This window comes from Xenopus laevis, chromosome 2S, assembly GCF_017654675.1.
Source record: "Xenopus laevis strain J_2021 chromosome 2S, Xenopus_laevis_v10.1, whole genome shotgun sequence".
Taxonomy (NCBI): Eukaryota; Metazoa; Chordata; class Amphibia; order Anura; family Pipidae; genus Xenopus; species Xenopus laevis.
In genome coordinates this window covers 81,642,390-81,714,478 of record NC_054374.1, presented here as the reverse complement: position 1 = coordinate 81,714,478, position 72,089 = coordinate 81,642,390, and the positions used below count along the sequence as shown (strand labels likewise).

At 38.8% G+C, this 72,089-nt stretch overlaps 3 protein-coding genes across 3 annotated transcripts; 1 reads left to right on the top strand and 2 right to left on the bottom strand.

Annotated features, from left to right (window-relative positions):
• Nucleotides 1–27,167: 27,167 nt before the first annotated feature.
• Nucleotides 27,168–36,002, top strand: hpca.S (hippocalcin S homeolog). The gene is given in 4 exon segments (NM_001093471.1): nucleotides 27,168–27,226; nucleotides 29,949–30,329; nucleotides 32,405–32,510; nucleotides 34,311–36,002. Coding segments are annotated over 3 exon segments (582 nt in total). The 5' UTR covers nucleotides 27,168–27,226; nucleotides 29,949–29,951; the 3' UTR covers nucleotides 34,409–36,002.
• On the bottom strand, nucleotides 35,529–48,167 carry tmem54.S (transmembrane protein 54 S homeolog). The gene is made up of 6 exons (XM_018249594.2): nucleotides 47,958–48,167; nucleotides 42,445–42,638; nucleotides 39,347–39,406; nucleotides 39,070–39,258; nucleotides 38,082–38,204; nucleotides 35,529–36,739 (listed from the first exon to the last, which is right to left on the bottom strand). Exons 1-6 carry the CDS (start codon nucleotides 47,968–47,970, stop codon nucleotides 36,650–36,652), a joined length of 669 nt encoding a protein of 222 aa, XP_018105083.1. The 5' UTR covers nucleotides 47,971–48,167; the 3' UTR covers nucleotides 35,529–36,649.
• A 3,485-nt stretch (nucleotides 48,168–51,652) lies between these two features.
• rnf19b.S (ring finger protein 19B S homeolog) lies at nucleotides 51,653–61,187 on the bottom strand. Its single transcript, XM_018249593.2, has 9 exons — nucleotides 60,538–61,187; nucleotides 56,031–56,236; nucleotides 55,361–55,505; nucleotides 55,059–55,221; nucleotides 54,843–54,957; nucleotides 54,635–54,772; nucleotides 54,341–54,548; nucleotides 53,257–53,388; nucleotides 51,653–52,379 (listed from the first exon to the last, which is right to left on the bottom strand). The coding sequence occupies exons 1-9, from the start codon at nucleotides 61,176–61,178 to the stop codon at nucleotides 51,986–51,988; spliced, it is 2,142 nt and encodes a 713-aa protein (XP_018105082.1). The 5' UTR covers nucleotides 61,179–61,187; the 3' UTR covers nucleotides 51,653–51,985.
• Nucleotides 61,188–72,089: the final 10,902 nt, after the last annotated feature.

Below are 72,089 nucleotides of genomic sequence, written 5' to 3'. Positions count from 1 at the left end.
TAGAATTGGCCGTTCTATAACATACGAAAAGTTACCTTAAAGGTGACCCAGCCCTTTAAATGAGAGACAATAAATGCATATTTATATATTTGTACAAACATGATTCCACATACTGAAAGGAAATCATGATAGTACAATTTTATCTGCCAATGCTTTGAGGCTTTGTACTTCTCTGCAGCATGCAGTTAAATATCACTGTATGAAACATGAACACCGTAGGCATCCAGGAAATGACACTGATCTTACAGACAGTATGTGTAAATCACCATCGATTTCCCGGTAGATTGATTATGATCATATTCTTGTACTAGCACACAATACATTGAATGGTAAGGCACTTCTCATGTTGCTTTTATGCAAGTAGTGATTTTACAGATTCCTTGTATTGTATAACACCAAGGAAGGATGTCTTTGTAAAGTCCACATTTATATCATCTGGGGATTTGTCTCCGCGTTCAGATAGGGCACTTACTATAATATACAGCTAAATCTGCTGGATTTAAATATATGACCTGTATGTGCTGCTTTCTGCCAGAATGACCACATATGCTCACTATAACATAAACTGGACTGTTTGATGAGACTACATTTACAAAGCTGATAGCCTTTTGTGTCCATTGATCTTGCTTCTGATGGAAACTGGATACTTGATGTAAATGAGGCTTTTGTCTGGGGCAGAGTGGAGATCAATTTCCACATGCTTCTGTACACACTCCTCCACTGAATCACTAGCTTTTTTTTGTTTCTGCAGTTTGTGGTTTACTTCAGTCTTAATGTGGTTTATAATGCTGTCTCCTGGGCCATGGCTTAATGGATGAAACCATATCATTGTTTTTGGTGCATTAAAGATGTACTCTGTTTTTCCATAAATCCTCTGTAAACCATTGTTTGTTTTTTTTTGTCCACAACTAATGTTATTTATCTGCAGTTGTGCAAATTCATATTTAATATTGTGATTAGGGCCATAAACATGTTGAATATCAGATATTGTATTTTCAGAGTTAAATGGTAAAATGGTTTAACTTCACAATAAGCTAATATAGACAGTATGTGGGGTTTTGGATTGTTCATTCTTCTGTTCATTCTGCAAACATTTACATAGATAAAGAAGGATGCTTTGAAAAATGCCAAAACTAAGATTATGCCAAACAGTATGTTTTCCTTTGGCGATTTTCCATGTGCCAATTGCCATATTATACAATAGTCAATTCTTAGCAACTTTTCAGTTGTGCTTCAGTTTTATTTTATCTATTTTAATTTACTTTCTTTTCTTCCTCTTTCCAACTTTCAAATATCAGTCACGGCAGCAAAAAACTATAGCTGTGTGAGGCTACAACTTTATTGGTTTTGTTGTTCTGTATCACTTATATTTAGGTTCAAGCCTCTCCTATTAATTTCAGTATCTTATTCAAACCACTGACAAACTAGAAAGTGGGCTCTTGAAGAGGTCTTAGAAAGCAGCAATTTTCTGCACAATTGAGATTATACATATTAACCACTTCCCCCTGGAACTCCACCTATGAAAGAGCATCCATCTGCTGCTCTGGAGGTGTTAATGATTTCACTCCAATGTTGACAAGTTCCTTTTAAAAGCCTTTTCACTTAGCAAAGCAAGACAGCTTTAGCATTGCAGTTAAATAGCAGTAGGTCCACACTTTGCCTGATGAATTATTTCATTACATGAGCCAGGTTGTACTGATCCAATTGTTAAAAATTAGGTTAAAAAGCAGTAGGACCACACTTTGCCTGATTAATGATTTCATTGCATGAGCCAGGTTGTACTGATCCAAGTGTTTGACCTACTGACTGGATGAGCCCTCCAGCCCCATTCCTCCAGGTCATGCAGTTGGGTGAAAAACAACCCGATTGGCTGATGGGTTCATTATACGTAGGCTAAGGTTTAGGGCAGTCAGAGTATAAACATGTGAGAAAGGTTATGGTACAACTGGGCACATGTCTATGCCTTTTTTATGTGCTGTCCATAGGCAGAAGGCAGAATACACTGGATACGCTGTTCCACTTTTAACTCTACTTTTTACATAATTTGCAGCTTCCTCAAGATACAGTAAGACATTGCGGTCCTTCTTCTGATGTTATCAGTTTGTGTCATTCCTTTTTTATGATGTTGCAGAAGCGAATTACGTGTTGGCTTACTTACTTAACAAAACCAGCAGAGAGAATCCAATTTGGCAACACCCCTCTGATTACACTACAAAGTACCCAGACAAACAATTGTCTATTACATCTTCTCCTGAACCTCTCCCATGTCCCTTACCCTTAGGGGCCTATTTACTAGCATTTGAATATCAGTTTTTTTTTTCAAATCAAGTTTTTTTCTTTTAAAAAATTTGATTTTTTACTGATAATATTAGGCGGATTTTACAAATAGTCCAAGCGGTCGAAAATGACAAAATCCAATCCATGCTTTTAACGCTAGACGCGGAGAAAGCATTTGACCGTATAGACTGGAGATATATGCGACACACACTACTGCAAATGGGATGTGGCTCCTTATTTACTTCGGCAGTGATGAAGCTATATCATGCTCCATCAGCCCGTGTAGCGATGGGTGGCTATCATTCTTCCCCATTTCAGATCAAAAATGGAACCAGACAGGGGTGCCCACTGTCGCCCCTAATATTCGCAATGTGTATAGAACCCCTTGCCCATATTCGCCTTAATCCAGACATATCAGGGATTACAATAGGTTCATGTACGTATAAAGTAGCGTTATTTGCTGACGACACAATCTTTTCTATAACCAGACCTCAGACTACATTGCCTAATCTATATAAAGAGCTTCATGACTTTGCTCAGGTATCTGGGTTCAAAATTAACAATACCAAATCAGAGGCACTTAATCTTACACTTGATAACTCAGAAACTCTTGGAACTGAACTTTGAATTTCAGTGGGTCAAAAAGGGACTTAAATATCTGGGGGTGATGATCCCTTCCACGACCAATCAAATTGCAGATATTAATTACACCCCGCTAGTAGCCTCCTTACGCAAGGATCTCCAAAGGTGGCATAGATTGCCAATATCATGGATGGGCAGGATCTGCTCTGTTAAAATGAATCTACTTCCTAAACTTCTGTATTTGTTCAGGGCACTGCCCGTGTCTCCTCCCAAAAAAGATCTGGAGAAGCTGCAACAGCAGATGATCGATTTCACTTGGCAGTATAAACGACACAGACTGAATAAAAAAATTTACTATCAATCCACCACAAGAGGGGGACTGGCCTTTCCAAATTTGGAGTATTATAGGAAAGCAGCTATATTAGCTCAAATAACTAAGTGGCACTCAGATCCTAATAATAGCAGATGGGTAGAACTTGAAAACCAACTGACCACTCCCCATGCAGCTGCAGATTTACTATGGCTAGAGCATAAATATAGACCTAGACAAAGTTTAAGAAACGTGTTTATTAAGTACTCGGTGACTGAATGGGATAAAATTAAATCAACTCTGTCTTCCCGGACACTCCCCTCCCCACTTATTCCACTGTTTCATAATCCTGCTTTCCCTCCAGGGATGAACTCCTCAACATTTATATGGACCAATAATGGTATCTCCAGAGTTCAGGATATGTTCGTTAACTCTAAACCCATCTCATGGGATACTTTACGGTTGAAATATCAAATACCATTAAAGGAACACTATAGATTCCAACAGATCCTCCATTACGTCTCTGGGCTGATGGGACGAACATACCCCGATGTCTCCTCCTTCGAATCTTTATGCAATACTCCTTTACGCAAACATAAAATCAGTATTTTATATTCTGGTCTTGTGGAAGCCACATATACACAGGGGAAAACAACTACTATGCTGAAATGGGAACAGAGACTAGGGGAGCCCCTAGAAATAGAGGAATGGGAGAATATCCACAAGGTAATGGCAACAGCTTCTATAAATACCTATATTAAAGAGAATGCGTATAAGATCTATCATGACTGGTATTATACTCCCAAGAAGTTGCATAAATGGTTTAATTCTTCTGATCTATGCCCAAGGGGATGTGGGGAAGTGGCTGACGAAATGCACATGTGGTGGACATGCCCTACAATTTACAGGTTATGGGAGGATGTATTTAAAACGATAAATGACACTTTGGCGACATCTATGCCACCTGACCCTTGGTAAGCTCTTTTACTACGTAAACCTGAACAAATAACTTACAACGAACATAAACTATGTGTTCAATTCTGCCTAATCACGAGAGGCTTAATAGCTAAAAGATGGATGGGCCCACCTCCAACTATGCAGGAAATCCTAAACAAATTATGGTGGTCTATCGAAATGGAGAAGCTTACTGCTTTAATGAATAATAGGCTCGTATGACTATTGAGGACGTATGGAATATTTGGCTATATAGAGAAGGGCTGTTGCTTAGACAAATATAATACCACAAACACCAGAAGCTCTCACTCAACCCCCCCCACCTTTTCCCCCCTCTCCTTTTCCCCCTTTATAAGGAAATGTTATAAAGTTGTTAACACATAAATGGGTTTGTATATGTGCAATAACACAATAGGCAAGAATGTTTCTCAGTAGAATTTTATTGATGTATATATAAAACAGGACAAAAAATTGCATTCTGTCGAACTTGTGTGTTAACTGTAATAAACAGAAAGTTAAAAAAAAAAAATTGTGATTTTTTTTCTCTAAAACTGTAAGATGCGCCGGGAGATCGGCGGGTTCTTTTACCTCCCAACATGTCCGTCCTTGGCTCCCACTGCGCACCCGCCGCTCACGTTTGTCGTGGAGCGTCATGACGTCATCAGGTGGCGTGAGATTCTAATTTGTCGTCAAATCTCCTTTAAAAGCCCTGCTCTTTCTGGCAACAATGTCCAAGCTGGCTTCTGTTACAGATCCTGCCAAAAGCGTACTACTTTGATAGATTTCTCAGTTTTTGACCCCTGCCGTCTGACTCTGATTCTTGCTACCTGTCCTGAACTTTTTGCCTGTTTTGAGACTACGATTTTGCCTGATCCTTACCGGTACTATTTACTTTCACTCTCCAAAGAGCACCATCCCCTGTTGGTTCCGCAGCAGAAAGCCCGGGGCCCCAAAAGGGCGTCGGTGAACCGGAATCCGCAGGGGTACTCGGGTGCATCTAGAGTGCCAGCTGCCAATAAGGTTCCTGACTGAAGAGACATTACATAAACATGGAGATTTATAAAGTGTGAAAATCAGGGAAAATGAATACAAAACTTTGGCATGTAAAAGCAGTCAAGGTCCGATAGAAGTCAAGCAAAGCTGTGCTGATGCTATTGAGTCTTTTTTTTAGCCATTTAGATTTAGGGGTTTTCAGATTTTTTTTTCACTAGTAATTGTCGGAAATACTAGAATTTTTCAAGGTTTTTGTGTTTTTTAGCACATTGTTCACCTTTCTTTTGTTAGTTTTTATATTCGGATCTTTTAATAAATTACATGGCATTGGTGATCCTAGAGAAATAAAGTTTAGTTGTAGTTTTAAAACAGCTAAAATGCTCGTTGATAAATGGACCTCCCCAAATATACTAAATACACTCTGTATTATTGACTGAGCATATTTATTAACATTGGAGGCAAACATCACTGGTGATGTTGCCCATAGCAACCAATCAGCAATTAGATTTGAACACCTACAAGTTAAAAAAAAACCAAAAACTTTACTTTGCCTCACGCTCTAATCTCTCTTGCAACATTTTTATCTTTTGCAGGAACTACTATATGAGGAGACAGCCTATCCCTTGCAGTTTGAATGACTGGGTGATGCGGAACTGGGGTCCTTCCATACAGCGCTTCCATGGTTCATCTTGCACATTTCAGAGAAGTCCTATACCAGGACTCTTTCCAACAGGACCTACCTGAAATTGTATATATGAGTTCACTTTTCTAACTGATTCCCACAATTTCTGTAATACTTATTGGCTTTGCTACTTACATTTACATTAAGCATACATTTTTTATCAACTAAATGTCAACTCTATCTGAAGAGGCAAAAAAGGTGTTTTATGACCAACAAGTAAAATGTCCCTGACCTTTGGGGCAGGAACTAATGTTGTTAGAATGCTAATTCCAGACTTGCCCCGTATCTTGGTTTTATGGCCCTGAGAAATTTTAAATGTTATGTTTATACTTGCCCTGGATTCGTTGTTCAGTTATAATCAATGTTAATTTTCACAGGTTGGTGGTTATGGCTGTTAGTAACACATTGTGCCTTGAGCTTGCACTGTAAACACCTTTGTTCCCATAGTAGGTTCTTACAAATTTTCCTCCCAGAACTGACCAGCTTTTCTCTCTTTCTTCCTCTCTCTGATCAACAAACAGAAATTATTAAGGAACAAAATGATAGTGCTTACCATTTTTTTGTTTATATCTACTTCTGCTTCTCACTTGCTTTGCTTCTTTTTCTCTATTCTTTTCTTCTGTTTGAATTGGAGAGTTGCAACTTTTCAATGAAATCTATTTCTACACCAAAAATTTTTAAAAAAATTAACCATTGCTTAGTATTTATAAAAATATTTCTTGAAGATGAAATAATGATGTCTTTAAAATATTATTATCTTATAGACAAACGACTACCAATTAAAGGACCAATAACATATATTTTTTATCTTAGTGTAGAATGAAAAAAACACAAAGACATATTAAACTTTTAAATCGCTAAGTCTTTATTAAGAAATAACTTACAGAAACTCCGTTTGCGCTCCTCTTCAGAAAAGGCGATCCATCGCGAGGTGCTCGATTTCTCCTCCCGGCTTTCCTTATAGATGATAGCTAGGGAAGAGAAATCGAGTGCTGCATGATGGATTGTAGCCGCGTTGCCTTTTCTGAAGAGGAGCGTAAGCGGAGTTTCGGTAAGTTACTTCTTAATAAAGACTTAGAGATTTTAAAGTTTAATATGTCTTTGTGGTTTTTATTTGTTCTACACTATGAATTTTCTAATAAAAAAATTAATGTTACTGATCCTTTAAGGCTCTGAGCTATTGTATTAAACTGAGCTTTAGGAGGGCCCCACGCAGACTAACAATGTTATCTAGCCATTGAGCCTATGGACTGTGCCCCTCAAATGCATTTTGGCTACACATAGGGATGTCTTGAGCATCATGGAGAAATTCAGTTTTTTCTAATTGCTCTTTTGGCCTAATTCCTGCAACATGGCTGCAATAAGCGCCATCCTTGAAAATCTGCATAATGATTCTTTTTGAGAATGAGTATACAGGTATGGGTTATCCTGTTATCCTGAATGATCGGGACCTGTTGATATTTGGATAACTGATCTTTCTGTAAGTTGGATACTCATACTTTAAGTCTACTAAAAAATCATGTAAATGTTAAACCCAATAGGCTGGGTTTGCTTCCAATAAGGATTACTTATATCCTTGTTTGGATCATGTACAATGTTCTATTTAATTATTATAGAGAAAATGGAAAAAAAAATATTTTAATGGAGTCTATGGGAAATAGACTTTCTGTAATCCGAAACTTGCTGGATAATAGGTTTCCAGATAACGAACTGTACTGCCTCAATTTTAGCCTATAATTAGAATAATAGATAAAGAAGTGTGGCTAAAGAACTATAGACTGCATGTTACAGTTTGGGTGCAGCCCATGTCATTGGGCAGCATAGTGTTTAGCACTGCTGCATTGCAACATTGAGTCCTTTACTTCTCCCCAGGCTCCACGTCGAATTCTTTCAGGTACTCATGACAGATCCAGGACCTGTTATCCAGAATGTTCGGTACTTGGGATTTTCCGGATAAGGAGTCTTTCCATAATTTGGATCTCTATACCTTATGTTTACTAAAAAAAAAATGTAAACATATTTAAACTCAATAGGAATGTTTTGCCTCCATTAAGGATTAATCATATCTTAGTTGGGATAAAGTGAAAGCTACTGTTTTATTATTACAGAGAAAAAGGAAATCATTTTTAAAAATGTGAATTATTTGAATAAAACGGAGTCTATGGGAAATGGCCTTGCTATACTTCAGAGCTTTCTGGATATCAGGTTTCCAGATATTGGATCCCATAACTGTAACAGGTTAAATAGCTACAGATAAAATGTACCCATTTAGTATGTGTTGTATATCCTTATATTGTGACCTCCACTTTTGTGGCAACTGAAGTGAATGATGGAGACTCTTTGATAAGTGAGGCATAACATATTTGTGGCATAGCAATAAAGTTTTAATAAAATAATTTTACTGAACATAGAAGAAATATCATTTGTGCTTGCTTTGCACTGCACCCCCCTCCCTCTCCCCAAACATAATGGCAGCCCACTAAATACTGCAATCAGTGGTACCAGTGCATTAAGCTAAGCATGTTAATACATTTTGAGTCACAATAAAAATTAAAGGTCTTGATAAAAAAATAGAAAATAATCATGGTTTGTAGAAATAATGCAAATTATTATATGATGATTATATAACCATGATTTCTATAAATGTTCAATGAACATTGGTGTTACTGTCTCTTTAAGTGATTATTTCTACTTAGTCTATTGCTTAGTCATTTTGCTTTCTTCTTCATTGTGTTTGTGGTATTTTCCATTAATTTTGCCTAATTTTCCTTTCAACACTGTGTATATTCTTCGCTCACTCCACTTGTCTTCATTTCACTGATTATTACCCGTTGTCATTATCCCATTCTCTTTACTTCCCACTGGCTACTTGCCCCCCTATTTTCTTTCTTTTTACATCTTGTCTCCCTCTACATGTATGTCTACTGTATCCAGTAAGGTATCCCCTTGCATTTACCCTAGTTTTTGCCCTCTTTGTCAGAAATGGTCCCAGCTTTAGGATTATCTTGGTTTAGGAAAGATTTATGAATTGGAAGCGAGTTTGCTGTACAGCAGCTGTAACCCGCCTTCCCACCCATCGGATTAAAATCAAAACAAAGATTAACAGGAATATGCCTCTCCGATGGAGAGGGGAGAGAATTATACAGAGAAAATATATAAGAGGAGCATTGTAAAAATGTCCCTCATTAAGTAGCCCTCATAATGATCAGTTTCTGCAGCTCTTAATGCTAGTAAATGTATCATTTACAGAGCAACCTTTCTTACTTTGTATGGTAAGCTAATGAATGTCTAATACATGAACAAGATAATTATATTAGCACCAGGGAATAGTGTAAGGTTTGCACAGGGAAGCGTGTAAGAAGTGTGCACAATGGACATGCCGATGATTTTGCTATGAGCATGAACCATTTGAATCGGTATGTTGTGAAAAGGCCATGTTATACAGTAATGCAGTATAGTGATCATTGTGATGTGCATCTATGGTAGTTAAATGCACTTTAGCAATGCTAAATGCTTATGGAAAATACAGGGAGTCCTCTAGTTACCGTATATACTCGTGTATAAGCCGACCCGAGTATAAGCCGAGGTACCTAATTTTACCTACAAAAACTTGTAAAACGTATTGACTCGAGTATAAGCCGAGGTAGACTTTTTCAGCACATTTTGGCTTACACTCAATTAAACCTCTCCCTAGTTGCTAAGGTAATTTGGACCCTAGCAACAAGATAGCTGCTGAAATTCCAAACTGGAGAGCTGCTGAAACATAAATTTTAAAACTACAAATAATAAAACATGAAAACCAATTGCAAACGGTCTCAGAACATCACTCTCTACATCATACAAAAAGTTAACTCAAAGTTGAGCAACCCCTTTCACTAAAAAGATATCTACATTGATATTTTGTCCACAAGTGAGAATCATGCATGCTAAGCTGCACAGAGACCCAGTCAGTCCCAGTAACACTGGCTTACTGCTGTGGCTGTTAAAGGGTTATGGCAGGCCATTTATCCAGACTCTCATTACTCTGAAAATATCCCCAGCAACCCATGAGAGAGTATATGTACAGAAGGGAGGCTGTTAATGGGTTATTTCCCATGAGATGGGGCATTCCTATAGCCATGGCTGCCAAATGAACTCCACAGCTGAAAGGCTACAGAAAGAATGTACTGATGCAGTCCGCTACATGAAAGGAAGATTTCCTAAAAATGCTCTCACCTGTGTCCGCTGCTGTGGCCAGACCGAGCACCAAGCACATTAACAAACGCACGCAATGCTCCATGTTAGAACTCACGGTAATGCTCTGCTGCCTGTAGCTCGAAGAAATTATGTGCTTTTCCCGCAGGCGCCGCAGGACGGCGGAGGTGGGGGTCTGCAGTAGGAGGAACTACGCTTGTCGCCTCTGATGACGTCACTGTGAGTGAGCGGGAGGTGCCGGGGAGATGCGGGCGGGTAGGAAGTGAATGGTGTGCGCACGCAGGAGCGTATGTTCTTCTGAAGCGCAGCCATTCGTCATTGACTCGAGTATAAGCCGAGGTAGACTTTTTCAGCACATTTTGTGTGCTGAAAAACTCGGCTTATACACCAGACTTACATACAACTTACACTTACATACAGTGGCTATTTCAGTGCTATGGTTTGCTTGGCTTTTAGTAGCATTTAGCTTTAAAAAAACATCTGCCCCAATCCCCTCTGGTGTGTGTTGTCTACTGCAGAGCATAGAAAGGTAAAAATAAATATTATGTTAAGACAGACATCTGTTAAGTTGCATTTAATAAGTAAATGTACCTCTTCCAACTTACATACAAATTCAACTACAGCCTACAACCTACAGACGCTATCTTGTATGTAACCTGAGGACTGCCTGTATGTGTAGTATAATAAAAAAAACAGTAAAATAAACGAAATAAAGTCTAATAGGCCCGTTGTTTGCCCTAGATGTGGATATTTGGGATATCTGTTGCTACCCATATGTTGTTGTGCTCAGGGAGGCAGACAATTACGTCATCAGGTCAGGGTTGTTGTGGTTAGGATCAAGGGGGTATATTTATCAAAGAGTGAAGTTAATAGTGAAGTTCCGCCACTAGAGTGAAATTCCTCCACTAACCAATTCATTTCTATGGGATTTTTATAGGCGTATTTATCAAAGGGTGAACTTTCACTTTCACCCATTGATAAATACGCCTTTCAAAATCCCATAGAAATGAATTGAGAGTGGCGGAATTTCACTCTTTGATAAATTTACCCCAAGGGGTTGGTACCTCGTAAGCTTTCCAAGTCATACTATGAAGTGTAGTGAAATGTGGAGACTGTAAGTTGTCTAATGTCAAGGGGACAGCTGATATTTTTAAATACATTTACTTCAGTTTCACTTGGATTTTTACAGGTTTATGTCGGTGTGACTGGTCCCCTGTAATATCACATGCTGAGAAATCATATGGCTGTGACCACCTGCTTATTGCCCAGCACACAGGACCCATTGCTATATTCTGTATACAGTATGCCTTAGGCAAAACATTCTTCATTAACCTAAATAAAATGGCACTCCTCATTGGGTCAATTACATAAGATAAAGCAGTCAACCTTTTTTTTTTTTGCACTTTGCTCAATGTTTAAAGGCCTTTGTAATCTAGTAATGTAGGTGTCCTCCCACCCAAAGAGCAGCAGAGGACACAGGCAACTGGGCCCTAAAATAAATAACGAAGACCAATTGAAAAGTTAAAATTCTATAATATACTAAAAGTTAACTTAAAAGTGAACCACCCGTTTAACAAACATTTGCGCCCAGGGGAATGCTGGTCTCTGCACACTGCTGCTTTTTAACTTGTTAGGTGTCCCCCCACCTTCCCTTATGTGCCTCCTGCCTCCCAACCCTTGCAGATTACAAAGTGCAAAATAAAAAGTCTGATTCCTGTCTTTTTTGCATGTTGCACACTGTATTTTGTTTAGTAAATAATCCCTATAGTAAAGTTGTGTTATCTATGGGAACATGGCAGGTATCGCTTACTGTATAACTATCTGCAAATTAGAAGGGAATTGATGTGTTCAAAATGAGCTCTGACCACATATCAATTAACTGGTAGACACTGCATGAAGTGTGAATTTTATATTACATGTGATTTTCAAAAGCAGTCATGATATTTATCTCCTGCTTTGCATTTTTGCATTGTTTTATATTAACTGTGCTTCTAATGACAGGTTGTTCATGGGCAGCCCTGATGTTTCCAGGACTATCTTTCCAGGACCGTGATGACCCCATGTCCTTGCCTGACACATCCCCCTCTATAGAATTACTGTCTAATATTGATATACAGTCTGATTGTAAATACTCTCTAATCCCATGAGATTATCCAACAAGAGTCAGAAAAAAACAGTTCAAGGATTAATCCTGACTGAGAATATGAGCACGGACATACACACTATTTATATATTATAATCCATATTTTTCTAAATAAAGAATTGACATCATCAAAAAAAATTTTTTTAACTAAAAGAGGAACATTTGACAAAGGAAAAAATGATATGTCCTTTTGTAGCTATCACTTAGCTTTAGCTGTAATACATTCTGATACACTCAAAATATCTCAGTGGTTAGTATTCCTGACACAGCACTGTGATACTCTGAACAAGGAACAATCTGCAAGGAGTTTGTATGTTTTTGCATGGGTTTTCTATAGACCAGGTTCCTCCTGTACTTTAAAAATATATTGGACGCTATCTGGCTCCCAATAAAACTGACCCTAGTGTGCTGTGTAATTGTTATAGGGTCACTAATAAGTTCCTCTGGGACAGGGACTGATGTCACAAGACAATTCAGATTCCTTTGTAATGAATTTAGATTTATTATTTTTTCTGTGATACAGGGATCCCAAGAAAGTCACCTTGCACCATTGCTTTTAATATAACTGCTAATCCATACTCTCACAGTTTCATGGAGAGGGATAATTCTTTGTGGTATCCCAACTGAATATCCACACAGATGCTGATTTCGGTTCAATGTCATTTTAAGCAAGTAACTTATGCAGCCCACCTACTGAGTGGCAAAAAAACAGTCCTGGTCACTTTATAAGCCAAAATTCCAGTTTTACAAATCAGAATCTTTGCTCTTCTAATGCAGCAAATGCAGTTACATTCTATGTGACCTGCTAGACCCACTCTGACGCTGAAAATGTAAGTGGGTGGGTGAGGTGAGTGAGCCTTGGGGTGGCACAGAAGCTACAATCTCCCTGTAAGTGTGTGGGTCATAGGCTAGCAGATGTAACCCAGTTTTTATTTTATAATTTTTCTTTCTAATGCATTTTTGTTTTGTACTGTATGACAGCATTCCTCTATTATTGCCCTTGTCATATGCTTCTCTGTACAAAGCCGTCATCCATTGGTCAGCAGAGAATTGGCCATCTGGTGGCCCTCAGGCAGTCAGCAGACTACAATATGACTTTGGCAAGCTGCAAATATACTTGAAATCTGAACATGCCACAAGGTAGCTATCTCTCTCTTGCTCCCTCATCTTTCTATTTTTATCTTTTTATCTTCATATGTCTATCTTTGCATCTATTTAACCTATTTATCTTTTTGTGTGGTTGAATTGCTGCAACCATTTGTACAAAATTTCCAGCCTTTATGTGTTCCTTGCCTACTAATATTCCAGACATTGTGTCTTTTGAACTGCATGGTGGTGATGTGCTGACCGGCCCAAAATCAGCGTTCACACACAATTTTGCACTGAGCTCTCCCTACCGTCATCCCTGCTCATGACCTACCTCTGCCTCCAGCAACCTCTATTTATAGGCACATACCTGCCCACCCGACCCCTTTGTGACATCAGAGATGGGGCAGGTCTATAAATAGGGGGGCCGCGTCAGGATGGGTGCAGGCGGGTTCGTCAGGTGTGAATTAACTTTTCCAAACATCACTACTGCATGGTAAAATAATGACCAGAAATAATAAGTGAAACCACATTTCACTGGACCGTTCTCTCATTTCATTGAATAACAATTTCCACACTGAAATCTTTTTATTTAAAGCACTAAAACAAGATAAAAACATTCTGGTTGCATTCATACAGTAAAAGCCCTTTTTATGTTTTTCAGGGGACCAGTTGAAAAAATGGTTTAAAATCTGGCAAAATGTAAAATTAGGGAAATGTAAGGGCTGTTGCTTTTCTTTTAAAGGATTTTGATCCTTTTGTCCCATTTTGGGAAATGTAACTAACTGTTACTCCATACCAATAGACTAAATTGGCAGGACGGCAAAAAAAATTAGTCAAATGCAGCAAAACAATAACCAGAATATCAACTTTAAAGGGGAGGTTCACCTTTGGACTAATGTCAGAGAATTAACATATTAGTCAATTTAAATACATTCTTTGTTACAAGTTTTTATATTTTTTTAATATAAACCCCTTAAAGCTGGTCTACCTGTTACTGCATCACTGACACCTCTTTATTTGTGTTAGAGCTTGAGTTGAGGATGCATTACTTTCTGCACTTAAGTCCCCTGGAAATTTGCTGCTTGAGGCAAGATTCCCACCTTGACTCATGGCTGAAAAGACACTACATTCAACTTGTATACCAATGAAAAATGCACTCCTCCAATTATCTTGTCAGTTTTAGGTCTTCTGCAGACCAAACAGGGTAATAAAATAATCTTTTTAACTTAACACGTTGCCCAGATCCTGCTGGTAAGGAGTTCCAGCAATGATGCTACTACCTCCAAACTGTAGGTATATGGGGTGTAGTCAGAAAATTCTGTACTGGTCTCATCTGACCCCTAAACCTTTACAAAATGCCTTCTGTGTCACCCTTGTGCCTTTTAAAGGAAGTGTAACACCAAAAAAGGAAATCATTTAAAGTAATGAAAAGATCATGTACTGTTGCCCTGCACTGGTAAAACTGATCCGTTTATTTTACAAACACTACTATAGTTCATATAAACAAGCTGCTGTGTAGCAACAGCGGATAATTAAAGAAAGGCTATATGGCACAAGTTAAATAGTGGATAACAGATAACATTATGTTCTACAGAGTTTATCTGTTATCTGCTGTGTAACCTGAGCCTTTTCTCCTTTGAATGGCTGCCCCTGTTACTACATAGCAGCTTATTTATATAAACAATAGTAGTGTTTCTGAAGCAAACACAGCAGTTTTAGTAGTGCAGGGCAACATTGCATTATATTTTTATTACTTTAAAACAATGAAATTTTTTGATGTTACTATTCCTTTAACAACTCCAGACACACTTTTAATATAAGGCACCTCTGGCCTGGGCAATGATGTCCACACATCAAATAATTAAGCCATTGGCCCTTATGTTCACATGGTTCTATGTGAGCAATGGCTTCTTTTGTGCCACTGGCCGACACGGTCAACGTCAGGCAGGGTAAAATGGTTGCCTACAATAAAGTTTAATGGTGAACCTGAACAGTCTGAAATAAATCTGCCAGGAAGAATAATCAAAAATTACACCTGAATAGTGTGTAAAGCTGACACATGATGACCTAGGAGTTGATTCATCAACCAGTTGCATAACTATAGAGGGATGGCAGGGGAGGCCAGATATGGGGCCTGCTTTCTCTGTAAGTGTAGAGATCCACCCTCATCTCCTGTGTGAGAGCAAGCAAGTGGGAAGCAGAACTTTGTGTAGGCGGGTCATCGCTGATTTATAACAACTTAGATCTAACAATTTATTTTCCCGGGTGGAAATTAATTGTCTGAATTATTAATCCCTACATTCGGGTTTAACAATCTAGGTAGGTGTTTGTACCCAGTGTTGAGTACTGACATGATAAAATGACATGTCAAATGATGCTTTTGACTAAAGCAGTCAAATATATAAATACATCATTCAGCTAAATGTCTCCATTATGTAACAAGCGTTAGGAAATTGCAGCAAAATAGGTTGAACTGAAGGAATCCTTCAATTAAAAAAAATCTACTTCTGATAAAGTTGTTTGTTATTGATATTAAAGGCAGCTCAAGAAAATATTAAAGTGTAGGGCTTCAATTGAATGTATTTATTTTTCTTGATGTTTTTAATATAAAACAATGTCAACCCGGCCAGGCGCCCTATGCAACCTGGCCGGGCATGGCACCGGCTTAGTGTGCGCTCAATCGCGCATGCGCGCAAGCGCATTTGAAACAGAAATTACCAGCGCCAGTCAGGGAGACACAGGAACGGACATGGGGTAGGCGACAGAGCAGGTACATGCCTGGCGCCCCCTCAGCTTTGCGCCCTAGGCACGTGCCTACTCTGCCTACCCCTAGTTCCGGCCCTGAATATGGCAATATAGGATTTGTTAGATTAAAATTAGAGCATTGGTTAAGAGTCTGAATATTTTGCAAAGTACTGTATCTGTCCTTATACACATAGATATAATGGAGAGGTTTGATTCTGTTCAGTCTTTTTCACAAGTAGGTTAAGAACAGTGAGAACACAGAGCTCAAAGCAGAACCCACAGGAGAGGGCATGGCCCAGATCTATATGTAACCATGTATCAGCAGTCTAATGATCATTCATACAGGTCATAGTCCCCTGCTTATGAACACTGAATACCCCTGAAAGTGCTGTAACTTTCACACATATACAGATATGCTGCATTGTGTCAGACTAGGGAGGTCGGCCCCCTCCCGGGCCATTTGAGTTAATTGATACACCTAAAAGCCCAGTACAATTAGAGTGAGTGAAAACATACACACCCTTAGAGCTCCACATATGAGGTGAGATGAGAATTCTAACCTTCCATCCAGCTAGACTATTCCACTCTGGTCACGTGGACTGTAACAAACAAGGCATTTGGAGGCTCACTCAGAAGTCGCTGGTTCAATGGTAGGGTAGGTTTGGACAATTATGTAGGTTATAATCCACATTTTATTAAATGCAATTTAAAAGCATGTAGCACTTCAAAAATAATGGATGAATAAGGCAGGGGAGTGCATGGCTCAATTAGGATGAGATTTGGGTGAATATGTATTTGTTGTCTCTCAGATATTATTGGAACTATGGTTGGATTACTGATAAAAAAATTTACAGTATAAATTTACTCATTTCCATGACTTAAGAGGATCAGGTGTACTCATTTCCATTACCCCTGAAGAGGGGTGTGGTCACGGTGGGGGCCCCCATGGCGGATGCGGGGGCCCCTGGGGTGGCAGCCACGGTGGGCCATGCACCCACCAGTCTCACCCTGGCTACTCCTGTAGGGTTCCATTTGTCCCAGTTATGTTTACAAAAAAATACATCCTGTAAGCAAAAACATCTCAAGTACACTCCGCATACTAAAGCTGACCATAGACGCAAAGATTTGATCGTATGAATCTCCGTTTCGCACGGTTTTCGGGCGGTGTGTGGAGTGTCCTGACATTTTTCGTGAGATGGCAATCGGCCGTTCAGTTGATCAGACAGATTAGAACATTTCTGTCAGATACCAATGATATCTCTGCATCTATTGCCAATCTGACGATATCAGTGGGAGACTGTCACTAGCTTTGGTCGGACATAACTTTGCATGATTGCTGTCAGGGGCAGAACATCGTCTGATCTGTTCTTTTACTACTTTATTTGATCTGAATGGTTAGTGGCAGGTCGGGAGATGGCACGTCTTATATGAAGGTAAATCTGCACGTCTATGGCCAGCTTTACTCAGCATAATTGTCAGTTGTTGAGTAAGAGAAACCTTGTTTTAGGAGATGAAAAGCTTATGGGAGCTAAATACAATATTGAGCTTACAGGGAAGGTAACAATGGCTCAGGTACAAATGGCAGTAATTTATTTCTGGATCCAGAGGTGAGAGGAGCAGACACACACATGAGGGGACATATTGGTTTTCAAGTACATTTTTTTGAAAGAGAAAAAGGAAATGACTTTTAAAAACATAATTATTTGCTTAAAAAGTAGTCTTCCCCTAATTTGGGGTTTTCTGGATACTGGGATAACATATCCCATACATGTATTGCATAAAAAATGAAAAGAAAATTCATGCTGGCACATTCCCACTCCATAATTCCAGATAAGTATTGAAAAATCAGAATTTAATACTACAAATTTAACTTTTAGTGGTAGCTGTTAAAAACAGCTATTTAGCCCAATAGGCCAGACAACAAACAGAAATCCCATAAGTTAAAAACCCTGCTCCGAGACATTAATGATGTGCCGACATTATAACGCTGCATTCTCCTGTGAGCAATTGGGCTAACCTAAGGTGACGTAGACTAGGCTGCTAACAAAGCTTTGAGGGATCAAATTGTACTTTGCAGTGGTGGATGTGATTGTGAGCGACTATAGGAATATAGCAATACAGGACACAGTAAAACTCTATTATCTCCTGGTATCCCTCTTTCTCTCAAAACACAATATATTTGAGAGAAAGAGGGATACCAGGAGGGAATAGAGTTTTACTGTGTCCTGCATTGTTTTCCTATAGTGAGGCAGGGATAGAGGTGAGGCTGAGACCACCTGACTCTGCATTGCCTAGATTAGCCCAGTTGCTCACAAAAGCATGCTACTCTATGAGGTTTGCACATGATCGACATCTCCAAGGCGGGTTTTTAACTTCCACAATGGGTTACTACTAAATCCTAATGTTCTAAGCAGTATTTGGGTACGACTACATGGACGTTTTCGGCGCAATCGGATCAACACTGTGTCGTATCAACTCTGCGACTTCATCCGACATTTCTATCTCTTACCTAATTTCTGTCGCATGTGACTTGTCGCAGGGGTTTTGTCGCAGTGCGTCGGATCGCTCTGAAAACGTCCCATGTAGTCCTACCCTTAGCCTTTCATTAATTTTAATTAAATAGATATATAACTGATTTATCTGTGTGTGTGCCCCAAGCATTATATTTTCCATATTCACTTACAAGCGAGTTCCCTTATCATTTGTGTTGCCTACAGTGATCATCAAAACATTCCCCTAGTGGTACTAAATACCTGCTACTTTTCTGTTTCTATCTATGGTAAGGGACTGTCATTTTCAATATTATTACTCGTGATTTAATAAAAACTTCTTCTCTTTCCCTGCAATTGTCTAGGACTTATTTAGACCATATTTAACATCAAATTGACTTTATTAAAGCACACATAATAATAGTAATTCAGCAGTGGTTGTGCAAACGAACGTGTTTTGTGCTTATACCGTCGGCACTTCCCTAGAATTGTCATTGGTTGGGCTTCAAGTAAGGATTAATTATATCTTAGTTTGAATCAAGTACAAGGTACTATTTTATTTGTATAAAATGGAAACTATGGGAAATGGCCTTTCTGTAATTTGTAGCTTTCTGGATGACAGGTTTCCAGATAATGGATCCCATAGCTGTGCAATGATTATTCTATAAAGGGCTGGAATAATCAGCTCTCAAATATAAAATATAGATATTACAAGTCACTGATGAGTAAAATTCAAAAAGAAAGTACCCCCCTTAATCAGTTAAACTCAGCCAGGAAATTAGACTAATATCTTAATCAACATCCAGATTAGTAACAATTTAATTAATTATATATATATAGCAATCCAATAGGTACCACCAGTGGTTATTCACTTAATTTATGTATTAGATTTTAAAGTGCAGTGCAGTGGATTAAGAACAGTTCATCCAACTAAATCAATTGAAAAATTAAACGAAACCAATCCCACAATTATTAACAATAATTAAAATGGTCCCCTAAAAGGGTTTTCTCCTTATTAAGTTAATGTGCTACACAGTTTCTCCAATCAGTTATTAAAAAACAATTGATTTGATTATAGCATAAGGCAGGACTTTAAGCAATTAAATGGTTCATTCATAAAACTTTTAGTGATTGAAAGTGCAGTGCCAATAAATAGTAAAAGGTTATCATTAATAGTGACCATTAATTCATAGGATAAAACTTTAACCAAACTGCTCGAATTCATAAGATAAGATAGAAAATTAAGAAGGTGGAGTTGTCCCAAATACTACTACCTATTATTTTCTATCCGCAGGCATGCAGGCACAAAGAGCGGATTTTGGTGCTAAAATGAGTGAGTATGCATTTCAGAGCCAAAATCCACCAATGCCTGCACCCTGGACTGGTTGGTGATTTATTTGGATTGTGTCAATATGAACAGGAATTAGAATATGACTTTCAATTTCACTACTTACCTTTTTAGTGCAAAAAATAACAAAATTATAACATATTTCCCAATTAAGTCAGTAGGCAGAAAGTATGTTCAGCATAAGCCCTCTTCATTTGCACTTACCCTTTTATGTAGATTATTACATTCTTCAGAAAAGCAGCTGATATTTGAACAATATCCACAACAGGATATCATCTGAAAAAATAAATACAGTAGTTGCAGAGGATTTGGCTAAATCCTTCACCAAATCCTGGATATATATATATATACATGTCACAAATCATATTTTCAGAAAAATTAATAAAGAAAATAATACTTATTAGTGGCGAGAAATGTCTGTATTTGGTTTTGCTAGAAAAAAGGCACTTACAGTAGATTATGTATGAATATATTCAAGGTCAGCTGAAATCGGTCTCTGGAGATGTAACATGTATGCACAGAGATCATGGGGTTATCTTTTGAGATTAGAGGAAAGCAGATTTCACCCTCATTAATGGGAATTTGTTTTAGAATTAGATCAGCATGAAATTCAACAGCAGGTTTTACTTCTGATGTTATCATGGGAAAAAAATAAATGTAGAAAATGAATGGTCACAAAAATTACAGAAATAAAATGTTGCATTTCATGTAGTGCCTGTAACCAATAAATTATTAGTAACAATTCATTATATTGCCTGTAACCAATAAATTATTAGTAACAATTCATTTTGTTGCCTGTAACCAATAAATTATTAGTAACAACTCATAATCTTTTCTCTGCCAGAATAAGTTGTTCTGTGTATGCCACTCTGCAGATAGTGGGTAATGGTGTGGCAGTAGCAAAGCAGAGACAGTCATTAAGGTATGGTTTACCCATAAGTTCACTTTTACAATGGCTTATACAATGGCTAATTTGAAGCAATGTTTTAATTGGTCCTCCTTATTTATTTTTTTATTGTTTTTTAAATTATTTGCCTTCTTATTTTGACTCTTCTAACTTTCAAATTTGGGGGGGAGGGGTCACTGACCTCATCTAAAAAAACAAATGCTCTGTAAAGTTACACATGTATTGTTATTGCTACTTTTGATTACTTTTCTTCCTATTTAGGTCCTCTCCTATTCATATTCCAGTCTCTTATTCAAATCAATTGTATGGTTGCTAGGGGGTATTCATCTTTTTATTCAGGTCTCTCTTATTCATATTCCAGTTTCTTATTCAAATCAATGCATGGTTGCTAGGGTAAATTGTTTCCTAGCAACCAGGTTGCTGAAATTGCAAACTGGAGAGCTGCTGAATAAAAAGCTAAATAACTTAAAAACTGCATATAATAAAGAATACAAATCAATTGCAAATTGCTCTAAATCAGTGATCCCCAACCAGTAGCTCGCGAGCAACATGTTGCTCTCCAACCCCTTGCATGTTGCTCTCAGTGTCCTCAAAGCAGGTGCTTATTTTGGAATTCCAGGCTTGGAAGCAAGTTTTATTTGCATAGAAAACTAAAGGTGCCCATACACTGAGAGATCTGCTCGTTTGGCAATGTCGCCAAATGAGCGGATCTCCCTCCGATATGCCCACCTTGAGGTGGGCAATATTGGGCTGATCCGATCGTGGTTTATCGGATCCTAACGATGCCTAACGGGCGGTCGGATCGCGGGACCGCATCAATGAATAGATGCGGCCACGATCCGACGGGATTTTTTGTCCCATCCGATCGAGATCTGGCTGACTTTCGGCCAGATCTCGATCGGTGAAGCCCGTCGGGGGGGCCCCATACACGGGCCAGTAAGCTACTGACACGGTCTGTCGGCAGCTTTTATCGGCCCGTGTATGGCCACCTTTAGTATAGTGCCAAGTAGAGCCTCCTGTAGACTGCCAGTCCACATAGGGGCTACCAAATAACCAATCACATCCCTTATTTGGCACCCCAAGGGACTTTTTCATGCTTGTGTTGCTCCCCAACTCTTTTTACATTTAAAGGAAAACTATACCCCCAAAATGAATACTTAAGCAACAGATAGTTTATATCAAATTGAATGACATATTAAAGAATCTTACCAAACTGAAATATATATTTACATAAATATTACCCTTTTACATCTCTTGCCTTGAACCACCATTTTGTGACTCTATCTGTGCTGCCTCAGAGATCACCTGACCAGAAATACTACAACACTAACTGTAACAGGAAGAAGTGAGAAAGCAAAAGGCAGAACTCTGTCTGTTAATTGGCTCATGTGACCTTACATGTGGTTTGTATGTGTGCACAGTGAATCTTACGATCTCAGGGGGCGGCCCTTATTTTTTAAAATGGCAATTTTCTATTTATGATTACCCAATGGCACATACTACTAGAAAAGTATATTATTATGATAATGGTTCATTTACATGAAGCAGGGTTTTACACATGAGCTGTTTTACTCAGTATCTTTTAATAGAGACCTACATTGTTTGGGGGGTATAGTTTTCCTTTAAATGTGGCTCATCTGTAAAAAGGGTTGGGGAGCCCTGCTCTAAATCATACCAACAGTTAACTCAAAGGTGAACAACCCCTTCAAAGGGGACCTGTCACCATAAGAAATAATTCCAAATTCTTTTCTATCTTTTCTATCTTTTCTATCATGTTAGTTACTTAAATTATATTCATTATTTACATTTTGTTTTCTTCAGTCTGGGAATTAAACTATCACAACAAGCAGGCAGGAGCCATTTTGTCGACACTGTTATTAAGACAAATTGTGTATCACCCCAAAATCTTGTGTATGCACCAGAATGGGGGAACCTAATGTCCTACATAATGATACAGCCTGAGGATGTAAGGGGCAATGTGATAAGTGCAGTGAAATGTAGAAAGTTCTGAATGGAAAGTGAAAGTAATTGACTGCCCCACCTCTATGCCTCAGGCATAGAGGCGGGGCAGATATGTGATTGACAGCTCAGATATTTAAACATCTTTATAACAGGTACGGATGTTTTAATGAAAAAAAGAATTTGTGTTTCATGTTTAATTTGCAAAGGACTTTCATTTTGCAGCTTTTTATGTGTAGGTGACAGGTCTACTTTAAGGGAAAAAATGAAATTAAAAAAGGGTAAAACTACACAGGAGATTTGATTAGATTTTGTTGGTTAGATTTTATCTGATCTTGCCATGTAACTGCACGCAACAACATGCAGCAGCATGAGATTTGTAGGATCCTACAATCCCCCTATAGCTAGAATGTCGGATCAGATAAAGTTGGATGGTGTAGTTTGTTCATGCGGTTACATCTGACATTCATTAATGAAATGAATCAATGGAATGAAAAAGTCGGTCAGACACCATCAGATTTTATCTCGTTGGATGAACACGCAGCATGCCGTGTTCATATCTGACAGTCATGACGCATTAGATGGAAACTCTTTCCATGAAGTTTATACACTGGATTTTTGTATCAGTGCCATTATATTTTGACCCATGTGACTACATCTTATTTTAGGATGCAGGATGCATTTTGTTGATCCAACACATTTTACAAAATCTCACATGGAGTTTAACCCTTAAATTATAATCTGGCCTGGATTTGAGGCAAGGCCAAATAAGGTCCGGGCTAGGGCAGCATGATTTAAGGAGAGGCATTCCTCCCAGCCTCATGCAGCTCTGTTATTCTTCTCTACATGTAATCCCCAGACTAATCCCGATAGGGACAAGGAAAGCATAACAACAGATGGGGAAATATGGGGCAAGAGATAAAATGGAGGGGGGAACTAAACAGGGAGAGGAGAGCAGAGTGGTACTAAAGTACAGTAGACATGGGAGAACAGTTCAAAGAGGACTTCAAAGGTGACAACAGAAAATGAAATAGCAGAGAAGAAGGGGAGAACATACAAGGGGGAAGTAACATAAAAAAAGTCAGAATATCAAAAGAGTTTAGAACACAGGAAAGAGAAATGTGGATAAAAAAGTGATATATAAAAGGATATAAATGAATAAATACAATGTTGAAGAAAGCAAAAGACAGAATGGGTGAGGGCTAGCAGTGCTTCACCTATCGCAAGGGAAGGTGACACTTTACCAGGGAAGGCAAAAAGCCATATCTAGAATTTTTTATTTTTTGACTGGAATTATATCTCTTTTAGAGGAGAGTGCATTCATATTCTCTACACTAGTGCTGGAGTTTGAGCTCCAGACTGGTGATTACACCAGGATTCTATTTTTAATTGGTCTAACAAATCCAGAAGAAGATCAGTGATATTTGTGGACACAGACATCTTACCAATGGAGAACTTATAATTATATATAATATATACCAGTTGGCCTGTTTTTGAGGAGGCTAAAACTCCCTAAATCTTCATTATTCTCTGCCTATGCCCACTTGCCAGCCAGTATGATGAGTTGTTTGTACACTCACTATATAAAAAATATAATGCCATTGAGGAAAACTTCTTCAACCGGCCTAGGAGTAAAGAATCGTTTGTGGGACTCTTGTTGTTTTGTAAATATGACAAATAGAATAAAACCTATTGTAAAATACAAGCAAACACTGCTACAGATTGGGTGAAAACGTACAGCTATGACCAGAACCAGATTCAGTGGCATAGCTATTAGCATTTTTTTGGTAACTCACTATTTCTCTGCAATTTCTTGCGTATTGCAGGTCACCAGTGATTTTGAGTGGTTTGGGGCGATCCAGACCTGCTCCCCCGACCAGGGCCGCCATCAGGGTGGGACAGGGGGGAGAGTTGTAGGGGGTCCCGAGTGTAAGGGGGGCCCGGCCATGCTGCACTTACTTGATAAGCCGGGCCCCCCTGCTTTCTGAGAGCTGCCAACTTCGGGAAGGCAGGGCGGGAGCACAGGGGTAGGTATCTTCTGTCCATTACTTTACCTTAGAGGTCACAGAGTTTACGTCCCGGTTGAGCTGCTCAGGGATTGGATAGCTGAGGTTTGAACTTCCCCTCCAGCTCATCCAATCACCCTTTGTGGTCCCTGTCGTGTGGTGGGGCCCTGGGCACCAATTTTTTTTTAAACTTCTGGGGGGAAAAGTTTTTTAACATGGACATTTAAGGGGGACTCCGACCACCCCGGGAGGGGACCCCCGGGGAATGCCAGGAGGGAACTTCATTTTGCAGCCCCGGTGGGCTCCGAAGGCTCCAGTCCGACCCTGTCAAACGTCACAAAGGCCTGGGCCTAAGGCAGCAGAATTTTAGGGGGGCGACATGCCATCCAACCAAACCCCAATTGGTTTGGAAGCACTGGGGATTTTGCAGGAGAGACAATAGTTTTTTTAAAATTTAATTTGCACCAATCCCCATGCTGAAAATTTGCGCATGTGCATAAAAAAAGGGGTGGGGACTGGGGCAATGAACGGCAGCAGACCTAGGGTCCTGCATAAAAACTATTTTTACAAGGGAAGCCTAGGCACTGAATTAAGCCCCAGACCAGAATCATATGCATTACCATAGACACGGACCCCCACCCACCCCCTACCAAACTGACAAATGAGCTGCCCTCCATTGCCTATAGAAAAAAATCTGTATGATGCATGTATACACCCATACACGCTGTGTAATATGTTAGTGCTTTATAAATATGAGTTGTTTATTAATAATAATAATAATAGTTAACTATATATATATATATATATATATATATATATATATATATATATATATACTGTATATATATATATATATATAATACACAAAAGCCATGAATATCCTGTAAATTATATCCTTATAAACGGTGAGTTCTGATGTCATCAGTTATAAACGGTGAGTTCTGACGTCATTTCTGTCACATGACTCATTGAAATTTGTGTATTATAATAAATAAAGTACCCCCAGTTGTAAAATATGAGGATATTAGAAGTTTCCTCGGAGTTCCATGACTTGTATAAAAACACTCGGCCTTCGGCCTCGTGTTTTTATATGGTCATGAAACTCCTCGGTAACTTATAATATCCTTATATTTTACAAAAGGGGGTACTTTATTCACTATATATAGTGAATAAAGTACCCCCTCTTGTAAAATATACCGAAGGCCGAGTGTTTCTATACAGGTCATGGAACTCCAAGGTAACTTCTAAGATCCTCATATTTTGCAACTGGGGGTACTTTATTTATTATAATACACACATTTCAATGAGTCATGTGACAGAAATGACATCAGAACTCATCGTTTATAACTGATGACATCAGAACTCACCGTTTATAAGGATATAATTTACAAGATACAAAAAACACAATTTGTTCTTACGCTCAGCCGTGCAGGGGTTAATTCTTCAATGCTTCGATCCTCTGCAAAGGATTACCGCAATCCTATGTAGACTCAAAATTCTGCAGTATAGAGGGGAGCACTCAAATAGCAGTTACTGCTAGAAAAGTATTTTATTGACTACAATTCACACGACATGTTTCGGGCTTAGCCCTTTCTCAAGTTTATAAGGATATAATTTACAAGATATTCATGGCTTTTGTGTATTATATTTATATATATATATATATATATAATTCAGAAACCTGCTGTATCTATAAGACATGATTTAGGAAGGTTTCCAGGAGTAGCAAGTCTCTGTTGAATTGGCATAAGAAAGCTGGATGCTCTAGAGTCTATTTTAACCAATTTTCCATTACATCTAGTGTTACACCTATTGGGTTCCCTTTTTGTTTGTTTTTTGCGTCTGTAAAGCATATGCTTGTTTGTAACTAGCGCAACTCTGAAGCCTTACAAAGAAAATACACTCACACTCCCCACTAGGTTACTATATAAACAAGGACCATATAGTATCCTTCCCTGCTGCCTCTCACCACAAACCAGGCACCAGCAGCCCAGCCAACGCTCTATACACAAGAACTGAAGCGTCAATGTTACCCTGCCTGCAGTCTATGGACTCGCTTAGCCAATGCTGAGACCTGGAATAGCCCATTGCAATCGTCAGGTGGGGTCTTTTTTTTTTTAAAAGATTTTTTATCTATAAAACCAGCTCCAGACACAAGTATATTGCCTTTGTTTGTAAACTTTATTTACATACTCTTAATCTCGCGCTGTGCATAGCCGCAGTGAGCTGAAAACCAAGATATACTAATATATATAAATTGGCCACCCCCTTTTGAAAGTGCTTTGTCCCGGCCAGCCTGTAAGCTGTCCAATCCTCTCAGCTGCTCCAGGGAAGCAGAAGAAAACACACAGGAACCTTTGATGGTTATACCGGCTGCTGACACAGCGATAGTCAGGACTACACCGGGGCACCTTAGCGCTTGGTACCGAAAAGAAAACGGCCACGTCGAGTGGATACGTAGGGTGACTTCTTATATACTCCTTGTTTGTCTGTGCCTTCTGGCGCTGAAACATTGCAGCCTCATCCGTGAACAGGGCTCTGAGATACGGTAATATTCTTGTTTAATGCTTAAATGCTCTCTCTCTCTCTCTCTCTCTCTGTGTTTTTATTATTATTATTATTATTATTTTATATATGCTTATTGTTAGTTTGGAAGCAAAATGTAGGTTACATTCCCAGTTTTATAAATATTTTATTGTTGTGACCACCATCCACTTCCAGCAGAACCAATACAGTGGGTTAATAAGGCTAAGATCTAGTCAGGCAGCACTAAAGCTCCTACATGAATATATATATATATATATATATATATATATACACACACATACACACACACACACACACACACACACAGATGCTAAATGATTCTGCATTGCCCAATGGGCTTTTCTTAAAGAGAGCAATGTATGTCCACTTCAGACACAGGCACTTCCATCATCATTTTGTGAATGAGTGAATCAGCCATAGTTAGAGATGAGGGACAATTTCATTTTGCACTGATTTTAGAGAAAAATAGCCAAGGAAATGGTGGTTAATTTTACACAGCCATTTCTGGGCACATTATGTGGCACAACCCTATCCGGATTCCTCTGTGGACACAGTGTTAAGTGGGACATCCCTTATTCAGTGAAGGAAAGGGTTAAGGTGCAGCATGACCATCCCTATTTGTGCAGTATTATTCCTGCAATGAGGCTGAAGAGGAGAAAGCAGTTTCCTCGGTGAAAATCCTCCATCCTGTGAGAGGTCACATCTGCTGGGTTTGGTTTCCACTAAGAAGCTGCCCATGCCAGCTGTTCCAAACAGCTGCAACATACCCCCCAGATAATCTGAGATCATCCAGCCGATGATGAATTCTCCTTGTATGTGGGGAGGAGTTGACATGCGTGTGTCCAAAATAACAGAGGCTCACATCAGCATCTTTGGAGCAGGGGTCCTAAAGATCATTTAATGTAATACCAACCCAAGCTCTCTCTCTTTTAATGCCTAGTTTTGTCATGTATTATATGGGCAGTGTCATTGTTCAGAAAGGTAGTGGAAAAGATTCATTCCCCATGCCGTTTAATGATATAAATCAGAGCCACTGATTATCTGTTTATTGAAGTGATATAATATTTTCACTTTCATTACAAAAACGAAGGCACCACTTTGGCACAGAGCATTGTGCATGGGGTTTAGATTACAGCAAGGAGTTAGGGTCACAGTTAAGAAGTTGTTTGCATAGAGTATATAATATTGTTTGCATAATTGTTATTGTTTACACAATAATTATAATGTACAAAACTCTTCAGGTTGTTAGTATTTCACCCCTTGTGATACACAAGTATTTCAATTCATATTTTTGTTACAAATGCTATAAAATAATGCTCAATGGGAAAACTCCCAAGAATGCTTTCTGGTAAGAAAGCAGCCTAAATGTTCAAGCAGTGACGTGGCCCCTAAATACTCAAAAGTGCTGCACATTATATGTCATTTTTGTAAAAGCATATACCCTTCAACTGACAAAAAAAACCAATTTCAATATCAATTTCATAAAAAAAACAAAAAAACATGCGCCTGCTCCCTGCTCCCGGTAATGCATGTACAGTGGGTTGTCCTGAGCAGGTACTAATAGATTATATGGAGAGCTGTCTGTCCCATATTTCATTTCAAAATCAAGGGTATAATTATAAAGGCAGTCCTCTCTTTGATATAAATTCCTTTAAGACTCTTTTGGGAAGGCTTTCCACTACGTTTTATCATTATTGATGGCATTTCCTTCCATTGAAATGTTAAAGGTTGGTCACTGATGTTGGGGATCAGGCCTACCATGCATCAGTATTCCTGTTCATCCCACAGATGATTAGGTGGGTTGAGGTCAGGGCTTCATGGATATATCTTCCTTTGTGTACAAGGTAATTATCCTGCAAAACAGGCATGTGCATTCCCTAAGGTGCCTGTGTCAGCAATGATGGATATGACTTCAATAACCAATTTATTTAGACAAGGAGTCCATCTTTGAGCATATAGTTTATCTGAATGTCCAATAAAATGGATACAGGCTGTGGATAAATGCCTCCTAGTTGATTCCCTAGCGTGTGGACCACAGTTGAGTATTGAGTGATGCAGCCCCTGGGTAATCAGCTGGGCATTATTCTCAATATCTGATTTTGAGAGCAATTACTTTTTTGTCTTCGTGACTCCTTTATTGATAAGCCTTTTTTTAGAAACACTGTTTAATTGATCATTTATTATTAGTCTTCTTATTCTGCCTGCTTTCTCAATGCAACTAAAAATGCTATTTGATCAGAGGATCACTGACCGCAGCAACTAAATAAAAGATTGACAGGGAGTGTTCAATTGTTTTGTTATAATTATTTTTAATTGCTTTTCTTTCTTTTCAGAAGCACTCCTATTGATCTTCCATCCTGAATAAAAATGCAAATACTTCGAAAGTACAAAATAAATGTTCAAAATAAAAATGTATTGCAAATTATCTTAGAATACTGCTGTTTACTTAATTGTACCTTTTATTTTAAATTGAACCTTCCCCCTGATAAATACCACTCCTTATATAAATCATTCAGTGTTGTAAGGAGTTGTGAAACCTACAAAAAGAAATCTAGTGCACCATAGAAGTAGATTTTGAGGAAACATTTGAGTAAAAAGTATAATCTAACCTCTCCAGTGTCTTTATTTCCATTTGGTTTTCCATCCCATTCAAATATTACCTAAATTAGTTGTCTTAGTGTTTGGGGTATATAACTTGTCTTCCTTATATTTGGGCTCTGTAGAAGATGGGGAAGCAGAACAGCAAGCTGCGCCCTGAGATGCTGCAGGATCTGCGAGAGAACACAGAATTTTCCGATCATGAGTTGCAAGAGTGGTATAAAGGCTTCTTGAAGGACTGTCCATCCGGCATTCTAAATGTGGAGGAGTTTAAAAAGATCTATGCCAACTTCTTCCCATATGGAGATGCTTCCAAGTTTGCAGAGCACGTCTTCCGCACCTTCGACAGCAATGGGGATGGAACCATCGATTTCCGGGAGTTTATTATCGCCTTAAGTGTTACATCTCGGGGAAAGCTGGAGCAGAAACTGAAGTGGGCGTTCAGTATGTATGACCTGGATGGCAATGGCTATATCAGTCGAGAGGAAATGCTGGAGATTGTGCAGGTAACCAGAGTCCCTTCTCTGAGTGCTATTTGCTGCTTACTTGAATAATATATTTTATTCAAACCACATATGCACATGCAAAAGCTATTGATATGATCATTCTGACCACCATAATCAGAAATGTATTGGCCTTTCATTTGCAAAATGCCCCTTGCAAGGTTTTCCGCCTTTCTTGCCAGTACCAGACATGTTGATCAAGTACTGGAGTTGCAATTTATGCTTTGTTTTGGTACAGTCCTTACCTGTAATATAACTCATCAGCAGATTAATAACCTTTATACTTGTGCTATTACCACTTTGCACATCCATAGCTGAGCCATAAAGCAGCTAAGAGTGCAAAAAGATAATTCTGCCCAGAAATCCCTGTGCAATACCACCCACCAAGTTTATTTGTATAATTTTGGAGTATTTTTCTGAGAGAGCATTGTTATAATATAACAAAAACAAAGAGGAGACTACAATTACTACTATTCAAATGCTTCTTAAGTTGGGTTATATCCCGTATTTTGATTCTCTGCATGGACTGGTATCTAGGACAGAGAGACAATATTTTATAACTAATGCCTAATAATCATAAGATACAGTTTATGTATCTATAATAGTGTCAGTACCCCCTATATCCCAAGATGTCACAAGCAACTGATCAAAGGCTCTTCAACTTTCAAATCCAAAATCCACTGGATTGCTCCAAAATGGAGCACAGGGAAAAAAAGCAAGAAACAATAGTGTAGTACTTTTTCAGTTTATACCCACAGTATAAAATCTTCAGCATTTGTAGCATCAGATATACAAACCTTTAAAACGTTAAAGGCTTATCAAGTGGATATTTGCATCCAAATTCTTGACTCCAAATAGTAACCAGATAGTCTTGCTGTTTCTAGTATAATGATAAAAGAACGAGGCATGGACAAGAACCGTTTAACAAAATTATTTCAAAAAATTATTTACCCTCTCCCAAAATGTTTTTTGTAAAAATGTGTATCAGTTAGCAAGCCTTTCCATTGCGATCTGGGCTTTAGCCAGTGTTTCCAAACTTCAACAGTGCATGCTCCAAGTTTGTGTGTTGCCACTGATAAGAATGGGCTACCAGGCAATTCTCTCTAAAGAAGGAAGTGTGTGCAGTAATCCATATAAACATCAGAAATTAGCTTTGATTTGTATAGCATATATAGAAATATTAATAAGCATACATCTGATTATATTGCATTGGGTTTATCCTGGTGCAATACTATTAGAACATTTCTTTACAGCCTTTTTCCTTCAGACAGTTAAACTGTTATTCCATTGTCCTTGGTTGCAATTACTTAATTTAAATACGAATAGTACATTAAATAGTATACATTTATTTTGGGACATAGGGGTAGGGTTGGGAACAATGCATTGCTGAAAGCAAATACTAGATTAAATAAATGCCTGACACATATTGTTCTTGCACTATAAAAGTCTGTTTCATATGTAAAAGGCAGGATTTCTCTGAATCTTATTAAAACTAGAGTTGGATATGCTGTGGCTCATTAAGATACATAAATGCATTGTTACAGCCTGTAGCTACCATTGCTTTCATTGCTCAAACTGTACTAGGATGAAGAATGATAATTGCTTGTACTCTGCTATTATTTGCATTTATGTTATTAATTTAGGCCTTTTACCCCACTAAATGGAATATTTGCTACTTGGTTAGTTCACGTGTAACCAACCAGGCTTTCCTTAATCAGGCATAATAAAGGCCTGTCAAAATAAATGTTGGTAATTATGATTCATACCCTGCAACAGCCGGTAGCTGTCAGAGCACGGAAGGAAGTAGCTGACAAAAGCTCTACAATCCCTGCCCTTGATTGTGCTGAACTGAAACCACCACTTCCAGTAGCTAGCTTAATGGCAACTGGCACAGCACATGATTTCCATTAGTGGTTCATTGTATCTCCCACACATCATTTTTTAACAGAGACGAGAAAGTATTACTACTGAAGAAAAAAATCATCAGAATCTGGCTCCAGCCATTGTCACAATTTTTTTTTAAATAATTGATATCATTTGTAGCTATTATTTTCATGAATTCTCGGTTCTTTTCCCAGGCAATATATAAGATGGTTTCCTCAGTAATGAAGATGCCAGAAGATGAGTCTACTCCAGAGAAACGCACAGAGAAAATCTTCCGACAGATGGACACAAATAACGATGGTAAGAAGTGGTGGGAGTTGCAGAAACACTGAGCTGGTAAGAGAGTGGGTAGGTCGCAATCTGTGCTGCATGGCTGATTTGAGTGCACTCCTCTTTGAAAAAACTAGGCTATACATCACTCTTCTGATTGGAGGAATTAGGAAACTTGGTATAAAGATAATAGGGGGTAGTTGCTTTAATTATAGGAATGAGAATAAGACAGGTTGTGGGACTGTTGTACCTCTAGAGAAGAGTATTTGTGGTGGGGGTGTTGTCCTTTTGTGAAGCTAGATAAGATGTTCCAGAAGGAAGGGACTGAAAAGTGTTGTACTGGAAAGCAAAAATATTGTGGAAACTATTGCACATGGAGTAAAGATTATGGCAGTGGAGAGCTATTGTGCCTGATGATGGTGTTGTGCCGTTGTACAGAGTGCAATGAAGATGGAAAGCTGTTGTATCAAGAGGCAATAAGGGTTTTTGTGTTACTTGTATGTGTGGAGAAAAAGGATGGTAAGAGGAGGTTGTCCCGCATGGGATAGAACTCATGTCCAGCTAGCATTCCCTGTAGTAGGCTGTACTAAGCCAAAGCCTTTGTATGGACGTGCTCCTAGGGGTATATCACTTCTTTCCCTCTCAGTTTATTTTATCAAACTGCCTGTATCTGTAGTGGAGGCAGGGTGGTCCAGCACAGTCTATGTAGGTCTTTATGATAAGTCTCTGAAGAATCCTGTCTACACTTTTACATGCAACCTGTCATTTTATTGGTGTGCTTTAGAGTTGGAGTGCTTCTCCACTTTCTCACTGATCAGGTTGAGAACAGCCCCATCCTATCGGCAGGGGGCATTGGGTTACTCAGCAAATCTGCACTGATAGGCAGCCAAGAGACACTTGAGAATAATGGAGCTTCTGTGTCATGAAAGTATGTAAATGAAGAAGGCCAGGTTTGGCAAGTGTAGGGATGCTGGGCCATGAAAATTCCTTTTTTTATTTGTAGCATATTAAGCTGAGAAAATAGTTAGTGATGGAAGCATGTTAAAAAGTTTTATTTACTGGTGCTGCCATAGTAGACTACTGTATAGATAATGACAAGATAAAAAGATCTCAAAGCACAGGCGGATCAGCCTGTGCCCAGAACAAGTGTTTACAGAAAAATGTTACTTTAAAGACCTTCTTGGAAATAGTCTACCTTCTTAAAGCAAAACCCTTGGCTGTCTCCAGCCTCCCTTTTCATTACTTACAAGCATTGGACTCCTGTATCTCTTCTCCTATGGTTGCTGCAGCTGTGATGCCAAGTTGGATGCAGGTAAAAGATGAGATAGATAAAGAAACAGTCTACTTTGGTTGTTCAGTCTTTATGTCAATGTCACAGCTTATTTGACAATGAGATGTCAGATACAAAAGGAAACACTGGAAACACCAAATTCAGGATTTGGTTTGGTATTCGGCCAGAATCCGGTCTTTTTCAGCAGGATTCAGATTCAGCCAAACCGAATCTGAATCCTTAAATTCATGTGACTTTTTGACATAAAACAAGGAAGTAAACATATCTTTAATTGCTTGCAGTTCTCTTTGTCCCTTCCAGTTCCTGGTTTGCATATGAAATTTAGGATTCGGATTCAGTTCTGTATTCGGACGAAGGATTCAAGGGTTCAGCTAAATCCAAAATAGTGGATTAGGTGCATCCCTTAAAAAGATGCAGGGCAACAGTACATTATATTTTATCTACTTTAAAATGCTGTTTTTTTGTGTTTCAGTTCCTTTAATGAACATATTACCCTTAGAAACAGAATCCCTCCTTAACTCTTCTTTACTCTTTTCTAGGCAAGCTCTCTCTAGAGGAATTTATTAAAGGTGCCAAGAGTGATCCATCCATTGTGCGTTTATTGCAGTGTGACCCTAGTACAGCTTCTCAATTTTAACACATCATCATGAGAAAAATGTAACTGCTTCCTGCAAATGCGCCAAGGAGTGACCCCCCTCTCTCTGCACAGCTGATTGTCCCAGAGTTCTCCTGGGCAATAGATGGACATGAATGCACTGCCAACCTGTGAATCCTTTTCCCTTTATTTATTTCTTTAAATCTAATTTTATATATGCTGTTAAGTAACAAAGGGTGCATGGGGCAAATGAGCACTCAGGAATTGGGAAATCTCAAAGCTAATGAACCGGAACACTCAGTAACTGTAGTTAAAAGAAAAAATAAATAAACTATATATATATATATATATATATATATATACGCTGCCATTCAGAAGGAGGTGAAAGGCAGCATCCTTTTTGGCCCCAGCTCAGTGGAGCAGGTGGCAGTTTAACTGAGACCTAGTTTGGTAGCACTAATGCAGGGAACAACTATGCACATTCCATTTAGCATATCCATTAGGGACATCATTAAAAGGTTTTCTTAGCATAAAATATCTAGTTTTGCACTGTTTTCAATCAATTCAGCCTTTCCCATTCCAAAGAGAGAAGTGTTTTGAATGGAGGCTATATGAGAAATATTCTGATCTTCCCTCATCCCACTAATTACAGCACAAGCTGTTAATGCTCAATTAGAAGAAGATAAAGCTGCCTGGGAATTTAGTGTGCAGTTAACCCTCCACTTCCAGGAGCCTGAGCAATGATTTGCATGTTATTTTATATATATATATATATATATATATATATATATATATATATATATAATTTAGTTGTATTGTGCTAACAGGGACTTGTATTCTGTACAATAAATTAATAACTTTAGCCCCCTACTCCCAACAATACAGGCTTTAGAATATGAAATCTCAGGAAGTGATATGGTCAATTTTGCCAGATTAGACTAATCTTTTTCTGAAGAATATCTCTTTGGTATAGACTGTTCTATTTCCATATACAATTAGGCACATGGGCAAATACATAGTACACGTTTATAAAGACCATATATACAGGTATACAATTTATCAGGATGGACAAATGCCATTGCTCTGAGTACACAAAGTTGCATTCTGTGTACTCCCCCTTCTGTAATTTTTGGGACATCATGAGAGACACAGCACAAACAAATACATGTACATTACGTTTTGTGTTTATAAGTTATTCATCACTGTAAATTTTCATTTGGCATGTACATCTGCCTGAATGAAATTCTGTATTTGGCAAATACAGTGATGCAGTTCTAATTTCAAGGTCTGTGTAGTAATTGGTAGCATGGTTTAATTTGTCTGCATGGGTGTCAGATTGGCCTCTAGCACTGCCAATACTTTTTAGGGGACTAATATGCTGTACAATGTCTGTGCAAACTACTATACTGGACATAGCCTATATGAGTGGAAGAGTTGTGGTACAGATCAGACACACCAGTAGGGTTTGGAGGTGTTATCATCAAATACTCTGTATGTATTGACAGCCTGTACTGAATGTTCTTCTGTATTATGCTACTCTGTAATATATATTGCAGTATAACCCCTTGAAACAATCAGAGCACAGTGAATTTAGCACTACGCTATATGATTTTCTAACAGAAATAAAGTCTTATAAGAGTGTGTGAGTACTGTCTTCTGTAACACCTTGAATGGACTAACATCTCACCCCTGATATAGATCTTACCTTCAAACATTACATTTACATCAACTGAACATATATTTTACAAATTATCAATGCATTGCAAAGCATCACATCAAAGTGGAATGCCTTCTGCATCATATGCTGCTAAATTTCTGTGCCCAACAGAATAACACAACTACAGATAAAATCATCACATGTGAGTTGCTAACCATGCCTTCCCCTCTTCAGGCCACAGCATCTTATTGCACAGTTACAGATCTATAGTTGTGCAGACAGTATTTAGGATAGAAAATAAGCATTTCCCTACCCCCCAAAAAAACAAAACAAAAGAAAAAACGTTTGACCGTTAGACTTGAACCCAGGCACACCCACCTCATCTCTGAGAGATGACTGAAGTCTGGATCTTCTCTTATGAAGAACAGAATATCATCATGGGCTTAAAATCTTGCTACTAACTTATTTTCTATTACAGTGCAGTCCTGCTTCTGTACTTGGATGGCCTGAACAATGTTTCAGTATGAGTTCTCTGTAAACTGGAGATGGATGGACTGCTATCTAGTACATGACTTTTAGACTAAAACTGCATATGTGCACCCTACCATGACATTGCTTAGCGCTTATCACAACATTACAGTACATTCAGCCTCTTCATTCTGAGCATCCTGTTCTGTGATTACAGCATCATCCTTCTGGTGACTATGAAACTTGTCCTACAGAGAAGATGAATAACACAAGACCAAACTTACTTATGTTCTAAACATATTTAATGCAACAAAACAAAATGTTAAAATCACATGACACATAAAAGATTATTGTGGTCTATCTACACCTTATACTAATTAAAAATGCTGTACTGCATCCTTTTTCCATCAGAAATGTATTATTGCATTTGGCACCTACTTACATTACAATAAGGCTTACGTGTATCTACAGATATTACTCATATATACAGTTGTTTGATTGTTCCAGCAGAAGCTACTGCCATTTACAGAGAGCATGTATTCCGCCTGTGCCTAGCCAGATTTGCAAGCTTGCCCCATGGTTTGCAAGGCACTACATAGTGAGTGATGTGTCTGTACTACTCATACCAGTGGGCAAGTCCAATTAAATTGCATTATAAAGTATAATCTTCATATGTGTAAGGGTACATCAGATCAATAAAAGAGGGAGACTTACGTGTCACATACGTACATATAACCTTGCACAATGTGTTTTTCATAGAAGATACTGCCGGTCTGTATGCATAATTTAAGATAGTTTGACTTTTTTTTATACTAGATTTATATAAAACCTACCTTTTGCATGGGAGTTTGTCATTGATTTAAACATGTGCTGCAGCCTAGATGATTGCTAACTCATAACTAGTCTCTGAAGCTGCTAAGCCTATGCAGCCCTGTGCTATGCATGATAAATATAAACATGAGTTTGCAGCCTTTAAGGGTAGGACTACATGGACGTTTTCGGCGCGATCCGACGTGCAGCATCTGCATCCGACAGTCGTGTTGCGTCATGTCAGATCAACGCTGCGACTTCATCCGACATTTCTATCTCTTACCTTATTTCTGTCAAAGCGAGTCGGATCGTGCTGAAAACGTCCATGTAGTCCTACCCTAAAGAAGGTACACACTGGCCAGAAACTAGTGTAGACTAGTGTAGCCTTTTCATGAATAGTATATATATATATATATATATATATATATATATATATATACAACCTCACAGAATCTGCATTCTTTCAGGTTATCGGGTTATCAATGAGTGATCAAACAGAACTTAACAAAATGGTGGTTCAAGGTAAAAGTAGTAAAAGGGCAATAAAAGGATAATCCAGCAGCTGTAAATTATGCATATGTGGTGGCATTCCTCCATATGGAAATTGCATTTGTTAAAAAATATATAAAGCCCACATTCATCTCATTAATACCTGCATTTGACTAGTGTATGCTACTGAAGCCCACCAAAAAAGTCAAATAAAGAAATGTTCGGTGGAATTAAAAGCAACGGCATTTGACATAGCTTTACTCCTACCTATATAGTCACTGTAATACTCACTTGTCTTTTCCGGCAGAGTTTAATGTCCATAAGCTTGAAGACAGTAAGGAAACAGCGTACACTGAACACAACTTCAGCAACATCCAGTAAGATGGAGATCACCCACAGACACAGAGTGGTGCTCTGTACGCATAGAGAAAAAGGTGTGTGAGTACAACACTGTACGGTTAATGGGAACTGCACATGGGGTCATTTCTGGTATTTTGAAAAAGGTTTACAAAAAATGCTCTGTATATAGGAAAACCAAGAATCTTTGGTTTGGAGAATCTCAAAACAAGGACATCACTGCCTAAATAAATAATCAGTCTAAACAAATCACATGTGTCTGCAATAAGGCACACACTTCCACTTGAATGCAAGTACATGGAGCAGAGAGGAGGTCAGCCAGAAGATGCCTACTTTCATTTTTTTCAGGCTGATCTCCATGTACCTGCACTAAAACAGAAGCCGTACTTTTCAATGCAGCTGCAGAAGGTATCAGATTCACTTCTCCCAGCCTGCAGAAAAAATGCAGGATGAAAGCAGTGGAATCTACACTCCATGTGCCATTAGCCTAACGATAGTGACTATCAAGCAATTTTTCTATGAATTACAGTCTGTGCATATATATATATATATATAAATATATACAGTATAGTACCTAAATCATGTTATTTATACAAATATATACAGTATAAAGTACCCGTGTGCTTCTTGTTATGTCTATATCTCATGTCATTCATGCACTGCAACATATGGACATTAAAGAAAAACACTAGAATTTCTTTTCCAGTTAAGCTTTATAAAAGTCTTGTAGTAGCCTAAAGCTTTATCTTTCCACTTGCCCTTTCAAAAAAAGCCTGTCAACCCATATTTATTTTCATTAATTTCCCCTGTTTGAATACAGCTAACATAAATTAACATGGTTTGACTATTGTGAACTCCCTTGTTTGTGTCTGAAAGTCAAAAGGCTTCTTTGGCCTGTTTTGCCTGGGTGTACCCCACTTACATAGATTCTTGTAGGATCAAAGGGACACTCATATGAGATTTGAATGAGCTCCAGGTTGGAGAAAACACATGACGACAGCAGCGTGCGACCTTTATTTCCCACCGTGATGATTACAGACACAACCAGGTCAACCACACAGGCCACAGAAAGGATTGCATTAATTATACCAAGTACCAACACTGTCCAGCGCTATAAGATAGATAATAAGTACATTATAAGTAAGTGAGCTGGACACATACTGAAAACATACAGAAATATGTAGAGGACTTGTTCTTACCAGAGGTACATGCGCCAGGTACCGAGACAGGACAATAGCAGTTATTCCACATGTTATACTCTAGAACACAAAAAGAAAATATATTTGAGTAGGCTGCCTTGTACATAGATACGCAATGTACAATGTAGTGATAAAGACTAAAGAGATGTGCTTTCAAGATGTATCCAAATAAACTGACACCTATTGAGCACAATACAATATGCCATTTATCATTTAATTCAGTGTTTATAAGCTTTATCAAGTAAATGTTCTCTTCAAATCTTACCCTGATTGGACTTCAGGCAGGACCCCTCATTGATAGCTATGGGCTCCCCAGTCCCACAGTTTGGTAAAAACTGTATGTTAATTAAAATATATATTTCAGAGATTCTAATAATTTTCCATAAATACCAGAATAAAAAATATGTTTAATATAAGGAAAATGCACCACCTAGTGCTGAGTAGTAATTATGTAACAATATACATGACACTGTAATATAGGCACTGAGTCTCCTGTTTACTAGTGGTCACATATTCAAACTGGCCACAAGAGTCAGTTTACTATTACTGTGATAATGTCTCTTATTGGAGATTTTTGGTTTACCAAGAAATTACAATTGCAAAATGTGTACCAGTTTCTAGGGCCACCTGGAGAAGACGTGAAATAACACCACTAAATTGTCTAGTGGGTGGGCTGTGATGTCAGTTTTTAATATGAACAGTGTCATGTTTAATTCTTCATTTTGGCTTCTATAACCTGTGGCCCCTAATTTTTAACTGCACTCCAATTCCTAGCATTCAGAAGCATTCTGCAATAACGGCTTGTAAACAACAATAGTATAATACTTTTGATACTATTAGCATGCTAATATGCTCTTCAAAGTATTGGTCATAGAACATAAAATGGACTTCAACAGGATAAGGCTAATGACACATGGCTTTCCTCTGCTTAGTATTTATGGCAGTGGAGAAAACTAATTTTGTGGCATTAGCCTTAAATTTAGCAGATATATGATGATCTTTCTTTAGTACTTACTTTAGTACTTTAGTATGCAGTACAGAAGGGAACTCTCACAAATTGTATATATCAATTAACAACAAATGAAGGGAACAAACACTGCGTATTTATACCATGAATGCTAAAAAATTATAGCTGGAGGTTGTTGTTTTCATACAATACGGATGATGTCATAGCTGAAGCATCATATAATTGTATATTTGTGACATCACAAGTATAAACATAATTTTATCTACAGCTTTGTTACTCAAAGTATGAGACCAACTTCATTTGCAAGGCTTGCAACTGAGTTGAGGCTAGTGGACTCCTTTCTCTTGGGACATAGCAGTACCTGTAAAATTGTAAAAAAGTAGCAGTACTCTCTTGCAGTGACCTGTAAATCTTATGTAACGTACGCATGTTTTATAGTGATTAATGCATCCACTATTATAAAATATAAGGATATCATAAGTTACATGACCATATAACTTTTATACAGGGATATATAACTCCAAGGTGACATTTAAAGGGGATGTAACGGCAAAAAAATAAAATCCCATTTTACTTTCTTTAATGAAAAAGAAATCTATCTCTGATATACTTTTTTAATTTGAGTTTTCAACAGAAAAAAAGGGGGGGAACAGAAAGAAAAAGGGAAAAAAGCATACATACACAATAAACAATGGTTGTACGGTAGTCTGCAGTAATTACACCAAACATAACATTACAGCTATCAGTGGGTACATCTCTGATATAATTTAGTTAAAAAATGTGTACCATTTTTATAATAAACCTTACTGCATGCAAGGAAATTTCCCCTTCATTTTACTTGCTTTGAATGCTGCAGATGGTCCCTAACTGCTCTGCAAGGAAACTATAATACTTTCAAACCACAGGGGGGAGCCTCACCTTATTTTCCTGATCTCGAGCAGCTTTGTTTGTTTCCCTATAAAGCAGCCGGCAACTGTGTAGAGATTTGGATCCACAGGCCCAGTGCAGTCTACATATTCTGATTATTAATCAATCTTGCTGTATCGGCTTCTATGGCAGATATTATTTGACTTGTGCTGTTTTGATAATTTATGACGATCCCTAAGCTTAACCTCCCAACTGAAGCCCAGACCACACTGAGCAAAGATGTTTAACAAAGTAAACAAGATGACAGCCCCCTGCGGCCAACTTTGAAAACATAAATCATTTGTTTAATTAGGCTTCTGGTGTTCATGTTTAGTATACAAAATACAGCATTTCTAGCATTATTCTATTTTAGACATTAGTTCCCCTTTAATATCCTCATATTACACAACAGGTGTGATTATTTATTAAAAAACACAAGTTTTAGTGAGAGGAATTACATTAGTTAGCATAGATTATAACTAATGACATTACAGCCATATATATCTTGTAAATTAAATCCTAAAAACGGTACTAGTTATATTACAGTGAAAATAAGCAATTTAGGCGGCGCTCCAGATGAATATGAGGAGGTTTATTGCAGCATATTAGGGTAACAGCATCACCTTACATGTTTTGGGAAAACATTCCCTTAATCATAGGCATTTATATTACAGTGAAACTTCGATTTTAAGTCCCCTGATTATAAGTCCCCCCCCCAATAAAACTATTTATTGAAATAAAGAGGTTTAAAATACTAACCAAATGTTTATTGTGCCATGGTTCTGCCTGTAAATGGTCAATTGCAATTAGTCTGCCCCTTATACAGTCCTGCACCAATCACTTATTGCTTTAGGTTGTGTATGTGACTGACAGAGAGGCCTTGCACATGCCCCCTATAGTGTAACATTAACGCTGTAATGCTTAACCCTAGTTATTTACACAGTAAATAGTGTATCTCAAAGTAAAACAGACTCCTGTGCTTATATCCTTTCAGTACTTAAAGAAAAAGTTACTTTAACACATTTCCCTGGTTTTACATTTTCCCGGATTTTACGTTATTATTTCTTGGTCCCCTGAAAAACTTTAAATAGGTGCTTACTGATGTAAATAACTAATACATTGTAACAAATAATGTAACATGTGTTGTAGAATATTAGGGTATTAAAATACTTTTACAGTAAGGAGTACATTAGTCACTATATAAGCAAATAAGCACTTCACCTACCAGTATTGTTGATACCACAGCAGTGATATTGGCGACAGAATATTGCAGCGCCACAGCATCTTGCAGCTGGGCTAAATGTCTCAATACCAATCCATGTACAATGGCACCAGTTATGAAATTGAGATGTCCGATGACAATCAAAATCAGGCCAAGTTTCATCAGAAACTTCCCAAACCTTGCAGAGTCCATTTCCTCTGTAGAGAACAAAAAGGACACCATAGGAAATGAGAGGGGATAACTGAATTGTCTCTTAATTAAAGAGATTGTTCACCTTTGAGTTCACTTTTTGTAGAGAGTGCTATTCTGAGACAATTAGCAACTGGTTTTCATTTTTTATTATTTGTGTTATTTAGCTTTTTATTCAGCAGTTCTCCGGTTTGAAATTTGGTTGCTAGGGTCCAAATTAATCATAGTAACCTAGTTACTATGAACTGAATCATGAACTGATTCGAATAAGACACTGGAATATGAATAGGAGAGGCCTGAATAGAAAGAGGAGGAATAAAAAGTAGCAATAACAATACGTTTGTAGCCGTACAGAGCATTTGTTTTTTTAGATGGGGGTCGATAACCCCCATTTGAAAGCTTCGATAGTCAGAGGAAGAAAGCAAATAATTCAAAAATTGTAAAAAAGAAAAAATTAAGAGCAGTTAAGAAATTACTAAGAATTAGCCATTTAATAACATACTAAAAGTTAACTCAAAGGTGAACCACACCTTTAAGGATGCCACACCCCCTATTGCGTGGTCTGATTTACCTTGTTTACTCTTCCCCAGAGGCAAAAGGTATCTTTGGAACTCCCATGAACAACAATTGCTCTAAATAGTATACATTTCATATATATGCAATGATTTGTCCTTTGGTCATCTCCAACCCTTGTTGTACTGTATTAACTTCTTGATTGTTTATGTATTTGGAAATTTGTTTATAAGTAATTGAAAAGTAAGTAAATAAAAGCATTTTAGAACCCACTTGCCACTACCTCCCATTAATTTCTACTGGGGAATTACATGAGCATGGCAGACTTCATGTGTGGTTTGGCCAGAAACCCAGTGAAAGGGGGGATGTAAGTGAAGGGATTCTTCACCTTCAAGTTCACTTTTAGTATGATGTAGAGCAGTGATCCCCAACCAGTAGCTCGTGAGCGACATGTTACTCTCCAACCCCTTGGCTGTTGCTCCCAGTGGCCTCAAAGCAGGTGATTATTTTTGAATTCCAGGCTTGGAGGCAAGTTTTGGTTGTATAAAAACCAGCTGTACTGCCAAACAGAGCCTCAATGTAGGTTGACAATCCACATGGAGCTTCCAAATGGCCAATCACAGCACTAATTTGGCACCCAAGAACATTTTTCTTGCTAGTGTTGCTCCCCAACTCATTTTACTTCTGAATATTGCTCACGGCTTCAAAAGGTTGGGGATCCCTGATGTAGAGAGTGATATTCTGATATATAAATCCCAGCACAAACCACTTGGGGGTGTTGTGACTAGGGATGTACCAAATCCTTGATTTGATTCAGGATTCAGCCAAATCCAAGCAGAATTGGAATCTGGCCTAATTCAAGAGCCTGGCAGAAACCAAAACTGAATTCTATGATGTGACTTCAAGTCACATTATTAAGGGGATAAAAATGTTAATTTGCATATACAAATGAGGGTACTTCAGTTGTCTAGTAGTCTAAAGTCACTAAGCCAGGCACTCAGGATTTTGCTAAATCCAAACCTTGCAAACATATGGGTGCAGCTGTTACCGAATGTAAGATTACAGAAACATTTTCATTTTTAAAGGAGAAATATAGGATTACATAAAAAACCTAATTTTGTAGGCAATTATAAGTAATATATGGTTGTGTTTACATGGTGCTAAAAATTAATATTATCTTTAAAAATAGCCCCTTTATTGGAGCTCCCCGTTGTTATTGTTATTATCCCTACCTCCCTATATGTTCACTGATCCCTGTCTGTGTTTCAAATGAGGAAATGAGGGGTGGGCATGTCCTAATGGTCCCTCCCAGAAGAACAGTAGGAGGGGGACAAATTAAAATCAATCACAGTCCTGCAGTCACACAACCACATACAGGCTTCAGTTCCCTATCTGGTCCTTCTAGCTGCTGATTGGTTCCTGTCCTGCAGTGCAGTGTGCTGAGTGCTGCTGGCTCTCCTGCACAGCCAGGGAGCAGGAAGAGGAAGAGAAGGGAGGGATAATGGTTTTTGCAGAAATATTCAATAAATCTGCCTGAATCACTAGTTTTTTAAGCACAATTCTTCTATATCTAAATGAGTATATTGCACTGGTACATTCTTATTTTTAACAATAAATTTCTCCTTTCAATTTCAGGTGAAAATAACTGCAGGTTAGGCTTCTTCAAGATATTTAAAGGGATGAATTTTATTTAATATCTTGATCAGTTATAAAAACAATGATCTGTGTGTTACCACCCTAAGGTAGGACCAAAAATAGTCCAGCTCTAACTGTAACAGGAAGAAGTGCGGAAGCAAAGACAGAACTCTGTCTGTTAATTGGCTTATGTGACCTAACGTATGGTTTGTATGGTTTGTTTATTTGCTCTGGGAATCCTCGGATCCCAGGGGGAGGCCCTTGTTTTTTTAAAATTACAATTTTCTATTTATGATTATTCAATGGCACATACTAAATGGTTTATTTGCTTGAAGCAGGGTTTTACATATGAGCTGTTTTATGCAATATGTTTTTATAGACCTACATTGTTTAGGGGTATAGTTTTTCTTTAAATGAGAAGCATACATTTCTGTAATAATTCTTTTGTGTACCTCAACATACAGATGACGTTTCTTTTTTTGTTGTTTTATGCGCTGTTAAACGAATGGCCTCTTAAAACCATAAAATAGAGTGAAATGTCAAGATGGTCAAGTGCAGAGACCATTTTCACTGCTCTAAAATCTAATGGCTGGTCACCCATAAAAAACCATGCCCAAGTTGAAATGTTTTGCTCTTACAAAACACATTTTGGTCACTGCTAGTGAGAGATTAAAATTAGGCCAAAAATGCACATGGCTACTTTTGGCAAATATGGCAGAAGCCCCATTTTAAGCTTTTCAGGGGACCAGGAAATAATTATTTAATATCTGGGAAAAAGTAAAATCAGGGAAATGTGTTAAAACAACTATAAAAAAATATAAGCGTGGCACTCTACTTTGAGATATTAACAGTATTAACTGTGTTAATCACAGGGGTTACGCACAGCAGGATTAATGTTAAACTATTGGGGGGAGGCAGGTGCGAGGCCTCTCTGACAATCAAATATGCAATCTAAGGGCTTAACTGTACGAGTCGTTCCGGACCGATTAGTCACCAGGCGATGACGCGCATTCGCCGCTTCGAACAGGCAGAATATAATGGAACTGATCGTGAAATCGCATGTACAAACTACATGAATCCGAATGTCGGATGTGAACGCCGCACCCTGCGATTTTACCATTAGTCCCATTATATTCTGCCAGTCCGACACATTGAATGTGTGTTATCACCTGGCGACGAAACGGTCCTGTTCACCTTGTGGAGTTCAGCCCTAAAGCGATAAGTGATTATTGCATATCTGTATGAGGTGCAGACTAATTGGAATTTCATGAAAATGTACATGAAAGACTGACAGCATAGATGAATCTGCAGTCTGATGCACCGCACCTAAAATACTAGAGAAACAATAGTGCAGCCTAGTCTCAAAATAAGGCAGATTTTATAGAAATTGTGGAGCTAATTCACAAATTGGGCCAAATGCAGTGTTTGGGAAGTGCTTGATTGAAACAGTAATTTGGTTAAAAACTAGAAAAAATAGTTATTTGATATTTTGTTCACTCCTATTGATATTTTACTGTTTTAGCAATATTATACATGCCTTTAGCAGCCTCACCAAACTGTGGATCTTAAATAAGTATAAAAGTATAAAAACTCATTGATTTAATGTTGCTACCTGGTTGCCATTTTACTTGCTCATCTGGTAAAATTACTCAAATGGGCTCATTTATTTCACAAACTGAAGCCCTCAAAATTACACCCCTTAGCACTCATCTGCAGCATTGAACATAACACCTCCCATAGCCAGGTGGTAAATACATGGGGGCAAATTCACTAAGGCGCGAAGCGCCAAACGCTAGCGTTAATTCGCTAGCGTTTGGCATTTTCGCTACTGCGCAAATTCACTAGAACGCTGGCATAGTTTCGCTAGTGTTACTTCGCAACCTTACGCCAGGCGAATCTTCGCTAGCGACGAAACTACGCAAATTCACTAACTTGCGCAGTGTACTGAACGCTACCTTTTACGCTAGACTTCCTTCGCCACCTCAGACCTGGCGAAGTAGATAGGGATTGTTTAAAAAAAAGTCAATTTTTTTTCTAAGTCCCAAAAAACGCTGGCGTGTTTTCTACATGATGGGTGATAGGCTGAAAAAGATCGAAAATTTTTTGGGGCTCCCCTTCCTCCCCCCTACATTTCCTGACTCATGGCAACTTACCTAGACAGTGGGCACATGTGTAGGGCAAAATAAAATTTTTATTTGCTGATTTGAAGGTTTTCTAGGCATTTGTAGTGCAGATACGTGTTCCTCCATTGAAATTTGAATTTCGCCCCGTATGCAAATTAGCCTTCGCTAGCGCAACTTCGCTTTATATAGCGAATCAACGCTAGCGCAACTTCGCAACCTTACGCTACCCCTGTGCGCAACTTCGGATTTTAGTGAATTTGCGGAGCCCTGGCGAAACTACGCCTGGCGAAGTGTGGCGAAGTGCGGCAAAGTGCGGCGAAGTTGCGCCTGGCGCAACTTCGCATCTTAGTGAATTTGCCCCATGGTTCCCCTGCACCTTACATGCAAAAGTGATTGATAGTTTGCAAGTCTGAATGAAACACAAGCTATGGTGGAAAGAGAGACAAATGAAAAATGAGGAATACAGTAGTGGCATCTGCAGATGAGAAACTAGTTAGAGAGCAAAAGGAGACATAGGAGGGTACATGGGACAGCAGAAAAAACACAGTAATTGCGCTTTCTTCTATGACATGCCCTGTGTTTACAGGACATAATCAAAGAGGTAAAATCAAAGCATGCTGGCAAGGAGTGGGTTAAGTAGCCTTCCCAAGCACAAAAATCACCCTCCGCCTATGTGCAAAACCATGCCATCCTGAGCAATGGCTCAGGGAACTAGATAAACCGGTTGGCCCTTATTTATTTTAAACTGGTTCATTTATTCCCCACAATAATAAACTTCATCCCCAGGCAGCAACCCTGTTTAAATCTATAAATCCACTCCAGCTTTATCCAGCCTAATGTGAGGAGCTATGGAGGGAAAAGGGTACAGCCAGCATGAAAGTATTATGCCTTCTTATAAAGGGGCACTGCCAGTGCCATCTGATCCTCTCAGTACCTGCTAATAGGCTCTGCCGTTGTGCTTCAGTAAAAGAAGGGACTTACCACTGTCTATCTTGTATCAGCGCACCATAATACTGTGCCTTAATACCCAAGTGACAAGAGTGTTAATATACTTACTGGGTCCGCACATGGTATTTACTTTACTTTGCACCCCTCTCTCCTTCAGTTGCCATTCACAGCCGCTTCCTAAATTTCAACTGGCCGCTTCCCTGCTCTATAGGAATTTCAGCTAGGTCCTCCCCTGCCAGGAGGAACCAACTCGCATCAGGCAGGTAAAGTGCACCGCCCGGAAGATGACTCACAAAATTCTCACAGCATTGACTGACAGACAAACAGGTGCGTCTCCTACCTCAGTAATTGCACAAAATGTAGTTTAGCTCATGTACTAATACAGCAAAACCACCACCCCCTGTGTCACTGTATTTGTCTGACTCTGACATGCTAATAAGCAATTGATTGTTATGCCTGCATGAAACTGGAAAAGTGTGTTGAACTGAATATATGTGTGTGAGCAAAACATATGAATATATTAGGAAATAATATACCCCTATTGTCAAATATATAGTAAATAAAGTACCCCCTGTTGTAAATCATAAGGATATTTTAAGTTACCGAGGAGTTTCATGACCATATAAAAAAAAATGTTTTTATACAGGTCATGGAACTTTATTTACAGTATTATAATACACAAGTTTCAGTGAGTCATGTGACAGAAATTACATTAGAACTCACCGTTTATAACTGATGACTTACAAGATATTCATGGCTTTTGTGTATTAGGGGGAAAAAAAGTTCTATGACCACATAATAAATACCTTGATATTTTAAATCGGGCTTGTAATATTAGTAAAATATACTTTTTCCTGCATCAGTACAGGAGATCAACGAGAAACTCGGGAAATTTCAGTAAGAAACCCAGGACTGCAGGCTGAGCTGTCGTGCAGAAAATGGAACAGTTGGGAGGTATGTTATTGAGACTCAGTAGAGGCTACCGTAAATAACCTCTGGTTATGTTCCTCAGCTTAAAGCTATCAGGGTTCTGGCTACAGTTTACATCCTGCTGACTAGTCATTGCTGTCTAGTATGGTGTACGTGCTACTCTTTGTAAAATCATCTTTTATTGGCTACAGGATGGTGTAATGGTCAGCAGGCCCAGATTTCTGGAAAAATTACTGCTGCATCCCTCCCAGTGGATCAACCTTTGCTGGACTGAATCACACAAGGGAGCTGCACAGGGGACTTGGACAGGAGACTGAAATTGCAAAAGTGACTGTACTGTGATTGGGCAGAGTGGAGCTGACCGTTATTATTTCATCCTCTCACTATACTATACTATGTCCCATGACTGTGGGTGTGCTAATCATAGGGCAAGGGCAAGGCAGTATCTTATGACCAGCTTTTCAACTTCAAAATTGCTAGTTGCAACAATTTTTAATAAGGTACTGCACCTCTAATGATGCAGAGGAACAGGCTGAACTGGCACTGACACTGAGCTCAGTGACATGCTGCATATTTAGGAGGTGGGGTAGGGGAGCAGACAAGCATTTTCATGATATGATTTATTCATAGGACTGACACCTATCTGGTTGTGGTATTTGGAAACATTTTCTGGTTTTCAAAAGTCTGAAAATAAGACAGTAAACACAAAGGCCAAAAGTGCCCTAGTTTTGGACCAGAATATTTAGGTCTAGGGGTGTAAGGGGAAGACAGTGCATCTGCAGCAAGAATGACGGCATGTTGTGGGGGGGGGGGCATGACATGGCTGTCCTTGGCCTGGCACTGCATATAGGGTTGTAATATGGTGCATTTGTGGGCGCAAAATCTACTATGTTAAACCAAAGTATTGATTAGTAAACCATAATTACTCATTTTAAATTCTTCAGGACATCGGTTCTTCAAACATATGTCATATAAGTACTGTAGGTTACTTTACAGATATGGCTTGGGTATGCATAAAACACAGAGAATGTGGTTGTTGGCAGGGGCCATACAGTGCCGGATTCGCTGGGCGGGCACCCCTAGGCCGTGCTATGTTGGGTACACCTTTCCTGAAAAGAGGTGGCCAGAAAGACAAGTAAACTGTACAATTCTAAAACTACCAAGGACACTGGACAAACATGTTGCCTTCATCAGTGTTGCCATGTTTCAGCACCACCAGACACTAAATCCCAGTATGCGCATTGCTCATCATGCATGCATTAGGCTGCCATTGCCAAAAACATCACAGTTGAAATAGTACAGTTGTTTGTTATACATCTACTAAAGTACAATTAATTTGTAAAGATATTTTCATGAGGAAAAGTACAAAATTACAGCTCTGTGTTATAACTGATAACGAGGTTCTCAAAGGAAACCAAGCCTGAAAAGAACTGCTTCCATAGTAACCCAAAGTTTAATGGAAAGGAAAGTGGCCTTACCCTTTAAAAAAAAAACAGGGATTGTTTGTCCATATATTGCAATATATTTAAGCTGGCCAACTGTGTCAAAGTCATCCCTGGTCTGGCCAGTCCTACACTCAACTTGCATCTGATTCATTAAGAATTGTACAGCTTTATTAGACATTTTACTCAGGCCTATGAGTGCTGGGTAAGCATAAAAGTGTTAAGCTACTTTTGAGGACTAAATCATTTTTAAATGCTTAAATAAATGTAAATTCTTTTTAACACTCACTGGTGGACGAGTATATTTATAGCTTGACATTATACACGTTTTACCTTACTTGGTTGCGTTCAAGGTTAAAATTCCCACCACTGGGATCACCTGACTATAGCTGGACTTTGAATTATCTTTTAGTATGATGTAGACTGACATTCTGAGCATAATGGTAGTTGTCTTTCATTTTTTATGTTATTTTTTTCAATAATTTAGCTTTTTGGCCAGCAGATCTCCAGTTTTTAGCAACCGTCTAGCACCAGGTAGTAGTTGGAATGAGAGGGACTGAATAGAGACCTACATTGCTCGGGGGTATAGTTTTCCTGAGCAACACATTTAAAGTGGACCTGTCACCCAGACATTTTTCTAATGCCAGTTTAGTTGTTGCAGAAAACATTTACCAGTACACTAGTACACTGTACCTTTGGACACAGCTCATGTATAGTAGTGCTCACATATTGGTTGATTGGAAAATAATAATTTTTAAGATCCTGGCAAGAGTAAGAGCTGAATTTCTGTTTTTTAAAGCATAATTTCAGTCTTTACTAGTGATGTTGCTCCCTTCCCCCTTGGCCTGCTCCAATGTAAGTGTGAGGGGTGGCACAGAGTACAGTTGGTTTTTGTCTCAAACACACACATTTGAGCATTTTAATAACCAGCTGTAATAGCAATGTTAGCTTTAAGACTGATGCTATTCGATGAAAAGCACCCTAATGATGGAGTAATGAACACGAATCAGTGAAAGGCAGACCTCCACCTGTCATATCTCATTTTGCATTTTCAGAAGCTGTGACATATAGACAGGGCCATTGTAACCACCATTGGTTTGTTCTGTGTCTGTCCCTCCATATACTGTAGCCCATAGATAAATGGCAGATGGGGGCACATTGTTGCCCACAGGAAATCACATGCAAATGCTTCAAATTGCACAAAAAGTGCAAAAATCTCACAAAACACAATAAGGGTGCAGAATAACACAGCTGCTGCTAAACGACAGCTTCAGACATATTTAGAGAACTAGCTAGAGATTTATGGGATGGCTGGTCCTTGCCTGCTTATTTTTTAGACCTTAAATAAAACTGTAGATGTTCCATCTTTTTGTGATGTTGAGTCTCGTGTGCAACAAGAACATTACCTGAAATATTAACTCTAGTCCCACATATTTTAGAAGATTTCCATTAATTTATTTCTCAGTCATTCTTTACAATGAAAAAAATCTTATCCAAGACTCCAGAAATGATCCATAAAATCATCATTTATCTATACAATAAATTAAGAGAAGTGATTCACAGGCTATTCACAGTGTGGGGACATAAGGGAAGATTAAAATGTCTGATGTTGCGTTTGGCAGGAAAAAGAATAAGAGGCGAGCGGTGCAGATTGTTCTTGTCCACAAATAGCAAAGTGCATCATTTCCATTGGCAAAAAGAAACATTTATGGCATATTTTTTTTTTTTGGAGGTTTTATTGTGGACTGAACACTCTTCTTTCCTTCATACTCGCACTTCAATAAATTCCACTTTGGAGAGGCCTTCCTCACGGGCACAGAGACCCTCCTCTTGAGAACACATGCGATGTGGGGGGCTTTCCTGGAGGGAGTTACTAGGAGATGGTGGACACAGGTGTGGAGAGTCATACTCTTCTGAAGCCAAGTCTGGGACATCATCTGATTGCGCATCAGAGCTTTCTAGGTCACTACGAATGCTTTCAGGTTGTGCCAGTGTGATATCACAGGCAGTTACCTGGTTTCTACAAGCCTCATCATCCTCACCTTCAACAAGAGGAGCTGCAGCATGTAAAGATTCCTCTGTGCTGCTTTCACTCATAAGCTGGTATCGTGATGGCTTGGCTTCTATATGTACCTGTATCTCCACATTGTTGACCTCTCTGTAAAAAAAGTAACACATATTAATGGGTAGAAGATACTTCAACCAGAATAAGTTAACTTAAAAACTAGAGGTTTAATAATTATAGTCAGACATTTCTATGATAACGTGATTCATCACATTTTCTATAAAATTATTAAGATTTGCATAAGAAAGACAATTTAATTATTATCAGAACAATGATGGCGTTGATTTACTTTTTAGCTACTTGTTGTTTTGTGCTTTTATGAGAACGAGTTTTGTTCATACTCTAATTGCTGTGTCTACTTAACTTTAAACAGACAAACAGATTAATAGGCATATAAAGCATGTCGCCCTGCAACTGGGGTAATGAGTTTTAGGTTTTTAGTATAAGCCCTCTCTATCAATGTCCAATATTTTTTCCTATTTCTTAACAAGGTTATAGGTATATGAAAGCAATTAAGCAGGAATAAAACATTTAAGGGCACAAAAGACTGGTTATAGGCTAGGAATAGTTTACAAGTATTACTAAGTGACAGACTTTTTAATATTTTGCTCTGGAATGATCATATCATTAACAGCAGTACGTTACATATAATGCCTTCAATAAAAGATCAAAGTAGAAATTGTAGTATCTATTCTTGGCCATAAAAAAAGTGTTTAATTACCATAATCAAGTGCATAAAATTTACTTGAAATGGTGAAACAGAGGGCCAGTCATTTCACTCTTTACTAGTGATCTTAACAAGTACCAAACATAGTTCCATGTATCAGATACAGATTAGTATAGTTTCTAAAATAGCAAGATACCAGTTCACCATTGTAACTTTTACAGCTAGGGAATGTTGTATTCCCATTCTAAACCTCAGCAGAAACAAACAATTGATATTACAAATAAAGCTGAATCTAACTCATACCTTTCCTGTGGGTTATATGAGCTGATGATGGATCCAGCCATTGCTCTGGTACTTGCACTGTCACTCACAGCTCCAAGACTGACAGAATCCTTTTGACAAGTTTCTTTCTGAACATCTGCTTGCACTTCTAGCCTGATAAAAGCACAACAATTTATTAGAGATGCAAATCAGTACAATGGATGCAGCCAACAGACCATTAAGATACATTTCAAGCTGCAAAACTTGTTACAGAACTGCAAATTAAGTATGTATAATTTATGGGAAAACATACATTTGTTTTTCCATGAAGCAATAAATGCATTAAAGTTCTGGTGGTTCTTTTTTAAAAACTCAATGTGCACATACTGATAAGATTCAAGATGGAGATAGCTCATGAACTTCAGGCAACTTTGGAAGACAAATTGCTCAGAGTGCAATCCCGTCGGCGATTTACATTTTGGCCGACGGGAAGGAAGTTTGGGGAGATTAGTCACCCTGAAGAAGAGGAGATTTTTCGAAGGGTGACTAATCTCCCCGAATCTGCCTGTGTGCTCTGACCCTAAAGCGAACCGACTACGGAGGCTAGGATATACAGAATTGATCAATTTGTACAGATTGTACAATAGACCCCATACTCCCATTCCTAATTGTGCCTGCCTTTAAAGGAATAGTTCATATTTAAGTTAGAATGTCCTAGATTTGCTTTTCTGCTATGTGATCAAAAAAATTAGTTTGTGCTTACATCTTAAGCGTGTGTGTGCATTTTTTAAACCACACAATTCTTTGTGAGCACTACAATTTGTTTAGTGCGCTGGTCTTGAAATTTCTTGTGCTCACACAAGTGCACAGCTTAGAGGGAACCTAGGACATATGGATCTGTCGGACAACTCATGTGTATGGAATAAGCAGAGTAGTTTACATTGAAATGAACAGAGGTATCCGCTGTCAGGAAAAATGGATACCCATGATAGGAGAGCAATGAATATAACATCCTTCTGTTTTCATGCCTCACACAACACAATCTAAAGAAATACTGGGTGTCAGTCTTTCAAGTAAAGAATATATTGTATTCTTTTTAAGAACTCCTAGGAAGTAAATGTAATACCTGCAGTACTTTGCTCTGCCTCCACTCAACATGCCACCTGTTAGTGTGCCTCCAGAGAGTGCTGCAAAACTGGCAGTCTCACTGTAATTTCCCTGTAAAACGCTCAGTCCATCTGTGGGACTCCCACTTGTGCTCAAGACACTGGTCAACCCTTCCATACTACTCTCCCCAATACTTGGGTTCTTCAATGCTCGCCACGCATCTGCAACTTGAAGGAGAGATTCACAAGATTAATACAGTCAGAAAACAGAATTCAAATAATCCATATTCATTGTAGAAGATTTGTTGACTTACCAGTTATTGGTCCATCTTCCTCAAAATCAATCTTTACTCCTTTACCATTGGCTGTACTGACCCCACAGCCTCCTCCTCGGCAAAGGGAAACTGGCACCACCCCATACACATATGCGAGCATTATGGGAACACCAATCCCTGATTAAAAGAGTAATTAAAACACAGCACAGAGTAACAAACAAATAGCATTTCTAATCCTGGCACTCACCAACACTGACTGCTGCCACCACAGGAGATGCAATGACAGAGAGAATTACTCCACCAGTAATAGCCAGGTTCTTCTTGTGTCTGGAGGTTTTCTTATTCTCAAAACGGCCATGGATCTACAGATAAAGGTAACCAACTATTATACCCATATAGAAGTAAGTCTGCTATAGCAGGTAATACAAGTAACTTTTAATCCTTAACGTCACATTAAGCTGACCTTTCTGCCCACATATACAGGGATTCCAATAACCATAGCAGGAATTGCAATACCAGCAATCAAGGATATTCCAACTGGCGCTCCAATCAATGTGCCCAACTGCCAGATTATCTTCTTTTTTTTGCTCCATGGTTTTTTACCCCAGAATGTGCATCCGGAAGGACTGTAAAGGTGCAAGATATGCCTTAATGTACAGTGGAGCTGAATAAGGGAAGTGTGTACCCCAAATAACTTGAGGAAAAAACAAGAGAGAACATAGATCTATCTATACATACACACACAAACACATACTATACACTCACCTTAGGTAATGTAAGTCAGAGATCTCTTTCATGCACAGCCAACAAAATTCACAGCCACATACAGAGCAGGTCATGTGGTTACAGCTCCCATCATTCATCTTAATGATATAAGCACTGCATCTGGGGCAGGATTTCATGTCATCAGCTAGAGGTAAATAAAGATATACAAATTGAATACTGATGCATCACAAGCAAATGTTTTTCCCCATGTGCTTTAACTAGAACCCATTACCTATCAAACCCCTCTTTACATTGCAAGAGCCTATATGGAGGGCTCTGCAGTTCTATTTTTATTCAGTAACTCTTGTTTGTAATTCATTTTTGTTAGAACTGCATAACTTGCAGGCCTTATAGAATTAAATTATGACATTTCTAAACGTTATCCTATGTTAATCTGTAAATTACATTACGACTCATCCATAGGCTACAAGAAACAAAACAAAAATGTCTTACAGGTGCAAGAGTTGGTTAGAAAACATACATTTAAATGTAAATGGCGATCTTGGTGTAGCAAGAACATAATTTCTAAAGATAAAGAATGGCCACTGGAGACTCGCTCCAACCCTTTAACTATGACTAGATCAGTGGTCTCTATTGAAAGGTCACTGAGATGGCTCTATGTACTGTCCAGCGATGAACCTGAACACAGTGTTTCAACGCTATTACATACCTGATCCAGACTCCTGCCCATAGCTGATACCAGAGGGGTGCTTTCTGCGCACTCCAAGTGATGGTGCACGTTGCTGCCGTGCCATGTCACAGGTTTGATTCGGGTGCCATACATGTTTGCAGTGGTAACAGAATTCGGCTTGACAGCCTTCTCTTTCACAGGTCAGTTTAGGGCAACTGGCGCAACCATAAGCTATCACAGCATAACTGAAATATATAAAAAACGACACACCTAGTTATGCATTAGAACATGGTGTGCATGATTTGGTCACCCCCAAAACACTGTTATAGACCACTGTCAGGGCTGCTTACAAACAGCACATTCTGAGATGAAATCCTCCACAAGCCAAGTGACTGCTTTAAAGGTCATGGGAAATGGTCCCCCCCCAAAACGCATCAGTTAATAGTGCTGACAGATTTGCTTCTATTTAATTTTGAAATCTGACATGGGGCTAGACATATTGTCAGTTAACCAGCTGCCCCAGTCATATGACTTGTGCTCACCCCCCTGCCCCCCCCCAGCAGCCTAACAACAGAACAATGGGAAGGTAACCAGATAAAAGCACCCTAACACAAGATAACAGCTGCTTAGTAGATCTAAGAACAGCACTTAATAATAAAATCCAGGTCCCACTGAGACACATTCAGTTACATTGAGTAGGAGAAACAACAGCTGGCCAGAAAGCAGTTCCATCCTAAGGGTAAGGGCACACGGCAGATTCTGGGAGATTAGTTGCTCCGGCAAGAAATCGGCTCTTCTTCGGGGCGACAATCTCCACGAACTGCCTTCCTACCGGCTATAATGAAAAATCGCCAGCAGGATGGCACTAGCGGCATTTCGTTTTCCGAAGTAGCCGCACGAAGAAACTTTCTGACGAGTTTTCATTATAGCCAGGGGGAAGGTAGGGGAAGGCAGTTCGGGAAGATTGTCGCCCCGAAGAAGAGGTGATTTGTCCCCGGGGCAACTAATCTCCCTGAATCTGCCCTTACCCTAAAGTGCTGGCTCTTTCTGAAAGCACATGACCAGGCAAAATGACCTGAGATGGCTGCCTACACACCATTATTACAACTACAAAAAAATAGACTTGCTGGTTCGGGAATTAAATTGTATATGGTAGAGTGAATTATTTGCAGTGTAAACAGTGTAATTTAGACATAAAAACAACATCATAAAAATCATGACAGAATCCTTTTAAATAACCATAGCCCAAACAGCAACCATGTAAGTGCCAGCAAGGTATATTTAAAGTAAATTGCAGAGCACTCACAATGTGGCAGCAGATTATAAGCACAAGTAACACGAAAGTCGCAATTCTACACAGTAGTTAGAATGTATATTGCTTCATACTAACTGAACGTGTATTTCTAGCAAATAAAACCTATTTTAGGATTCTGGCTCCTGGTTACATGCATTGTGTTTTCCTGGGAGCTATGCAGACACATTGATAGTTGTGTAAAAAGGTTTACTGCAGCCCATGTTCGGGAAGGAAGGACACTTCTGCTGGCCAGTTTTACAGCACAAAGTTTTAAAACATTTTGGATGATTCAAAAATGAGGCATTGTCTGCCTGGAGCAGACAGTGTTTTATCTGTGGCTTTGAACACAGTACACTATGTTAGGCCTTGTGGAGGCACAATCAACTTGTTGTGAGCCATTTACATGAAATTTCATAATAAACAAAACTAAAATTAGAAGGAGAGGTTAAAACTAAGTAAGCCTTATCAGAAAGGTCCGCCTAAATATACCAGTAAACCCTCAAAGTAGTGCTGCTCTGAGTCCTCTGTCAAAAGAAACACAGCATTTCTTTCCTTCTATTGTGTACACATGGGCTTCTGTATCAGACTTCCTGCCTTCAGCTTAAACCGCCTTGCCCCAGGCCTGAGCATGCTCAGTTTGCTCCTCTCCCCCCCCTTCTCTGCTGTAATCAGAGCTATAAGTGAGCAGAGAGAGACTCAGGCAGGAAGTGATGCCACACCAAGCCAATACTGCAGCTGCTATCCTAAACAAATATCTAGAGCTTTTTACTCATTCTACAGAATAAATATTGCACTAGCTTGCACTATTGCAACTAATCTATTGGCAATAAAATGCCTCTGTAGTGTTCCTTCTCCTTTAAGGAAATTGTGTGTGCCTATCTTTTATGCAAATTAGAAATAAACTGTTCGAACACAGGTTAGAGATCCATTATACAGAACGCTCTAAATTATGGTATGGCCCTTTTTCTCTGTAATAAAGCAGTACATTGTACTTGATCCCAACCAAGTAAATCTTTATTGGAGGCAAAACAATCCTATTAGGTTTATTTAAAGTTTCTATTTTTGTTTTAGCAGATTTATGGTATGGAGAACCAACTTATGGAAAGATCCCTTATTCAGAAAACCCTAGGTCCTGGTCCCTCTACCTAGAAAAAAAATCTTATGATAAAAGCAAACCCCAGCTACAAGCATATAAGCAATAAATGGATATCAAAATAGATTATACCAACAAAATAACAATATAAAAAATACAAGTCAAAGTCAAAAGCTTTATGGAATGTATTATGGAAAAAAGATGAGCTTTAATTTAAAGGGGAAGTTCTCATTTACATTACATTTTTAGTAGGTTAAACATAGCCCTGTTCTATGTAATTTTATTTTTACATTTTGCATGCTTATCTATTGGTCTTCCTACTCGGATTTACTAGGAGAGGTGTGAAACTACACCACTGCAGTTGCTCCTGCAACAAGTAAAATCATTCATTTTCTAACTGGTAGTATACTGATCAATACATGCTCATTGGTTAATATGGTAACGTGCCCTTGACTACATCAACTTCTATTTTATCATTACATTTACTGACCAATTCATCTTATATTTAGCTTTTCAAACGGATGTCTGGGTTCTTAGGCAATTAAAACCTAACAATAAGATAGCAATTAAAGTTCCAAGTATACTAAAAAAGTAACAATTTTGTATTGTCTAATAAAACTGGTCTACTCTAAATCACATATTTATATTCATTAGTACAGTTATAGGATCGCTTAGGACCGGTTATCCAGAATAGATAATTTGATTTATCATACCTTAAATCTACTAGTAAATCATGTCAACATTAAATAAACCCAATAGGCTGGTTTTGCTTCCAATATGGATTAATTATATTTTAGTTTGGATCATGTACAAGGTACTGTATTATTATAGAGGAAAACAAAATACATTTTAAATATTTGGATTATTGGATAACATAGACTAGAGTCTATGGGAGACAGCATTTCCGTAATTCTGAGTTTCCAGATAACAGGTTTCCGGATAATGGATCCCATACCTGTACCTTGTATGTGATCCCAACGGAGATACAATTTATCCTTATTAGAGGCAAAACAATCTTAATTTATTTTTGCTTTGTTATTTAAAGTTTAAATAGACCTAAAATAACCAATGTAGCACACTAACCCTAACCACATCAGTGATGTGGTCAAGTTGAAGCTGCTTTAGAGGGCCAAGCAAACCCTAGATTCATGTTTTCTAATACAGCAGCCCCCCCCCACACACATCCCCACCCCTGGGAAGTCCAGGGAGTATATTTGCCCATGGCTGCTGCACTTGTCACACGGAGGACAGCCATTTGTTGCAACTGGCTGGTAAAAACTACATTTCATTCCACTGTAATGATTAGGACAGAAAAGAAGGCCAGTATTTGTATCCAGAAAAAGTGGCTATCCTACTGGCACAATTAAATGTCATTTTATCACATTGACAGCTATATAAGGGAATAAATCAACACCAAAGAATTTGACGGCACTCAGATCAAAAGGAATACAGGTTTATTGCATACTCCTGCAATAAACCTGTATTCCTTTTGATCGTAGTGCGGTCCAATTCTTTGTTGTTGATGTGGATCTTAGCAGTGGGTACACTGTGGACAGAGCACCCGATAGGGAACATACAGGGAAGGTGAGCTTTGAGCGGTCCTTTTGTTTTTGTATATAAGGGAACAGTCAGTATGAGTTTTGCCCAGAACAAATGGTGGCAAAATCAAGGATTAATTCAGACTGTGCAAGCAAATCTCATAAGGAACACAGAGGTAGGTGCTACACCTGCTACATTCAGGCTGGCCAATTCCCACCCAACAGATCCCCTTGATATCCCTATGAAGCTTCAGATGTCCCATGCCTCTTGCAGTAAGATTCATGAAGCAATGCTCAAAGGCAAAACGAACAATACTAATAATGCTGTTTACGTGACTCATATTATAAAAGAAATATCCATCATTCCCAGTCTCCAGACAGAACAGCATTAGGAAAATGAGTTTTTTTGCTCTGGGGACAAGTGCAACATCTGGAAGCTCCTGTCAGACACTGGACGTAACTAAATGTTGGTCCCCTATCGCCAGCACTGATAGACCCTCATACAGTTGCTCCCCCGATGGTTGCCCTGGCAGGATCTCTTCCATTTTCATTTCACAAATGCTTCTCTTTCCTAGGAACACTGAAAAACGAGCCTGCTGGCCTATCATGACTATTTCTCACCCGCAGTCTGGGGCTGGGCACCATCTGCAATCAGGGTCGGAAGCCAGGCAGCGGCGGAGAAGGAACTCCTCGTATTTGCGGGTGAGTAAGGGGTCGCGCAGAATGGCCCGGACATGTTGGGGGCTGAGGCGCTCGGCACATTCTGGGCAGCGCAAATTAACACGACTCTCGCAGATCTCAATGCGGAGGTACTGGCGGAGGCAGCGCAGACATGAGCGGTGTCTGCAGCTCAGCAGCTCGGGAAGTTCTTCGGGAGGCTGGCGGACCAGACATAGAGGACACTCAATAAGGGACTCAGAGCCGCCAGGTGATGAAGGCGGTGGGGACACGGAGACCGGCGGCGGAGGAGAAGGCGGAGGTGATGGCACGGATGGCTCCGGAGCGGCCCGAGTTCTTCCTGGAAACACGTTGGGGAGGGAGAGAAGTAACCGGCGGCGCCGAGCCCCGGGGCAGGGCGGTGGCTCCGCAGAGCCTTCTGTCATTTCAGGGAGACAGAAGATACCGAACCAGGAAGTTAGTAGCCGGACTAATTGGAAATTGCGCAGGCGCATAATACTGGGCACGTTGAAAGAACCGCCCATGTAAGGGCAAAAATGATGCGTTAACCGTGAACGTGGGATGTTTCGTAAACAGGGCAGCATGAACGCTTCAGAGACTAGTCTAGCCCATTGCTAGCGTGGGAACGGACTGTCGCTGCGCATGCTCACAATGTCATTTTATTGAAGGGTTTGACGTAAATTCGGCAGTGCAGTAAAGCTCCTTATTGAGGTCATGTGACAAAACCATTGCCTGCACTAGCTGGAAGACTGATGCTACTTACATGCCATTCGTTTGGTGTGCGAGCCTCGCAATTCTCTATTACTAATACATTTTACCCATAATTCCAGTGTGTGCTTAGTTTATTAAAATGGGCAGAGTTATGAGGGCCTCCATTATGGGCGCCATCTTCAGTCGCTTTGGTAATCTTCGGAATCAGACCGGCGCTTTGGCAATTTCGTGAGTTTCTCGCAGGCACAGTTATTGTGATACAGAAAGTTGCTCTAACTGCGCATGCGCCGCTCCGTCGGTCTCATTCCGAAGATTACCGAAAAGAAGAAGATGGCTCCCGTGAACTCTGCTGGACAGACTCTGCATGGAGGGGTAAGTAACCGCGCCGACCCACCCCACCGATGACATCACAATGATGTAACAAAAGGGGCGGGGCGAGCAGACGAGAAAGTATAATAACGGAACCCGGAAGTCAGATGCCAGCATTTGAAGGTGGCGGATGGGGAGAGCAGGAGAAGAGCCTATCCCGCACCCGCCACCCGCGAGGAGCAGTGCGAGGTCGACCCGAACCCACGGGTATCGGGTTGGCCCGCACATCACTATTATGTGGGGGTTTGCTAAGCATGGTTATACCATTCATATTAAACCCAAGACGCACTAGAGGCACTATACTTACTTTATCTGATTCTTGCCAATTAGTAACTGTGGATGTAATAAACCTTTTTCACTATTAATTCACATGATGTCAGTGTTAAGGCAGTTGAACAAGTACTGTTGAGACATCTCCTGGTGAGTTCCACACATTTTCTCTTGGAATTACTGATACTGAATCACAAATTAATTGCTTGCTGGAAATAATTTTCACCTACATGTGTCTGGGGCAGCTATGGGATACAATGTAGCTCCAAAATATGAAAATACAGGTAAATGGAGGGCACACCTAATTCAAACAATAAAGAAGCAAACATGCAGTAAGAGGTGCAACACAACCCATAAGTCGCCCCTACCGAGCAACTGAACACAACATATACAAGAAAATAGGTCTGCACACTCAAACAGGAATCGTTAGACTCAGGTGGTAAGATTGAAATATACTTTACTAGTTAAAAACAGCCAGACAGTAACATAATGTTTACAGAAACAAAAACCATTTCACATGATTATGATATACATACCACCCTTAGGTACAAAAAAAGCAGACAAGAGACCACAAGCAGCGGATACACCTGCAAAAATGAGAATAGCCCAACGTTTCGGCAAATAGCCAATCCCCTTGACAAAGGCTATTTGCCGAAATGTTGGGGCTATTCTCATTTTTGCAGGTGTATCCGCTGCTTGTGGTCTCTTGTCTGCTTTTTTTGTACCTAAGGGTGGTATGTATATCATAATCATGTGAAATGGTTTTTGTTTCTGTAAACATTATGTTACTGTCTGGCTGTTTTTAACTAGTAAAGTATATTTCAATCTTACCACCTGAGTCTAACGATTCCTGTTTGAGTGTGCAGACCTATTTTCTTGTATATACAATGTAGCTCCCTCATATGCAAATCTCTTCATGAACAAATATGACAAGACTTACATTTACCCACACTATGTAAAAAAATCTATTTTGATATACACGCTATATTGATGATTGTTCATAATTTAGGATGGGTGCCACATAAAATTATCAGAATTTGTTAACTGTCTCAACAACCTTGCCTCTCTTGTTCAATTCACACTTACATAGTAAGACTTGTGTGGATTTTTTAGATGTCCAGGTTTGTTGGAAACAGTCATAAGACTACTCTGTTTGGCTAATACACTAACAGGAACACCATACTACGAGCCTCTAGTGCACATCCACCTCACACCAATATATTGGTGCCCTAATTACAATTTCTTAGAATTATCAGGATAAACTGGTAATCAACAGGCACATAAACATATACATGACATGAAACTAAACCTAGAAAATAGATATTAATGGCCCGTCCCTAAACACTTTTTAATGAAGAAACATTAATTGCCACAATTCAGATTATTGATATTTAATGAACAGTAACACCAATAAATGAAAGTGTTTCAAAATATTTAATTAAATTAATGACCAGGAATTAAAAAATAAGCACCTGCTTTGAGGTCACTGGGCCAGGGGGTTGGTGAGCAACATGTTGCTCAAGAGCCACGGGTTGGGGATCACTGTTCTATAACCTATATTCAAAAATATGCAGGATTGACATTTTTTTTGCTTGTTAAGAGTAAGACAATAGGTACTTCCCACTCCATTTTAACAGTCTGTCCTTTATTTAATTGTTTAGTTCTTTCCTCCCTTTGAGCTATCCTAATGTAATAACTGGCTTCCAAACGAAAGCCAAACAGTGTAGTGTGGATTCGCACACCCTCCTTTCCAATGGATATAGATATGCCTGGTGCACGTGGGTGGAGGCTCGGCAACCTTACGGCACTCAAGTCTGTGTGAGAATTTCAATCATTTATTGAAGCGGAGTGCAATGCAACGTTTCAGGGTAACCCCCTTTGTCAAGCAGAAATTCTAACGCACACCTGAGTGCTGTGAGGTTTTTTCTACACTATTCCAAACGAAAGCCCCTTATTGTGCCTCACTATCACTAGCATAGACAGTCCTCCCAAAATCCTCACGATGCTGAACACACACGCTATAATAATGAAGACCACGGATGAGACATTCAATCAGATGCATTGTGAGGAAATGCCAATAGAATTCGAGATGTCAAGATACAAGGTCTTTTAGCGCAACCTGGTTATAAGCAATTTGTTTCCACCCATTGGGAAGCAGCACGATAGATGCTTGGAGGAGAATCGTCTGGCAGCTATTTTTATTGGCAGGGCACGTCGTCTGTCAAGAAAGTACTTGGCAACTGTCTCTCAACCAAAGGACAGTATTGGGGATGCGGTGTGGGAGCAGGCACAAAAGGGTACTCAGGTAACCGCTGCACACAACATAGTCTTTGGCTTCCTAAAATGACTTATATTATTCAATTATTTGTATGTGAATTGTGCATGAGGTACACAGAGGGTGTTGGGATATAGGACACAGCATTGGGTAGGTTAGCAAAGAAATGCCCTAAATGACAGTGCTGTCATGAGCAATAACCCTGGAAGGGCTGGGCACCGGGGAAGGTGAACATGGTGGCTTGTAAGGACAGGGATGCCATGCAGTGGCCGGGGAGATTTTATTCTAATCGAATGAGATGATGTTTCTCTACAGGCAGGACTTGTGCCAAAGGCAGTTATTTTGTTAGATTTTGTATGTACCGGAATCAGTTATTTGGGTGAGGTCTAATACATCTGCAAGGAAAGGAAGTCCCCCCCAAAAATATATATTGCATCTAACAGTCAATGTGATGCCCAACTCCTGCATGAAGACAGAATGAAGAGAAACAGATGAGGAAGAGGGATAGTGAAAATAAACTTGATTATTTCAGAAATGTTACAGAATGTTTAATTTATTATATTTGGAAAGTGTCTTATTTTAGTAAGAGGAATCTCATATTCAATTTTCAGTTTTGTATTAAATTCCCCTTTAAAGTCAGAACCATAAAATTCTGCTCTTACTTGCAACTTAATTTACAGAGAGCTTCAAAATAAGATAAAATAAATGTATTTTTTGGAAAGCTGCTAGAATTGTATTATCTCAGATAAACGTGATCATGTTATATAAGTCCCAATGAAGGAAGATATCTAAAAAGCATAATAAATTATTCTCAGTCATTGACTCTGAAATTGTAATTGGGCTGAAAAGAAAGTAAGTATTTTCTGGCTGAAATCTGCCCCATGTGAGCACTAACAGGCAGATACTGCAGGTGTAGTATTTTCCTAACAGTTGCACTAACCCAAGGTATCAGGAAAGTGATTGTAATCACTGGGGTGCTTAACATTTGGCACCCACCAGCGATTTAACCTTTCCTTCTCTTTTTAGCCGAGGAACACATATAAAGACTTTTTTTATCTTGGACTGGCATCTCCTTGTAATCCTAAGCATCTGTCCAATATATATGTCACTGGTTTTAAAGTTGTGGTTCTGATCAATGTAGCAGAAGCAGGTTCTCTCCCTGGTATGGTAGTTAGGTTTTGCTACATTGTTTGAAGAATCAAGAACCCATTGCAAAGAACACATATTCAGACAGAAACTGCTTTTAATAGAAATTAGATTAACAATTTGAACACTTGTAAACCATGTATATCCTATTTTAATTCAATTTGTTTTAAGTCAGGTTTTCAATGGAGGTCCCCTTTAAAGTGCTTCTAATAAATGCAGGTGAAGGAAATAAGTTAAAGTTTGCAAACCCCTTTGAAACATTACAGCAAAAAAAAATATAGATATTTTATTGGCTTGGCATATGTGAAGCATCCCAACCTTAAAGTCTGTTTACAAAACACGTGAAACTATGGGGGTGATTTATCAATGATCGAATTTTTGCCACGATTCAAATTTTGTTGTCCTAGGCAAAATTCAAGCCATTCTTTTTATATCAAGATTTTCAAGTTTTTTCGAGCTTATAAACTCACAAATTAAAGGTACTTTTCTGCTGCTGAAAGAAAACCTAAATAATTTAAAAACAAAAAAAACACAAAAAATAAATAATAAAGGTCAATTGCAAGTTGTCTCGGTGAATGTGTACATCATATGAAAAGTAATTTTAAAGGTGAATGACACATTTAAACATTGTCTCAAGACTTTGGGACAAATTCACTAACCTGTGGAAATTCGGCAGTGCCGGCTTCACTCATATCGCAACACTTCGCCAGGTGTAGATTTCCAAACTCTGGTAATCTAATCTGCCTCACAAGAACTAAACATGGCGTATCTTTAGTTTCTCTATTTGCTCTGTTTTGCTCAACAAATAACAAAAACCATAGATTTTTTTTTGCAATAAAACAATAGGCAAAACATATGTTAAGCACAAGCCCTGTAAATTGAATGCATATTAAACAAGTGGACATACTGCCATTTCAATCTCTAATACCTTGAACACTGCAAGTATTTTTGTCGCCTGACTCTAACCATCAATAACTAGTGATCAATTACAATGAAAACTGTGAAAAATCTGCCAAATGTATTGAAGTCTATAGTCGACAATTTTTTTTTGACATGCAACAATTTTTTTTGACCCATTGGAGTCTCTGGGCTTCTTTTTCATGTCAAAAATTACGCTCATCACTATCAATAACCTTTTGCTGGCCCTGTCTGCCTAATTATCTATATTTGCTTCTTCTGCTTCTTTTACTTACCTTCAAAATGTATACATTTTTTATCTTGCTAACTTCTGTGAGATTACTAGGACCTGTGGGGATTTCCCAAAAAGACACAGTAATCTGTTATACCACAAAAGACCTAGTTCCCCAATGGATCCCAATCAATTCTGGCAGGAAAACTAGTGAGAGTGCATATAAATCCAAAAGTGAAGCAAAGTATGCAAAAAGAAACAAAGTCAGGTTGGTAGGTTGTTTTTCACAGTGTAAAATGAAGGGCAAAGTCAGACACATTACAAACAAGTTCAGGTCTGGCTGCATTCACACACGCTCGAAAAACAAGGAGCAACAAGACATAAAACCAGAGGAGGGATTATAACCAGGTATGATTAGGGATACTTACAAGGGGCAGGAATAGGTAGGCAGGATGATTTACAAAGTATGGAGTAAAGTCAAATTAGAAAAAGAAAGATCAATAGATGCATGGTCTTGGAAAAAATGTATATTTACATAAACCTCATTTAAATTTCTGGAATTATATTGACATTCTATACGCCATTATTTTGAATCACAGAAATCTATCGGAATAATTTATGACAATGTGAAGTTGGTGTGTTATTAAAGTTCATTTTGTTTTGCTTATTACTAACTCTGATTAAACTAGGTTTTTAAAGACTCCTGGCTCCCTTATCAAGCTGCACCTGATGTAAATGCTGAACAGTTGGGGACCAACCTGGAGTAGAGCATCATATGAGTGATGTGAACATTGCTGTGTAAGAGCTGGAAAGTGCAGTTAACCTCCTAAAATTACAGGTAAGGAAGAAAAGCCAATGAGCTGTGAAGTTCTCAGTTTATATCCATTCAAAAGAAGATGCTTGGGTATTATCCAAGTATATGTTTTAGAAATGGAGACATCTTTAAATCATATTATTAGTCTGACAAGGCTGTGCTTGAAGGAACAATTCATTATTAAAGCACTTAGTTCCTTTCCATTGTTTCATACATTTTTACTTATTTTCCTTAGATTTGTCTTACATTATAAACTGTTATTCTCTTTAAATCTGTTTTACAGGTTAAGAATAATACATCTTGCATCAGACTGAAACCTACTAATCTGTCTATATATAATTAGGTTTGCATCCAGATCTATTGCTTTTATTACAGTTATTTAAAAGAAAATGAACGTTCTAGTGAAAGAGCACTAAAGGTCCCCATAGACGCAAAGATTTTTCTTGCCGAACGACTTTATCGAAATTATCGTGCGGTCAGTGGGATTCGAACGATCGTACATCTTACGATTTTTCGGCCAACATCTATCAGAAAATTGATCGGCCAGGTTAGAAAACCTTTATCAGTCCCAGTGCAATCTATCTATGTTTGCAGAATTCGTACAATCGTTTCGAGATAATCGTGGTCTCACGATGACGATTGGATCTTTTAAAAATCTTTACATCTATGGCCAGCTTTAAGAGGGCTGGGATTGGGGATAAAGCTGCTGCAAGGGTAAGAATTGAGCTGCAAGAATCAGATCTCAATGGTAAAAAGTTAAAATTATACTTCGCACAGGTAACAAACATTTCATAGTTTTGTAAATTAATTTTACAGCAATACATTTGTCTCTTTGGGTCTGAGTCGCTGTGTAATGAAAGAAAGACCAGACCAGAAATATTCCTGTAGCATAGTAAACTAGGCTAAATATGAATTATTATTGTAATCATTGTAACAATTATAGCAAAACTTGGCAGGTCTGAACTTAATATTAGCAATCGTATTTTGGTATTACTGTCATTAACCAACAGCTGTTAGTACTACAGTATTTAAAGAAGAAGGAAAGGTATAGTCATTGGGGCACTAATCCTTAAACACCTCCCCAGTGATTATAATCTCTTAATTTGTGAAAAACAGTTTAAATGGCTTGACAAAGGGCTGGAGTAAATACCGAAACATTGCCTTTGGCACTTAAGCAAAGATTTTCACTTTAATTTATAATCTCTTACTTGATACCCCTTTGGACTGGTCTTGTTCGTTTAAAACTGCACTGGCGTGGGGTATTTCTGTAGGAGCTCATTTGCCATGATCTTCCACTTCTTTCTTCTTTTCTTTTGGCCTCAGCAGGCATATGCGCAGCAGAATGAAAAAGCCATTTTTTGTAAGTTCGGCTTTTCACTCTACTGTGCCTGCCCCTGCCCAGAACAAAGAGAATACAGAATAAGAAGAGCTTCTACAGCAATACCGTGGGATGGTGCAGTTTGGAGCACCAGCCCAGTTTATACAAAGGGATTATAATCCTTGAGGATGGGGTTGTGGGTACAGGTTCCTGGACCAAAGTATCTTCAGAAATTTTACTGGTTAGTCTTCCTGAAAAATCCCCTCTGTCAGATGTTAGCGTACCTGTTAAATGTTTTGTGATGTAAATGCTAAAACTGGATGTACCAAACTTTTTTTTAATTCAGCTACGGTATATGCTGAGTTTATCAGAGCTTCAAAGTCATGATTAAAAGGATTTTGCTGAATCCCAAACCAAATCATGAATATGGTGCATCCTTACTTAATGTGCCTTGTAAAACTGTCTAAGTTCTTTGCTGGTTACACAGCAAATGTTTATTTATTTTAACTAAACACTGCAGCATATCATACTTCTCTGACCCATATGCATATGCTAATATTTTATAAAACATAAATAGTGGAAGCACAGCTGACAATTTAAAGAGATAGTGATCATTTTAAAGCCATCTTTGCATTATTTTTCAGTAAAACAGAACATTTTATTTAAACAGTGTAACTAACTAGAACAATACCTAGGCAAAAACTGCACTTAAAAGAAAATCTGTTAGGATGGCAACACATAAAGCTAATACAGTTTCAAATCTTTTTTAATGCTTTATTTAGAAATTTAAACTAAATGTATGTTTTCTGTTTCTCGCATAATGAACTTATGGCTAATTGGTTTTACATTTTTTGGAAAAAAAATGGATAAGTTATATTTGTGAGAAAAAGATCAGGCAAACTGACTTTCCCCCTCCTTTTTAATTGCAGTTAGAATATCTTGCCATTGAGTGTCACTGCTGCACAACAAACTTCATGTAAAATTATAAAATTACCAAAATTTTTAAGTGACTTTTAAAGAATGGTTTAAGATCTTCAGCCAAAAACATTTTTTTCCATAAAGAAAGTAAATGCAATTATAAACTTATATTTTAAGATGAATTTGTAAGTATTATTGCTGTTCAGAGTGTTCATATTCTTAGCTTAAAGGGGTTGTTCACCTTCCAAATACTTTTTCAGTTATTTTCAGATAGTTCCCCAGAAATAAAGACTTTTTCAGTTGCTTTTGTTTTTTCACTTTTTACAGTTTTTCCAAAATTGAAGTTTAGTGTTCCTATTTCTGATTTTGCAGTCTGGCAGCTCAATAATTCAGGTGCAGATTCTGAACTGTTACAATTTGCTACAATTAGTTGATACATTTCTTAGCAGCATCTGTGGAATATTATACTATTATACCTTGGGATTCTGTTCAGCAGAATCAATATTCAATCAATCAGAACAGTTTGCAGAGTCGACGACCTGGAGCTGCTTCAGAAAGACATTAGAAGGTGAAAATTAAATTTTAAGGGGGTTATTTACTATTTCTGATCCAAATCCAGTTATTAACTATGATCTGCTGTGTGCCGTTTTCAAACTTGGTTCAGCTATCTTTAAACAAGTTATATTTAACAATTGGACTGTCCAAGAATTTTCCATTATGCTGTACAGTAGGGATGTAGCGAACGGCGGAAAAAATGTTCGCGAACATATTCGCGAACTTGCGTCAAAAATGCGAACGGTTCGCGAACGTCGCGAACCCCATAGACTTCAATGGGAAGGCGAATTTTAAAAGCTAGAAAAGACATTTCTGGCCAGAAAAATGATTTTAAAGTTGTTTAAAGGGTGCAACGACCTGGAGAGTGGCATGCCAGAGGGGGATCAAGGGCAAAAATGTATCTGAAAAATACATTGTTGACACAGCGCTGCGTTTTGTGCTGTAAAGGGCAGAAATCACACTACGTCACTCAGGTGATGTTTCTGGACACGGAATGTGAAAAAGCTCACACAGCTAGGTGGCACTTGGTTAAAGACTGGGCAAACAATGCCTGCAAGGGCAACGTATACAGTAGTGGATACAGAATATATTATTGCTGCTTGGAAAACGTCACTCAGGTGGTGTTTCTGGAGACAGTATTATTATTGATATTTAGACAGAATGTGAAAAAGCTCACACAGCTAGGCGGCAGTTGTTTGAAGAACACACTGGGCAAACAATGCCTGCAAGGTCAACGTATACACTACAGCAGTGGATACGGAATATATTATTGCTGCTTGGAAAATGTCACTCAGGTGGTGTTTCTGGAGACGGTATTATTATTGATATTTAGACAGAATGTGAACAAGCTCACACAGCTAGGTGGCAGTTGTTTGAAGAACACACTGGGCAAACAATGCCTGCAAGGTCAACGTATACACTACAGCAGTGGATACGGAATATATTATTGCTGCTTGAAAAACGTCACTCAGGTGGTGTTTCTGGAGACGGTATTATTATTGATATTTAGACACAATGTGAACAAGCTCACACAGCTAGGCGGTAGTTGTTTGAAGAACACACTGGGCAAACAATGCCAGCAAGGTCAACGTATACACTACAGCAGTGGATACGGAATATATTATTGCTGCTTGGAAAACGTCACTCAGGTGGTGTTTCTGGAGACGGTATTATTATTGATATTTAGACAGAATGTGAACAAGCTCACACAGCTAGGTGGCAGTTGTTTGAAGAACACACTGGGCAAACAATGCCTGCAAGTGCACTACTATTGGTGCACTACTATGAAGAACAGCAAACAGCACTGGACACGTTAAAGAACAGTAAGATAAGTAAAATAAAAAAATATATATATGTATATTAAAAAAAATAAATTACTCTGGTTGGTGCTGAACTACTAGGAGCAGCACACCAGTCCCACTCCCCAACACAGCTAGACTAATAGCACTGGGCTCTTATAGTAGCAAAGTAAAAAAACAAAAAAGAAAATAAAAGCAGTCCTTACAAGGACTATTGGGTTACAGGCAGCAGTCAGCAGATGAGAGATCAGCAGCAGGACAGCTGCCCACAGCAGCTACATACAGAGCACTGCAGTAGAAGGTAGATTACTAGCCAGCAAAGCTACCTAACCTAAAATGTCCCTCAAATCCCTGCAGAGTTCTGTCCCTACAATACAGAGCAGTATCAAGTAGATTACTAGCCAGCAAAGTTACTATCAACTGTCCCTCAAATCACTCAACAGCTCTCTCCCTACACTAGCTCTTCCAAGCACACACAGGCAGAATGAAAAAACGCTGCAGGGCTTCAGTTTATATATGGAAGGGGAGTGGTCCAGGGGGTGTGGGGGTGGTCCAGGAGGGAGAGCTTCCTGATTGGCTGCCATGTATCTGCTGGTCTGGGGTGAGAGGTCAAAAATAAGCGCCAGCTAAGGCGAACCCAAATTGGCGAACGTCGCGCGACGTTCGCGAACATTCAGCGGACGTGAACAGTC

Coding starts and splice junctions, on each gene's coding strand:
- tmem54.S (XM_018249594.2), bottom strand. Junction 39,259..39,346: donor ACCTGGCGCATGTACCTCTG/GTAAGAACAAGT, acceptor TCTATCTTATAG/CGCTGGACAGTGTTGGTACT. Junction 36,740..38,081: donor AACTCTGCCGGAAAAGACAA/GTGAGTATTACA, acceptor TCTTCTCTGTAG/GACAAGTTTCATAGTCACCA.
- rnf19b.S (XM_018249593.2), bottom strand. CDS start 61,178: ATGCTGCCCTGTTTACGAAACATCCCACGTTCACGGTTAACGCATCAT. Junction 55,222..55,360: donor TCTGACTTACATTACCTAAG/GTGAGTGTATAG, acceptor GCACCTTTACAG/TCCTTCCGGATGCACATTCT. Junction 53,389..54,340: donor GGCAGAGCAAAGTACTGCAG/GTATTACATTTA, acceptor TGCTTTTATCAG/GCTAGAAGTGCAAGCAGATG.